The 72,089-nt window shown below is 39.0% G+C and overlaps 1 long non-coding RNA gene across 1 annotated transcript; it reads left to right on the top strand.

Moving 5' to 3' along the window:
• The first annotated feature begins 61,587 nt into the window (after positions 1-61,587).
• LOC139076710 (uncharacterized) lies at positions 61,588-64,533 on the top strand. Its single transcript, XR_011528598.1, has 2 exons — positions 61,588-61,940; positions 63,725-64,533. It is a non-coding gene; the product is annotated as an uncharacterized lncRNA (long non-coding RNA).
• Positions 64,534-72,089: the final 7,556 nt, after the last annotated feature.

Below are 72,089 nucleotides of genomic sequence, written 5' to 3'. Positions count from 1 at the left end.
CTCCAAAGCTTTCCAGCAATATTATTCATATCAGCATGGGAGGGTCACAGGCAGATTGTGATGGTGGTTTCTCTGCTCTTAAGATGCAAACAGTTGTTGCCCACTGAAAATGTCCCCAGTTCACTGAAACGGTGAGGGGACCTTAACATATTCTTTGTATTTCTTCAACTAATCATCAAGTAAGTAGATAATAGTAAATAACTCATAAACACACGGTTCCTCTACTCCTCACCATAGCCCTCTTGGATGCTATTGCAATCACTATTCTACACACTTTCATATTTATAGTTAATACTAATAATAACTCCCATTTCTTAATGTTTACCATGTAAATGCTAATTTACCATTTATATGGTAAATTACCAACTTACCATATAAATTGTTGACTGGATAAACAATTTATAGATGTTAGCTTGTTTCATCCTCACCACAATAGCTGAATACAGGACTATTTATTGTTTATTACCCACCACATCCACTCAAATACAAGCTTTGGAAGGGCAGGACTTTGTCTTGTTCACAGCTGTATCCCCTATAAACACAGCGAGAATTGTGTTTGGCACAGAGTAAGTTCTCAGTAAATACTTTTTGAATGAGTGAATGAATGAATGAGTGAGTGAGTCAACAAGCCCATGAGGAAGGTGTTGTTGTCCACGTTTTGCAGATGAGAGGACCAGGGCTTGAAAGGGATAAGGAATTTGCCAAGATCTTATAGATCACAATCTGGGGATTGTGAATTTCCAGTCTTAAACATGACAACATAGTCCCTCTCTCATTTTCCTGATGAGAAAATTATGGCTCAGGAAGTTCAGTGACATGCTCAGGACCAGCTAAGCATTAAGTTATTAGAACTCTGACTCTGACCAGCACTATATTCTCCTTGTCATGCTGATGGGTGGCAGGGTCAACCCCACGTGCTCAGCCTGTACAGACATGCACAGTGTCCTTTCTGAGCCAAGTGAGCCAACAGAGAGTGAAATAGGGACCAGAGTTTATTATCTAGGCTAGGGTAGTGCTTGCTGCTCAGATAAACCATAAAATTTCAGTGGTTTAATATAATAGCTGCTTATTTCTTAATCATGTAACATGCAAGATAGGCATATTGGTGAGTGCATGGGTTTGCTCCATGTGAAACATCAGAGACCCAGACCCCTTCCACATTGTGGTTCTAGCATCTTAAGGGTTCAGGTTCTCTGCTTTCAGTGGCAGGAGGGGAAAGAGCATGAAGAAGGCTTCTGAAACACTTTGGCCAAGAATGGACATACCTCAACGGCTCACAGAGAGTTGGTAAGAACCAGTCCATGGCTTTTCACAGATGCAAGTGGGGCTGGGAAATGTGGACCCTGGGCACCCATTTCCTAGGGCACAGTGGAAGGGGGAGCACAAGCTTTTGGTGGGCAGTTAGCTATCACAAACATTATGAGATAAAAAGGGGCCAGGGAAGAAATGGGAGACAGGAATCTGGGCTGCCGTTTAGAGAAGGATGGAAATTAAAAGGAAGTAGTAGGGAAATAGCGGCAAAGGCCAACTTTGCCAGCCTGAGGGGGTTGTAGACTTTTCCTCTTCAGTAGTGATGGAAGTGGAACAAACACATCTTTGCTGCCAGTTTAACGCAGACTTGGAGAAGAGCTTGGACCCTCTCATCTTAATTATTATCAAGCTTCTATCTACACTCAAAAGTACTACCAAGGGGTCTGCATTTTCCATTCATGCCCACCCCTGCCTTCTCCATTTGAGCTGTAAATTATGAATCATGCCAAATCAAACAGTATCATAAAAGCCACAAGTTGTCTCGAGTGCCATAGCCTTCAGTTATCTTAGTTCATTAAACAGAAAAATAGGTGTATGTTTTTTTTCTTTGTAGGAAAACAGGATCAGGTAATGTCACATAATATTTCAAAATAGAATTTGTCTTTGTCAACCAAGTAGTGAATAACAAGGAAACACTGAATGTTCTTTTTAAGAAATGATTTGAAATTAATTTCAATCCATTCTGATGGTTCAGTAAAAAGAGAAATATAGGCTTTGGTAGGTTTCTTAATGTAGATTGCTACAGTAATTTAAAAACAACAAATAATAATAAAGCAATGATTCTATCATGCTGCCAGTGTGCTAGACAGCAAATAGTATATTTAAAAAAAATAAATTTGCCCCTGCAATATATGCCAATGACTAGACTCTAGGCATTGCTTTCAGATTAGAAAGATTCATAGGATCATATTCATGTATTTTAGAAAGTTATTTACTTTGACAGAGATAAAAATATTAAAAGTGTAATTATTCAAAGTCTTTCTCCCCCTTCTGCCTCCCAAGGAGGATCCTTTTGTACCAGGAGTAATGGGCAGGATGGGATAATGGGTAACAATGCAGCCCTGGAGAAACAGAGAGGCTTACTGGCTGTACATATGCACGAACGTGAGGCTGCCTGGAGAACACCAGAAGAGTTGAGATTGGGGAGAAGATGAGAAGATCTTGGCCAGAGAAGGAAGAACTGAGAACTTTTTGGAAGCTGAACTCAGCAGCTACTATGAGGAGGGTACTGTGGGGTGAGAGTTCAGGCAAAGAAGAACATTCAGAAGTCTCATTTCGTGCTATGCACAGTCAGCTATCATAACCATTGCTGCTGGAGAGGACCTCTCCTGAACTCCGTCCACAGCTGGCCTTCATTGCAGAGAATAGTGCCTAGCAGATTGAGATAGTAATAATAATAGCTACTGCTGACATAAACATACTTCCTGTGTGCCAAATAGCAAACTAAGCTTACGATCTACATTAACTCTTTTAACACTTACAACAACTTTATGACATGATCCTATTATTAGCCCTCTTTTACAGATGAGAAAACTGAGGCACAGAAGGCTATGTAGCTTTCCAAGGATACACCAGCTAATAAGTTGTAGAGCTGGGATTTGGGCTCAGGTAGTCTGGCTCCAGGGTCTGTGGGCTGGACCACAATACTTTATCGCCTCTTAGGCCACTGAAAAGTCAATCTGGCCAACATGTACGCCTATGTCTTAAGGGCAGTTGAAGATCTGGACTAAACTCCAAGTCAGCGTTGCACCCTTCCATGTATAGCACTCTATAGGTGAACACCCCTTAAGTAGAATGTAATTGTAGGTGCCAAAATGCCAAGTTGTTCATGTGCTCACAATATTAAGTTCATTATCTGCTAAACTTTAGGAGATAAGATGAAGAAAATGAAGGTATAAGGAATTACTCTTTTTCCAAATTTTATTTGTCTCTGGCCTATTTTCTATGATTATGTTCATTTGGTAATAACTGAGTAATACGGAAAAGATCTCTGCAGCATTCAGCCAGTCTCTTCACGTTATGGGTGCCATTTTGACTGGCATTGAAACTAATTCATAGGAAATCAGAGACTCTTATCTGTCCAGTTCTTGGTGTCTTCAGGTCATTTTTCTTTTTAGGGGTAACTTCACCCACCAGCCCTGCTGGGCCTACATCAATCAAAATCAAGGAGAAGGGTACACTCCATAGATGGTTGGGGATACACACTGAAGTTAAGACCACAGACTCTTGTATCCAATCTGGAAATTGATCATTCTTAAGTTGATTCTAGAACCAAGTCACTCTCCCATGGTTTATAATGGAATAAGATGAAGAACGTAGAACTGAGATGAATAAGATGTGTATCTGGCAAGGTAAATGAAGGGGTGAGTTACTCCAATCAAAAAAGATTGGGGTACTCTGGAAAATACTAATCTAATTGATGATGAGCTCCAGGAGAATAAGTTGACTTTAGAATCAAAGTAATCTTTTGCTCTATTCCAGGTTGAGTACATGTCTATAAAATGGACTGTATGTCTTAGATCTACTTTTTCACATCATATATCATCACCAAGCAATAAACTACGATTTATTTACTAACTGGACTCCATAAATGGTCATGACCTCCAACATGTGTCTCTCATGGATTTAGATAGGGATGAGGACTCTACCCTTCTTCTCTTCTTTTTTTTTTTTTTTTTTTGAGGAAGATTAGCCCTGAGCTAACTACTGCCAGTCTTCCTCTTTTTGCTGAGGAAGCCTGGCCTAGAGCTAACATCCGTGCCCATCTTCCTCTACTTTATATGTGAGACGCCTACGACAGCATGGCGTGCCAAGTGGTGCCGTGTCCGCACCCAGGACCCGAACCAGTGAACCCTGGGCCACTGAGAAGTGAAACGTGCACACTTAACTGCTGCGCCACCGGGCTGGCCCCCCTTGCTCTCTTCTAAAAGCGGCAAGAGGACAGAATTCTACCTTCCATAGTTTGGGAGAAAGTGATGCTTTGTTCTGCAAAACTAGATTGGAAAACTGGGTTGCATCAAGGAGTATCCGTTAGGTTATCTTCTCTGGGTTGACAGTAAATGTTGCGGACCAAATCACACTGGGAGTAAATTTACTGGTGAGATGCTAGCTTAAGGACTGCTCTTGAGTCCTGAGAGCAAAGAGGCCTGGATGGCCAACAGCACAAACTGAGATAACTGCAACTGGGTTCATCTGCTCTGGAGTCAGGGTTTGCTTCGCTCTTATGATAAATTGCATCGATCATGTAGGTTACCGAACCCCTATCAGTATCAAAGAAAAGACATTATGTTTTGACATTGTCAATTTCTAGAAGTGTCACACAGCGCTCCGGGGAATGGCTCATTTAATTTCAGTTTATAAATTAAACAAAGCAGAAAACCAAGATGATAAATCCAAAATGTTCCAAATGTTTAAACTTGGAATATATCAACTTCATAGAATGGGGGCCAAAATTTATGCTACCAAAACCATCTTCAGGAATAAAAAACGTTAAAAAGCTCAGAGTCAGAAAGTTTGTCATACTTGTCAATGAGGAAGAAAGAATCTGGCCTCTCTTTTTTGGATGGTAGGAGTACGATCCCAACAGGTAAATTTTCACTCTTTTATCCAACTGAGGCTCTCACTTTATTTTCAGCCCTTCATTTTGCAATTAACAGCTTCTTTTCAAAAAGCTAGAAATAAATTTAACCTTTTAGACTGATAAGTTCTTCAGGCCTTTTGGATGGTAAGCCAGGAGGAGCCCTGAGAAACACTGCTCTGGGCGTCTTTGGCTATTTTTATGAGGAGTGTCACATATCTGTGTGCCCACACGCAGCCTAGGGTGTCACCTCTGCGTTCTCCTCACAGCGGCCTCATGGAGCTTCATTTATCTTAGGAGGGGAAGTGGTGGACTGGAGCCAGCCTGACTCTGGACCTGTGATTCCAAGGTGGAAAGAGTCCAAGACGGTTGTTCAGTCCATTAAGCAATCCCTTTTAGCTGAAGGGGGTCATCTGTCAACCTCGCTTTTCAGCCAGTAATCTGCTTATTTAGAGGTTTAATTACATTTTCAGGTCACCCGAGCACCTCTTCTAGATATTTAATAAAATGAGTCCTTATTTTATTTACCACACGGTTTATTTTACATGGGCTACCCAGTCCCGGGATGGAGTGAAGCACGGCAATTACTTATAAAAAGATAACCAAGTGAGATTGCCACCTTCAAAGTGTCCAGAGTTAACACAGGAATTATTTGGGTCTTGGGGCACAATGACGATAGCAGATTGATCTAAAACTGCATGTAGCAGCCACCATTCCTGAAAGAGAAAGTCAAATATTGATTTCCCAGTGCTTTTATGACCCATTTAACAACAGGCATTTTGGGTTGGTTATTTCTCAGGGCTGGAGAGAATTTTCCACCAGCCTCCTTTCGAGCTTCCTCTTAATTATCTTCCCTGAGAGATAGGTAAAAATTGATGTTTAGCGCTGTTCCTGAACACACACACACACGCAACATAAAGGAGGCTGACACACCTTGTGGCACCTAACATTATCTAAGTTAGCTTGGAGGATGGGTATTCAGATATTTTCCACAAAAACTACCAAATTGGGTAAGGGGGAGGTCCCATTGGGTATGTCTGCTAACAAATTCTCACTAATTGACATCAAGCCAGTTAATTTCGATGTAATAAGTGTTGAGTGATTCAAGGGCCAGCTCCACCAGCCAAGGCTGGGTCTATACAAAGACCGTTACCTGTTTGGCTCTCAAAATGGAACATTTAATGTTTTGCCAAATTTTCAAAAATGCTGGGAGTAGGAACAGCATTTTTAATCTTTTGCTCTTTGGGCTACTAATTATGTAGCAAAGGGTATAAAGAGGGCTTTACAAATCATTATTTCCATTAGGAAGGTGTTAGAACCAATTCCACCGAGGGCTCCCCTCCTATTTGCGCAGCTGCTATTCCCAGGGGAGGCGGCCGCTGTGGTGCTGGTTGAAGCGGGGCTTCTGTTCTGTTTCCCCAGCACTTGGAAGAAAAACAAAACAGCCCTAATGAAAAACACACACGGGAAATGCTTTATTATTTCATCATCCTCACCTACTGCGCTCTGGCACTGCTCTCTGATTAGGAAGGACTTCTCCCTCTGGTCTGCTTGCTCCCTCTCTGAGGAGGAGGCCGAGTGGGGTGGTATGAGGCCAATTCTCTGTCATTTCCTGTCAGATCGTTTTGGAGGAATTTGCTCTTATTTCCTCCTGGCCACATCCCCCGATCTCCACCCCTCCCTCCCCAGCTCAGCATTGGCCACATGCCCCACAGTAAAATTGTAGTCACTTCAAATCACAGTGGTTTTGGGGGGCACAGGGGGACTGGAAGCTCTGGGCACCAAACCCAGTCAACCTGTAACCACCAAAAGCTGAGAAATGGGTCAGAACCACTGAGTGGACCCTAACCTCCTGAGAGAGCAAGGGAGCACCATTTCCCTGGGAAACTCGTGGGTTTTGTGGGGGAGGGGGCACTGAAGTGAGTCAACATTAATTCAGACTGCAATCTTCCCACAGGCATTTTCTTGACTTTTCACCAGAAAGGAGAGTCAGAAAGCAGGCGTTCCCCAAATCTCATTGGACCATTAGCAAGTGAATAACTTCTTTCATAAAAAATGTCTCCATTTCTTTATTCCACACAGAGTAAAACCTGGATATAATAGACAATGCATTTATTCACATGGCACTCAGCAACCCCTCACCCCCAAATAATCCAGGCATGGCCAAGCAGGTATGGCTACCCAGGAAATTGGAGTGCTTTAGCCCAGACTTCAGTGGGGCCACCAATGCCGGTCTGTTGTAATGCATCAGTAACAGCTCTTTTTGGTTGTTACAGTTTGGCAACTTGGAAACGGTACCAGGCCTTCTACATAGAAGACGCTTAGTAAATATTTGTAGATGTTCAATAAATACCTGATGAATTGAGTTGGGACTATATGTCAGAGGGTGGAAGGCTAAGCCACTGTCCCAGCTTGTGGCAGTGGAAAGGGGGTGCCTTCATGCTGTGCCCCCATATATTGCTACTCTCTTGGGGGTCAACACCACATACCACCATCTCTAAATAGTAAGAGTTCTGGAATGTGCCTCTATGCGCAACTCATCCTTGAAATTTTTACCAGGCTGGTTTACAATGGGTAGCTGTTTTCTAATAACTGTAAAACTACAGTCAATGGCATGGGTGTTACAGTACTATTACTTAAATGTTTAATTGAATGTGTGGTATCTTCTCAATGAATACTTGTTAAATAGAGCAATGAGTAAATGTGATGTTGGCATGAGTATCAAATGAGTTAGTGTGGGGGCCTTATGGCGAGAATTGGCCTATGTGTGTAGATCTGCCTAAATTTAATTCCCAATAGAAATGTAGACATAAATCTTGTAAAGTAGCTTGTCTAATGGAAAAATTTAGAGATGAGAACAAAATGAGCATCCAAAGCAGAAGCAGGTCAACGTGCCTGCCCCCAGTAGATGGCAGGAAAAGTTATGTCTCGTGTGTCTGTACCTTGTTTTGAGGCATTTGATAAACATTGTTAATCTCATCACAGATGGTAACTACAAAAGCACTGAGAATCTTAAAGATGCTGAGTACGATTATGGTGGAAACAATAAACTTCTTTTAAAAGCAAAAGGTCTAAAAGAAGTGAAAGTGCCAAGGAAAAACAAACTTTGCTCCTAGATATGGAATGAAACTTTGACAGTAAGAATAATTCAGAGGGACAAAGAGTAGTTTTCCAACTTCTGGAAAGGTATGTGCCTAGGCAATAGACAATTGTTGCCAAGAGATTGATGAAACAGGAGACATTTTTGTCTGGGCTATTACAGTGGTTTTCAACCATCACTGCACATTTGAATCAACCGAGGACCTTTTAGAAAATATGGTTCCAGGGCCCCATCCTAGATGAATGAAATCAGAAACTCTAGTGGTAGAGCACAGGCATTGGGAATTTTTAAAGCTCCAGGTTTGGGGTGAAGGCTAAGAATTTGCATTTCTAACAAGTTGATACTGATGCTGCTGTTTCGGGGCCACACTTTGAGAACCACTGGACTAGAGGCTCAGCCTTAACATTTGGATCCTATTAATCTGATATTGAGTCAGGAGAAATCCAATGGTTCATTCCTGACTTTATGGTGATAGTGCATCTGAGAAAATGATTTTTACCACTTACGGTTGGTTCTTCAGTTTAAATGGCCATATGAATCTACACATGATGAAATTAACTGCTGGGTAGAGTGTGAGGGACTGCAGCTGCTAAGCTGTTTCCTTGATGCTTGGGTAGATCATCAAGGCATGTGACTGGCCTGTGTAGAGAGAACTAGTCTGTTTTAGAAGAAGACACCAGGTAAAACTTATATCAGCAAGGAGAAGAGAATGGTTGGGTTTAAAGCATGGTGGAAATTCATCTTGGGATTGCAAGTTCATATCCTTCTTCCACTGGGTATGGAACTTCAATATCAGTCAACGCAAATTTGCTATATTTGTAATACTAACATTTATAGTGAGAAGCACTATAAATAGAAACAATGAAAACCATTCAAAATTACTTTGACAGAAAATCAGACTAAGAATTTGGCTTTGAAGAGTTAGAAAGTCAGAGAAAGACTATGAATTAATTACCATACCAATTACTATTAATCCCTAGCCATTAATTCTTGCAAAGAAGAGCCCAGGTTTCACTCCCATGGCCATCTCTCCCTGGTCTCATGCCTGTTTTCTCACTGCCACCAGGCACAGATACAGCACATGGAGCCATCACACAGGTAAGGCAGGAGTAACCATCTCTGGTGCTCCAGTGGGTGTGGCCACCAGCCTTCCCTCCCTGCCACGTTCCATTCACTTCTAGTCATCTTTGCATTCCCACGATTCCTTAGCAGTTCTAACCTCACTTTTTACAAACAAAAGTTCTCCAAGAGAGTTACACACACTACCATTTCTAAAGTTCTACATCAAGAAATACAATCATGTCTGCAAGTCTTCTCTTTTAAAAAATATTTTTTAACGAATAGTGAAAATAGCGTAGTAGCAGCTGGACTGAAGGGAAAAGGTCTGTGATTTACTAAGGTCTGTTGCCCATGGATAGATCTCATGTAGTATTACATCAAAGGCAGCTTTATCTATTCTTTCACTCTTCCCATTACAATCTGATCATGTGATACTTATGTTTTTCATTTTCAATGATAAGTGGTGGGCATATAGAGTTGAACTTGTTCTTCAAGAGCTTGTGGTGCCTACAATCTTTGGATTCATCCTGTATTTTGGAAGTTTGTTGGCTTGTCTGTGGAAACCTGTCAAGTAAGCCACGAAGCACTGAAATTCCAATTCGAGGTAAAATCATGGCGTTGTGCCTGCTTCATAGCAGGAAGATTGGACCAGACATATGACTGAGGGACACAAAGGAAAAAGATGCATTTTGATGGTTAAATATTATAGCCTATTTTTAGAATATGCACTCAAATATATTTGATCTGATTCAGTCAATCAGAATGTTCGGAAGTAAGAGACTCTGATTAATATTCTAATTAACTGAGTATTGATCAGAATTATTTGTGAGGATGGTGAGGAGAAATCCTTATTTAAAATTTTTTAAAAGAGAAAAACATGTACTCATCCAATTTCTGGTCTTAGTAAATGTGATTCATAAAATAAAACATCCTTTGCGATTGTAAAGCTTGTGTTCTGGTTAATCAAGATCTACTAAATGTGGAGGTCAGTTTAGTTGTTACTTATTTAGTTTGCTTTTCAGTGTCAGATTAACATAATAATTACCAAAAATGACTTCATTTTGGGGGGCATAACAAAGACAAAACAGAAAGGTCTTAACCACCTTACATGTATAAAAGGTGCATGGATCCTTTTTATTGTTTAAACAGGTTAGAGATTCCTAATGTAAAAATATCCTGTTGGTGTCAGTTTTTGCTTCAACACATTTTTCTTTTAAATGCGTCTTTTTCAGTAAAGCTGTGGGAGATTTTTCTTTTCTGGTATTTAAAGTAAGATAAAGTTTAGCTGATTTCTTTCCCTGGCTATCCCCTTCCCCCTCGAAAGGCTTAATAACCACAATCCTAAGATTTATGGCGAGTGAAAAAGAAAAATAAGTAAATTATCTGACTGAGGAGCCATTCTTCGTCTCTCTGGCCATACAGGCTATTTTAAATGCTGCTAGCAGCAGTCTAATTAAAATAATTTCTGTCAGAAGTCTGTGAAATATGCAGCCACAGCCTAGCTCAGTGTTCTCGAGCAGGAATGACAAATCTCTGCTTAATTGGTACTTAATATGGTAGTGCAGGATTAGGATAAAAGGAGATAACAAATAGAAATCTCTTGCTTGGGGCAGGGAGCCTTGGAAGATGAACAGACCAAATGATGTTTACCCCCAAACTGTTCCTATCAAGGGTTGTTATTTTGGCCATCATTTATGAAATAACAGACAATTAATGCACATTTTATGGCTAGCTCTAAGTCCTAATTAAATACAACTATGTACAAAGAATGTGAATGGCCTGACTTACAAAGACCAAAATAAATACTGGCAGAATTATGGCGACGGCTGCAGTCTCAGCTCATCTTCATATTCTATCTTGGAGATAAGAACCTTGGCAGAAGCATAAGTTCCTTCTGAGGTACAGCCCTTAAGCTGAGATTCATAGGGAATTTTAGAAAATTTGGGAAATGTAGAAAAGCAGAAGGGGGAAAATCATCCATAGTCCCGTTGCTAGTAAGGTGGGACTGCTGTTAATAGGTTGGAGTATTTCTTTCTTGTATTTTTTTCCAGTGCATAGTTTTTATGTTTTACTTATTCTACAAATTGTTGCAGGCCATTTTGTGCTTTACTTTTTTTCACTTAATAATAAATAGAAACATTTACATATATTTTTATGAATGCTTAGTATAAATATCACCTCTAATGTTTACACAGTATTCTATCAAGTAGATAATAGTAGCTAATATCCATCTTGTGCTATGTACCAGATGCTGTTCTAAGGGCTTTATGTGTGTTGACTAACTCAATCAACAACAGCCCTATGAGCTAGGTACTTTCATCATCTGCATTTCGTGGATGTGGATACTGACGCACAGAAATTGGTCCAAGCCTACACAAAGTGGTTAATAGAGGCAAGATTTGAACAAGGGCAATCTGACAACAAGAACTATGTTTTTAATCACTCTGCTATCTCTTGACGCACTACTTCAACTTAACTGGACAATGTTCTAGATCAGAATCAGTAAACTTTCTCTATAAAGGGTCAAATTGTAAATATTCTAGGCTTGGTGGGCCACATACAGTTTCTGGCTTCTTCTTCTTCTTTTTAAAAATGTTTTAAAAATGTAAAAACCATTCTTAGCTGACTGGCCGTACAAAAACAGGCCGTGGAGGTAGATTTGGCCCAAAAGCCAACCCCTGCTCTAGATTAAAAGTGAGTTGAACCTAATTTGTGGGTAGCAATTAAGATCATCAATTTCTAAAAGGTTTTGACATTGGAGAAACCAAATAACTGATCTGATTGAATGAAATATTCTCATTTCAACCTGCAATGTTAGTATTATGAATATACTGCATAGGCATTTGCGTGTATATACATACTTATAACAACAATTGAACTGACTAAAAACATTTAAGTTTTCATCAAAACTTAAAATTTAAAGTAATTGTGATAGGAAGTAGACTCAAGGCCAAAATGAATTTGTTCTCGGTAAATCTCACAAAGTTAAGAGGAAGTCACAAATTTCAATTCAGTCATCAATTTATGCCTTTTGACGGGCACATAAAATTCTGGTGAGCTCTGTTCATTCCTTTATGGTAACAGTTCACGAACAGTGGTCCTGAAACCAGCAGCTTTGGCATCATCTGGCATTGTGTTGTTGGAAAAGCAAATTCTTGGACCCCATCCCAGAAATATTGAATCAAAAACTCTGGAGATGGAGCATATTAAAGTTTGAGGACTACCATTTTAGGCAAACCTAGTTCCAAACAAATTATTTTTTTAGAACAAAGCTCTGTGTGTGTGTGTGTATGTGTGTGCACGCACACACATACACACAAATAGAAGGATTATTTGTGAGCTAAAAATACCCCCCATTATGACACTACATTATGATACATTTTGGAACCACCATGTAGACAAGCCACAAGTATCAGAATGAGCAAATTTTAGGGTTGCATATGTATCTTATGCAGGTATATGAATAAATCTAAACTGTCATTCCTATCTTGTTATATGACACTGTCTTGATTTTGTCACAGCTATTTCCTGGTTCGTTATCTAAGGATGCCATTCTTTATAACATTCAGGGATTTAAGACTTAAATATCTGAAAACTTCTTTTTAAATTGAATGTTCTCAATTATTGAGGACACTATACCTAAAAATTTAATTGACAAGTTTATTGTAACAAAATGCGTCATTTTAAAATGTCACTCTCGAGATTGAGGTTCTGGGTGAGATGGAGGAAGCACACTGCTCCCTGCTCTCCACCTGAAAGCGGCTACAAAATCGGGACAGAGCGTGTGCAGCAGTTGTTTGAGGACTCTGAAAAATAACTGGTGAAGAGCAAATTGAGAAAGAGGACCAAAATGCAAAGTACTACTGAACTGGTGTGGGTTGACCATTATTACCATCACTTTTTCTCTGTCACATGGCCCTGGAGGCAGGCACAGCAGCAGAAATGTATGGCACAGCCCCAACTTTCTGACTGGAGCCCTCAAAAGGGACATCCCAAAAAACCAGAAAACACTAGGGAGATTCTGGAGAGTGAGAAGTTCATGAAAGCAACCCCATAAAGTCATTTATTAACTCTGAGACTCCACAATTTGCACATGGATGCATCTCATCCTAATTAGCATATACAAGACTTTGAAAGTGGATAGGTCATTTCTCACTCACATCTCAAACTTAACGCTAGGTAGTATCCCCATGGCATGGATCTGAATAGCACTGGACTTTAAAACCTGAACTTGCATTGGGACCACAATCCATACGAAGCAAGTTGGAACTTATGGCCTGAACCTAATCAGGTCAATTGCCCACTGAAATAAAAATATCAGCATTCTCCATAGGCTTTAAACAAGACCCAGAGTCTCATAATATAACACTCAAAATGTCCAGGCTACAATCTAAAATTACTTGGCATGTGAACAGCTAGGAAAATTCAACTCATATAGGAAAAGACAATCAACAAACGTCAATACCAAGATGACACATTTAAATTTTCTAATAAAATTTAAAGGAGCTATTATAAAAATGCTCCAACAAGCAATGACAAACTCTCTTAAAGCAAAGAGAAAAACAGAAAGTCTCAGGAGAAAAACAGAAAATATAAAGAAGAGCCACATGGAAATTTTAGCACTAAAAATACAATAACCGAAAAAAAAAGCTCACTGGATGGGCTCAATAGCAGAATGGAGATGACAGAAGAAAGAGTCTCTGAGTGTAAAGATTGATCAATAGAAATTACACAAACTAAACAACAAAGGGAAAACAAGATTGAAAAAATTAACAGAGACTCAGGAATCAGTGAGATAATAATAGAGGAATAATAAATAATAGAGATAATAATAATATAGATAATATTATATAGATAATGATATATTATAATATTATATAGATAATAATATAGATAATAGAGATAATAATAAATAATAGAGGAATAATAATAATAGAGAATAATAAAATGTTAACTGAGTCCCAGAAGAAGAGGAGAAAAAAAGCGTAGTGCTAAAAAAATTTTGAAGAAAGAATGACTGAAAGTTTCCCAAATTTAGTGAAAGGCATAAACCTAAAGATTCAAGAAGCTTAGTGAACCCCCCAACAAGACAAACTCAAAGAAATTCATGCCTAGACACATCATAATCAAACTGCGGAAAACAAAGGAAAAGGAAAAAATCTTGAAAGCAGCCAGGGAAGCAGCATATTATCTGTAGGAGAATAAGAATTCTAATGATTGCAGATTTCCCATCAGAAACCGTGAAGACCAGTGGGAGGTGGCACAATAGTTTTCAAGTGCTGAAAGGAAAGAAGTATCACACAAGATTGTATATCTAGAGAAAATACTCTTCAGGAATGAAGACGAAAAAACATTCTTAGATGAAGGAAAACTGAGGTAATTTATTGCTAAAGAAAGTTTTTCAGAAATAACGGAAAAGATATTTGAAGGAATCTTAGAACATCAGACATGAAAGAGATGCAACAGAAATGGTAAATATCTGGGTAAATATAATAGACTATTCTCCTCTTGAGTTCTTTAAAAAATGTTTGATGGTTGAAAAGAAAGAATTATAGCATTGTCTGATAGTGTTTTCAATGTGTGTAGATGTAATGTCTGACAACTATAACATCAAGGGAGGGGAATATAAAAGGATCAGTATGGTGATAAGGTTTCTACATTCCACTTGAAATGGTAAAGTATTAAGTCTAAGTAGATTAGGAAAAGTTAAGTGTATACACTACAATCCTTGGAGCACCACTAAGCACCTATGCAAAGAAAATATAGTCAAAAACACAAAAAATTAAGATGGAATACTAAAAATGGTTCAAATATTCCAAAAGAAGGCAGGAAAGGGGAAATAGATGAATGAAAAACAGAAAATAAAAAAACAAAATGATAGATCTGAATCTAAACATATCAATAATTACATTAAATGTAAATGGTCTACACACATCAATCAAAAAACAGAGATTATCAGAACATATTTTTAAAAAATCATGACCCCCACTATGTGCTTTCTACAAGAAATTCACTTCACAAATAATGATATATAGGTAGGTTAAAAGTAAAATGATAGGCCACATGTAATTAATAAATGGAAAAAGTAAAATAATAAATGAAAAAAGATATGTCACAAAAACATGAATTAAAATGTCACTTCCGTCTGTGTTTCCTGGGAAAATATCTACCATTCGAGAACCCCAGCACTACAATATGAAGTTAACTCATTTGATCACTTAAGTGAAATTGTCTTGAGTGATCATCAACTCTGCTTAAGCTGTTTCTTATTTTCAAGTGGGCTAAACCCAAGCTTAATTAGTAACAAATTAATCTTTCTTCTGTCATTTCAAAGGGAACCTCATACTTTCATGGATGTTTTTGTGTTCTGACAAATGCTGTGAAGTACAAAGATTGATTTTAATTCTAAGGAAAAATCAACCTGAATATTCACATATCATCTTTTAAATGAGGGGAACACATAGTCCCCAAGCTTACATGTGGCTCTAAATGTTTATTAAACATCATAAATGCATCAGATTTGTACATGAGCTCACAGATAGCAAAGCATACGTGGGCAAGTCACTCTCTGGAAAACCACCCATGTTCTCTTCCTCAGCTATCGTACATAACACATATGGTTCCTGTCAGTGGCACTCATTTAGAGAGATAAAAATCCTGGAACAGCTAAGTTCAGTCTCTCTCCAGTGGCCCTTTCCTTTGATTTCCAAGATACCAAGTGACTATTCACTAAACCCTGTAATTGCCACCTTACCCAATCCCACCTATAAAAAAGGAGGAAAGAAACGGCCCATTTAAAAAAACCTTCTTCTAGTACAATGCATACTTAACCTATCTTAATTCTTCCTGGTAGTAGCTTGCTTTCTTAATTTTTTAAAGAATGAAAAGACTACTGAAAGATGCATGTGTTGATCAACTATATTTAAAAATTTGAAAAATTCTTTAGGGACATATGGCATAATTTTCATTGTTAATATAGAGTATTACATATATTTGGTAACGTAATAAATGATAATCATGGGTATGGGGAAGTTTATTTCTTGAAAACTTTTACAGATTTGAAGCTAACACTGTTTTCTTCAAACCTGGCTTGAATTCAACTTGAAACATTGTTTTCTTTCTTTTTTGTTCTTCCTGTTCTTAACTTTTCTTCTGCAATGTGAAAATACAAGGCAGATGTCTTCATCTCATTGGAATGCTTTTAAACTTAATGAAGGGTTGTAATAAATCAGTACTTTTCAACCTGCTTTCTATCATCAACACATACATACTTTTTGAGATATTAGTCTTCACAGAGATTATTAGAAATAATTAAGACAAGTTAGAACTTATAGTTATTAGTTTGTTAATGGACATATAGTTGCTATTTGTTAACTATCTTTAACATGTAGAAAGTTATCTTGTTCATATGTCTAGAAATTGTAGTTATTGGACAAGATCTTTTTTTAAAAAAAAAGGCCAATCAACAGTTCATTTTATGCTAGACTATGTGTGGAATACGTATGCATATTTATATACACACTCATATAAATGATTCTTAAAGTATAACTTGGTGATTTTTAAAAGTTACATGTATAGATTATATCAATTTACAATAAACTAGGAAATGAAGGACATCTTTCACTTTACGATTTTCTTGATTACTATTATAAAATTAGAATTTATCTTTTCTTGGCCAGACAAAGTATTTCATTATTTCACATTTTGTATTTTTTATTTACTCAGGATTCGTAGATGCCAATTTCTTCGATAAATAAAATTCAGTACTCTGAACTCCTCTCATTAACACACAGAAGAAAAACAACCTGCAAAACTGTAGCCCCCAAAGAGGGAGGTGAAATAAATAACCCCATAAAATGTGACATCTTGGTGACCTGTTTTAAATGAATGAAATTTGGTGATAGCAAAACAAATCACTACTTTCCAAGACCACATGAATTAAGATGCAGCAAGGATTAATGCTGAAACCGTCCACTAACAATAACTGAATCTGAGGACGCAATGGATTTGAATAAAGCTTTGCAGCGTACTAAGCCAAGATAAATTTTTCTGATGGTGACATCCGTAAGAAAATTTTACAAGGCAGACTAACTACCTATCTTGATTCTCAAATGTTTAAAACAGCTGTTCTGGCTTCCAATGGATCAACCTACTCATTCACCTTTCAAGAGGCCATAAAGTTTCACGCATGAAACTCTGGGTCGGAAATTATGACATTTAGGTTATGGGCCTCCTTCTTGAGAGAAGAGAACGAGGCCACCCCAGTTCTGTGGAATTCTTCTGCCACTTTATGTTTCCTTCCCACCTGGGTGACCAGGTTATAAAAGCTTTTTATGTATTGGAATCCATGGGGTGACAGAGTCTGAAGTCGAGGGAGTGACTCAGTTTCCAGCCTCAACTCTGCCACTTGGGTGACATTAAGAAAATTACCTGCCTTGCCAAACCTCGGTTTTGTCGTTTACAAAGTGAGATTGAAGGCATTCTGAGGATGTATGTGAAATTGCTTGTGAACAGCAAAATGATATTGAGCTTTCCAGGCGGGCTGTCAGTGGCTTGATCATTATTGACCTGCCTGAACGTCAGCATTTGTAACTTGCTCTTTCTCTTTCCAGTTCCTTTCTAACACAGCGTACATTTTTCTGGTTGTAATTCCAGGCGGAGGTGGATGGGTCTCAAAACTGATCAGTTTGAGAAAGAGAGGCTCAGAGAGGAAGCTAAGATCCCTCAAGGAATCAGGATTTGAATAGAGGTCTTTTAGTTTCTGGTGCAACACTCTTCTCTCTCTCTTATGTTCATGAATTCATTCATTCCACAAACATTTATTGAGCACCCATTATATGCAAGGCACAGGGCTGGCTACTCTATCTCTTTCAAAAAAATAGGCTGTAAGAGTATTAGAGCATCTTTTGATGCTGGTGTCCATGGCCGAGTTAACATTCTGGTTACAATTTAATCATTATTAGTTCACAGTTTTACAGTTATACTGGTACTTTCATAGTATTGTTATTGTTATCACTGTTATTATTGTAAGGAAGGATCCCTCTAAGTGGGCACTTAGACAGAGTGGGCACTTAGTCCCAAGTGGAGCTCAAATAAAACAGGCGTGCTCTGGGTGAAGCAGGTGTACCCCTACCTCAGACCTCCTGGGGCACCTCAGCCAAACTCCTGGAGCTTTAACGATATCAGAGTCTGAGAGCATGGCTTTGCGTGATTCTCTTTCTTGGGCTGGACTTAATTAGAGGTTTCATTTCTAGATAGAGTGTAGAAGAATCTAGTATTATTTCAAGGAGACAGAGAAGCTTACTTCAGCCAAAAAAGCTTAAAGTGCTTTCTTTCCATCATTGTGCCTACTTCCTTGATTTACAATGGATGAGAACTTCATGTTTCCTTGTTTGGGAAGATGCTGCCTTTGGGTACCCCTACGTTACTTTGACTCTGACTTGGGTACCATTCTCAAACACACAGGTCTGTTGAAACTATTCTAACTCCAGATGAGTGAGGTGGTTCACTGGTCTGGTTGTAGCCTACAATAACGTTTTAGTGATATTAACAAACCTATTATCAGACTGTATGTTGCAGCTCCAAAGTCTTCTTTTCTCCCAGGAGCATGAGTAGTAGATTTGATGTTTTGATAAAGCTCTTCTATCACTAAAAATATACATTGAATTGGGAACACATAGGACTAATTAAGGTGAGCAAGTCAAAATACTAAAAAGGCATATTAATAAATCTTCTTATGGAATCTGAAACAGTTGTATTTGTCCAGGTTAAGGTGTATGATACGCAATGAAATTGACTATTTTAAATTGAGGAGTTTTGGCAAAAGTTTACATTTAGAACACACAGTATAATTTAGTGGCACCAGTTTTTTTTTTTTTTAACAAAGAATGGATGTGATAGAAGAAAACCTTCCTTTGAATAATTCAGTTTGGAATGTCCATCAAGCCAATCTACTTTTTGCACATTTACCCGCAATACAAAGGCTAAATGGCTTCCAGTTGTCTCAGGATTAACGTACGGCAACTCTGGTTTACACACGCATTGGGCTAAGCCCGTTTCTGTCAACTACTCTGGAGGCGTATAGACAACATTTAGGTTCATGTTTGGGTTATGAAGCGTATTTTTGCTGTAACTAGATGTTTGATTATCAGAGCTCCACTTTCTTCTTCGTGGTCAATGAACCACATCAGCTCCAGCTGATCTAATCTGCAGGATTTTTCACACTGAATTACTTATGTTGCTTGTTCACAGGAAGAAAGGAAAACAATGTTTCTGCTGTGTGTGACTCTATAAGTAAATCACGTGAAATTAAAACAGTTTGCCCTGTGGTTTATTACATAGACGTAACTGGATAACGAAGGGCTGGTGCTATAAAACACCACCATTTTTATCCGAAATATACTCATCTTATTTGACTAAGTGATTTTTTTTGTTTTTAGTATATTTGAGATAGATCCCTATGAGTTTACGTTTCCCTGTTTTATTCATACACGATATATGTGGGAAAGAAAGAATGATTGATTATTCCAAGTGTTTTCTAAAAATAAAAAGCTGGGATTTCATTTTTGTAAATCTCTGCTCAAAGATGAAGTAGTCCCTTAAGAGATGAGGGTAGATATCAACCTTCCGGGAGAGCAGCCCAGTTTCTAAAGACCTTCTCTGTGGTTTTAAGGCCCGGTGTCATTCTAGCTTACCAGAGTAAGCACTCTTGACGGCTGATGAGGAGCAGAATCTTGCAGAGGGGAAGCCCAAGCCACCGTGTAAAGGATGCACTAAGCAAGCAGAGCTATGAAACAACACAAAAGGATTTTTTTTATTTGTTAGATTCCTTTCACACACTATAATATAGTGTTTCAAAGTCTAGTTACTACAGAAAATGCGTTAAAAAAGGAGCGTTTCTTTTTTCCCACATCATAAGGCTGTCACAAGTAAAGCACTGTTTCTGAGAGACTCAAGTTTCCTTCTTTCCTCACCCTGCTCCCCTATTTCTCTCTCCTTTACAACAACCTTACCCAAGTGTGATAAAACAAAATATAAAGCCTGAGCTAGACTCAGAAATGTATGGAAAGGTGACTGACTGACTGTCCACTGGACGTGCAGATAAAGAAGGGCCCTGCTTTGCTGGTATAGAAATAAGAGCTCACCAAAACTGCCCAAAAGAAAGATCGGAAACGCCTTGTTGTTTGAATGTAAACTGGTGTGTTTCTTGAGGAGCAATTGGGCAGTGTATTTTCCAAACGCTCGGTGTCAACATGTCCAGTTATAGGAATTTATCCTAAGAAAAATAATCATGAATGTATACCAAAAGTTAGCTACAAATGTGTTCGTGTAGCATTGTTTATAATGGTGTAAAAGTGGAACCAATTTCAATTTCCAGCATAATGATTTGGTTAAGGTATGATATAATCCACCATTAAAATAATGCTATCAAAGAACATTTAATAAGATGGAAAGATTCTCTGACATATTGATAAGTGGCAAGAACAGATTGCATTAAAAATTGTGTGTGTGTCTGTGTGTGTAAAACAAATACTGGAAGGATCTATATAAATTGTTAACAGTATATATCTCTTTTTTGTGATATTTTGGGCTATTTATGTATTTCTAGATTTTCTACAATAAATATGAATTACTTTAATAGCAAAAAATTTTTAAATATTGAAAAAAAAAGAAGTGCCCAGAAGGAGATGAAATAGCTTTGTAGAAATTGACTGCATGATTAATTATTTAGAAATCTGCATTGCACTTTTACATTTTAAGCACAATCCAAAATAAAACATGATTTCTTTGTAGAAAGGCTGAATTGTTTCTTTAGGAAAACTGTCTTCAACTTGGCAATTTAGTAGCACATCTATTCACATGTTTTACTTTTATTCTTTTTTTCCCTCCAAACAAAGTTCAGATTTATAGCACCTGCTGTTGCTTTTAATGTAATAGTCGCACCTAATTTCTATAGCACCGTGAAATTCCACCACTCTCCATTCCACATTTTGCCTTCAGCAAGAAGCAATCTGGGAGACATCAAACCAAGATATTTTCTAAGGGCAGGTAGCAGACACTTTTACTAAACATGAAATACCAAAGCCACCTCAAGCCAGAAGGGCATTTACTAAAAAGGTTGCAAGTAAGCACCAGATAATTTTAAGCTACTTAGACTGGGCAACTTTTGAAGTTGGATATAAGCCCCTTAAGTCAAAGAGGTCTTTGAAAAGAATCATGAACCGTCCTCCAGATAGAACCACAAAATACCCATCTGGAAGAGATGTGAATTTGACCTTTGAATAAACAGCATGAGATAAAAAAGAGTAATACAGAATTTTATTTTCTCTTGCCAAAACCCAACAGGCACTGGAAAAAGATTTAAAGGCATGGGCTATGGAGCCCCCATCCAAATACTAGCCACGTGAGCCTCAGTTTCCTCAGCTGTTAAAGGGATATTATAATGTAGGGTAATCTCGTAGGGTTAAAATGTAAACTAAATAAAACAATTTTGGTACTTTGCGTATGCTTGATGAATGGAAAACAATCTATAAATGTTATTGTTTTTATTTTTTAAAATATTTTATTTTATTATTTTCATTTAGTTCAGTCCTATAACCAATAAAGGGACTCATCGTGTTATGACTTCCAAGAAATAAAAGAAATTATTTGGAAAGTTTTGGAAAGCAGACAACATATGTGAAAACCTATTTCAGATTCATAGATCTGGACCTGATTTTTGGCTGCAATTCATAGCTTCCATTCGTAATTGCAATTCATAACGTCTCAACTGCTCTTTGGTTCAAATCTCATTCCGACATAGCTGTCTATCAATGCATACATATGATAGAAACGACTGACTGCCTCTGGAGAAGGAAACAATGTGGAGCAGTCATAAGCAGTGCTTTAAAAAACTGGCCTTTAAGACAGAAGAAGGGCTTGTGTGTTCTCCTATTTTTTGAACCTAGTCTATTAGCAATGATTTCACCATTTCCTGTTAATCTCACTGTGGTCACAGGGATGAACATATCACTAACAATTGTGAAAATAGCTTCTATATGGCAGAGAAATCCTACTTAATCTTAATCACTATACCCGCCTTCCCAATACTTCATCAAATTACCATCTCCTAAAAGAGCAATTGACATTTTAGGATGTCTTGAGCCTGCTCCACTGAGCATAACGTAGGTTGCTACCAGTTTTGGTATGCAAACTGAACCACACACTGTTAACTATTCTTGACAAAAGTCAAAAGCCTAGCTGTGATCTTTACGTTATGCCCATCACTCGTATTTGAACATGTGAGTCCATGCTATGACCACTGGACTCCAAATACTATCATCAGCATATATTATAATGTATATGCTAATACAATATATAATATAATATAAAAGAGAAACATCAATGGGTTAAATAGTGCAATAAATGGATTCTATTTTTGAGAATGGAAAAAGTAAAAGACAATTTACCAAGAACAAAACTAGCCTCTGCAAAACATTAATGGGCCCATCAGTCCATTAACTAACTGTCCAAGTATCACAGACACTGGGGCACATAAGGTGCACTGAAATAATCCACATTTTCTTCATTCAAAAAAAAAATGCTCCTATTACACTCTTTATCAAGAAAACACCTCTACTGCAAAGGCTTTAAAGAGAGAAATAGATATCAGATTTTAAAAAGTAATTAATATATGGGCCATAGTTTAAGGATGAGACATACATGATCAATACAGCATAAAAACAAATAATGTTAAAACTGAAACCCTACGAAACTAAAACCCTACTGGCCACAAGGATGCAGGGAGTTATCTGCTACTGTTTTCAAAACCTAATGACGGAACTGAGGCAAAGCGGCAAAGGACGAACGTGTGACAGGTTCAAAGAAAGAAAAGGCCTGAGCTCCATGGGGGCAAAGGTGTTTGTGTTTTCTTCTCTGTGACGTCCCACAGTGGTGCATAGTAGGTATTCAATATTTGTTGAAAAGATGAATGAATGAAGAAAAATTAGAGGATAATACCATAAACACCGTGTATATTACTTATAGTTGTGGGGTTGTGTGAGTGTGCACGCATAATCCTAACAATTGCGGGTGAATGTTGGCGTCCTAAGTAAGCAAACTCAGTGAGCAAAGCTCATTGCAGAGTGGTCTCTCAACACGCTTCATCCCCGCCAAGCACCATCACTTAGCAACAGCAAGTGGAGAAACTACATCTTCCCTGGGTTTGTTTCTTCTGGCATTTAGGATATTTGGCCACTACCTAGAAGTTACACAAAAAGTAAAATTTTTTTTTTTTAAAGATTAGCCCTGAGCTAACATCTGTTGCCAATCTTCCTCTTTTTTTTTTCTTTTTTCTTCTCCCCCAAGCCCCCAATACATAGTTGTTGCATGTTTTAGTTGTAGGTCCTTCTAGTTCTGCTATGTGGCACGTGGCCTCAGCATGACCTGATGCGTGGTGCCATGTCTGCACCCAGGATCCGAACTGTTGAAACCCTGGGCTGCTGAAGCAGAGTGCGCAAACCCAACCACTCGGCCACAGGGCTGGTCCAAAAAAGTAAAATTCTGATGCCTATGTTAGCAATGAATCAAGGTAAATAGGAAAAAAATATTTATGGTTTAAATAAATCACAAAATTGGACCAAGGCATTGAAAAGGTTAAAGTTACAGTGTAAATGGCAACTGTCCAAACAATTCTACACTCTTAATGTACTTGAGAGAGATCTTTTGTGAAATGGACACCAGGGAATCATCGCATCCAAAGGGGAATGAAAGGATTTTGGTAAACTATCACTGTAAAACCAAGTATTTGCGGTGCTTTCCTAAAAACTTTTGACAGGACAATCTCTACTTCTGAGAGATATATAAATATATATATATTTATAAATATGTAAAATGTGAGACATAAGTCTTACCGTTACTGTTGTTTATCCTTGATGGCTATGTTGCTTCCTGGTATTTAAAGAGAGTCTGACTGTGAACATGTGTTGGAGGTATGGTTTCAATTGTTCTTTTTGGCTTTGGGTCATTATTTGATACACAAATTAAAAACAAGAGTTTGATTTTAACACTAGATTGCATGTCTTATAACAGAACCAAAAGGAAACACCAGGTTTTTCAGAATTGGATTATAGTGAAAGTCGTAATTCCACTCCAGGCAAGGTTTCGGTTTTTCATTTTTGTTTGTTTTTTGTTTTGTTTCTGTTTGTTTGCTTGTTTTTGGCTACAATGTGCCTGCTATATAAAATATTTTTTAAATATGATTTTATAGAATATCTCTATTGAAATAGGTCATCAGCAGTCATTGGAATCAAGCCTTCACATTTTGAAGTTTCTCTGTTTTAATTCTTTGGTACCATGATTTTCAAGCACTTGCTACATGCCCCGCACTATGCTGGGTCCTGTTAAAGATGCAAAAGAAATAGATGGTATAGCCCTTGCCTTCTGAAAGCTTACATCGGATGAAATAATTAAAAAACATTGTAAGACCAAGAGTCAAGTGCTAAAATGTGTACTATGAGCTGTGCATGCCACAGAAAATCAGGCAAATGAGAGATGTGTGGAGCACAAGGTAGGTAATGATGGAAGGAGCTGGGTTTGAGAGGGCGCCGGAAAGAGGAGAGAGAAGCATATTCAGGGCAGTGAAGTGTCTATCCAAAAAATGTGGAAGTGGGAAAATTAAGCAGAATAAAACGAAGTATAATTTTCTTTTTGGAAATTCCAAAATTTAACCAATATTTATTGAATATTTATTAAGGACCAGACTGACTTGACTTACATTATTTAATTTAAACCTAAAAATAAATGAAGTAAGATACTATTATTATCCCCATTTTACAGATGAGGAACCTGAGGTTTAGAGTGCAAGTATACTGCTGCACAGCCCGTTAAGTAGTGGAATCAGAAGTGAACCCGGGCAGTGCAGCTCTCAAGCCACATTTTATACATTACATTGATTCATAGCGTTCTAAGTGCACTGCTACCAGTAAGGGAAATAGACAGGCTTAGCCTAATGTTGGTGATACAAGTTTCACTACGGGAAAACCATCTAGAGATTGGAAACAGAATTTCCAGGACTGTGAAATCTGGTCCTGAAGGTGATCTTTAAAGGGGTTCTCCATTCTATAAATGTGCACATTCTCAAGAGGCAGCAGCGATATCTCTTGGATCACAGAATCTGCTGTTGTCATGGAGCTCAAGGAAGTCATCCAAATTCTACATAAGGTGTCAGCCAAAGAAGTCGAACGCTGGGCAAGTCACTCAACCTTTCTCCATCTCAGTTTCCTCATCTTAAATGAGGGGGAAGGACTTGGTGATCTCTAGGGTCCATTTAAAAATTCTGCAAGCATTTTATAAATGTCACTAACAATTTCAGACAAACTTTAGAATTCCAGAAATGGAAACATCAACTGAGTAATGAGTAGCAGATGCCATGTGGAAGTGCTGTCATAATCGTTCTTGAAAAATAAGCCTTCTTTGTTTCATAAGCAACACAGGGAGGCAAATACCCCAAAGACTTCCATTAACAACTTCAAAGTCTTTATCACAAGACAAATAGAACTGAGGTGTATTGTATGAAAAATGGGAAATGTGTATTTAATATCAATTTTTTGTCATTAAAAACACAGTAGCCTCATACCTTAATTAATCTAAATATTCAAGAGAATGAAATACATTTTACTAAAGTACGTTTGAAGCCAACAGCATCATTAACTAATTGATCTCTTGCTACAACAAGTGATGAATCAAGCTAAAATGTCTATTTCCTGACTGTTTATGTGTAAACAACACCGTTTCCTAAGGAGAAACTTGCAAATGAAGCACTTCCTCATTTAAGAGGAACACTCTGAAAATAAACCCTTGAAGAACTCTTGGAGAATTCCTAAGCATGTCATATAATGATTTCAGTTTCCAAAGCCCCAGCATTTTCATGTCCTGTGATAAAAGTGAGAAGAGGTGAAAGGCTCATGTTTTTCCATTTCTCCTTTTGTCATTTACTCTTTAAAATAGCTGCATGATTTTATCTTTGTCTGTTTGTGATTGTTTTTATAAAGTGAGCTTTTCTCCATGTATTTTTTCAGATAGCTTTTTAAAATTTTTATTTATGAAGCTATAATTTACAAACAGTAAAATGCACAAATCTTAAATATACAGCCACTGAATTTTTAGATATTATGTACCCTGTTAACCACTGCCCAGGTTAGGATATAAAACATTTTCATCACCCAGAGAGTTCTCTTGTGCACCTTTCTAGTCAATAACCCTCACCCAGTGAAGTAACCGGTATTCTGATTTCTATTTCCATAGACTAGTTTTGCCTGTACTTGAAACTCATATAACTGGAATCACACATTATGGACTCTTTTGTGTCTGGCTTCTTTCACTAAATGTATCATTTTTTTTTATTCATCTGTGTTGTGTGGGTATCAGTAGTTCATTCTTTTTTATTGCTGAATGCAGGGATATAGGACAAATTGTTTATGCATTCACCTGTTGATGGACATTGGATTGTCTCCAGGACTGGGCTGTTAAGAATACAGCTGTGACAAATATCCTTGTACTAGTCTTCTTGTGAACATAGGCACTTGCTTCTTTTGGGTGTATTCCCAGAAGTGGAATTGATTTGTCACAAGGTAAGTATGTGCTTAACTTTCTATGTATTTTTATGAACACTGTCTGAGAGTTGCCATCTTAAACATCTTTTGTCTAGGGATACATAGTTGAGCTCTGCAGGTAGGAAAAAAGTGGAATTTCTGGGCATATTCAAAGTAATCTCCCAGATCCAGCATTTGGACAGTTACTGAATAGACGAGCTAGCCATTTTACCCATTTGCACGTAGAGGGTGGACGCACCTTTCACATCCTTCCTGGATGCTGGGGAAATCCTGCCCCTTTACCATCAGGGAGATTGTTCTCTGGAGACCAGGTGATGTTTCAAAACTCAGATTTCCTAGTGGGAAGTGCATCACCAAACAAAACCTAGCCTGTGAGAATCCTGGGAAAGGCCAATTTCACGTCTTGTTTGACCCACTCAGGCTTCCAAAGAATTTGATAACCCATCAGATCTAAGACTTCCCTGGGTCCCTGAATCAAGTGATAGACTTCAGCCTCAGGAAGTCTCAGTCATTTTAAAGCCCATCTCCCTCTGTTCGGATAATCATCTTTCCTCTGATTTATAGTGGCTGGCCTGCAGGTGTTGAAAAGGTGGTCTTCATTTAGCCAGAAAGCAATAATCCCAGCAAGTATATTTCCTCAGCTACATTACCCTCCCCCCATTACCCACCATCAAAGCCAGCCAGCTCCTCACTCCCTCCAGCCGTGAATCCATAATGTGCCTTGGGTCATATTTGTATCATTGGTAGCAAACCCTTATAATTCTGCCCCCAAATTAGAAAGAGAAAAATACCCACAGAGATCAAGGAGACTGTCTCCTTACACAAATCTTTTTTCTGATAAGAGGTGACCCATAGCCAGAACCGGAGATTTATATATGCATTTTGACATAAATCTGCATCTGTAATTATGAGTCATAATGATCTTTATAGGCTGCACTAAATTGGTGAAGAAGAGTTACTGTTATTGACAAAGCATTGACCTGAACATTAGTGGAGGAAGAGCTAATTATTTTTTTTTTCCTGAGGAGTGAGACTTCTTTTCTAGTTGTGAATCACTTTGAACCCAGGCCTTTGTTAAATATATTTTTGCATCTGAAAATAAACTCCCATACACATCCGATAGCCTCACATAATTATAGGTGTATAAAAATTTCAAAACACATTCTAGAAGCTTTTTTGATCATTTCCAAGACAGTGCTCAGGGTCTGTGAGATGACTGAAGAAGCCGATCTATAGTTTGCAAGAGCAGGTTGTCTGTGAGATGCGCTCCCGTGTCTGAAAACCCAGAGCCTATTTTTAGCTGGGCACGCTGGGATTCAAATGTGGCTCCACCATTAGTGTTAATAGAGCTCTGGACGGCTGACTGCTGTGTAGGAGGCCCAGAAAATGTACTCTTTAGAGCAATGGAAGGTTAAAGTGAGCTTTAAATCACAGCCTTATCATACTTGCATGTTATTGGCAAGTCTGACTAAAAATAGAATCTCATTACTTTAATTCTACAGTATTCTTAGGTGAGCCAACCTTTATTATTAATAACAGCATTTCACATTTATATAGCACTGTCTGCTTAAGAGAACTTCACAAATTATACACATAAAACTTTCCTACCTTAATGTAACAAGCTACGGGTGAAGAGGGCAGGAGCTAGGGGGTAAGTAGCAGCTCGCAGTCTGCATCCAGACAGGAGGACTGAGGAAATGCTGCCAGGTGGCTCTAAACAGAGCCAGTCTTTGAAGTTGAGCCATTTTAATTCTTTGAAAGTATGTTGTGTTTTTCATTGATGATTTGCAAGGCCCTGGGGACAATCACAGTAACCTCGAGAATAATAGGCTGCTTCTATAATATATTTTGTGTATATCTATTGAGGTCTTCGTTGAATTTTGGAAACAAGTGGCACAAAAATGCATCCCAACTAGGATGTTCTGAAGAGTCCTTCTGTGGGCTCCCCAACCCAGCTATTTAGAATGGAAGGAGGATGGAACACTATCACCCACATTGAAGTTCATAGCAATTCCTTACTGATGGTGTGCAGACTACTTAGCAGAATAAGGAGCCGTGTTCTCTGGATAAAGGCAGTGTGGATATGTAAAGAATGCCTTCTGGGTATAGAGCAGTGTTGTAGGTAAGATTCTAGTTCAACGATGTAGCTTAATAACCATGTGAGTGAGTGTGTGTGTGTGTATGAAAGAGAGACACAGAGAGCTGTGTAGTGGCAATAGATATCAGACAGCCTGCAATTCAATGGCTCAGACATAGGAATGAGATACTAATCTCTATACAGTTGGTGCACTTTAGTGTAAGCACATGTTATCTTAAGCACAAGCTAAGTGAGGACTTCCCCAATAACAAACATTTATGAAGTGCCTTCTCTGAGCAAAGCACTGTTATAAGAAAACACTGAATGGGTATAAAAACACTGAATAAGATAGAGCCTCTACTCTCCAGCAGCTTGCAGCCTAGTGGAAGGACAGATAAGTAAAAGGGAATTCCACTCAGCAGGGAAAGCACTTGGATGTGAGCAGAGTACACAGGCATTATAAGAGCCCATAGGAGAGAAGCATGACCGGGTCTTGGGTGGTCAGGGAGTGCTTCCTGGAAGAAGTGGCACTTAAGGTAGCCAAGCCAGGGAAGAAGGAGGAGAAAGCCCCTAAAGGGAGAGGAATCAGTAGGTACGGAGCCCTTGAGGCAAGACAGCTGCACAATCCTAGAACTGAAAATGGGTCAGTAAAACTGGAGAGAATCTCGTGAGGGGCAAATAGTGGCCACTGGAGGAAGGAGGAGAATCCTGAAGGGCTGTGTGTGCCACTTTAAGGAGCTTGGGCTTTATCCTGAGAGCAATGGGGACTTCAGAGAGAAATATTTTAATGGGATAGGACTGTTTCTATTTTGAAATACAGCAGGTAAGATATTTCAGTCCACTCTACCTCTCGCTTATACTTTGGAAGCCAGACTGCATCCTCTCTTTCCTCCTTAATTTCCTTTTTCTTACCTCCAAACAGACTGTCCCAGGCCAACTACATCTCAGCAGTATACCGGGTCTTCCTGTGAACTCAGAAGTAAAATCAATGGAAAGACCCCCACGACATTGGTTGTTATAGGGCATATTTGCTGCTCCTAGCTGCTTTTGTGACACCAGTCTCGGAGATAAATCCTACAAAATGTCACAATCTTGTGGTCTTTAGATGGACTAAGGCATGGGAAGAGGGACAAAGGGGAATTGTACAAAAAGGGCATTTCTCACACATTGACCATGATAAATATGCTTGTTCAGGAAAGGAAAGGTGATCAGCTCGGTTGGGTGTCTGATCTGGACAGGAATGCATATGTGTTTGTGGCTCAGAGATGGAGAAGGGCTGTGTGAAAAGCCAGCCTATTGGCACTGTTAACTCCTGTCATGGCGCCTGACAATGTTTGCAGAGTATTGGCTCTTTACATCCTGCAAAGCTTCAACAGGGTTTGCTGGGCCAAAGGATCACAGTTCATGGTGGCATAAATACCTCTGAAGGTTTCTGGGAAGGGACAATTCAACTGCCTTTCTTCTTCCTCCCTTTCTTCCTTGCTTAATCCCATTGGAGATTTTCCCCCATCCCCTGAGATGGCTTTTGGAGAAAGTACTGTGATTGTTACTTTGGATGGAAAACAGGAAAATGAGGCTTATTATCATGGACTGCCTGTTTCCCTTGGAAATTTTGCTTTTAGATGCTAGTAAAGTTTTCCCAACTATGAAATGGAGAATTGGGGAGGATTCAGTGAAACGATCCATGTAAAGAACTAAGCACAGACCCGGCTTATAGGAAGACCTTAATAAATGTTAACTACTTCTTGTCTTCTTGTGGATTCCTGTGAGCCAGCCTAATTCTGATACATTTCTTTACTCCAACTTACAGGTCCTGTGGCCAACATGGCAATGCTTCCTTGCCTACCAACTTCCAAGGATGCTTGGGAGTTCAGGTACATATTTTATTACTGTAACCTCCAACAGGCATTTATATAATTCCATGTAGCACTATCTTTTGGCAAATATTTTTGAATTGGAGATTTTCTATAAGAGAAATGAACTCAAGCTTATGCTAGACTTTGGTAAAACTCCATTCACACAATGCATTGTCAACTGGAAAGCAAGTTGGCAATATATATCAAGATTCATAAAAATGCTCACTTTTTTAAACGTAATCATCTATCTTATTTCCGGGAATCTTTGCTGAGAAAGTCATCCAGAATGTAGGGGAAAATTGTGAATACGAATATATTAACCACTGTGTACTTTAAGTATTTTAAAATGGAAAACAACCTAAATACCAACCCATAGAGTTGTGGCTAAATTCATATTGATATATCCAAACAGTGGAATATTAGTAACTCAATTCTGAGGATCCTTTGGGAATTTTCAGAAGGATTCTGCAGTGACATTCACCCAGGAGGAAGGTTTGAAAGAATAAACTTAATAGACTCTTTCAAATACAGCCTCCTTTTGCAAGGAGTTATTTTCAACATAGCTGGCCAATTTTTCTCCTTGAACATGAGTATAACGGGTGGATGACCCTTTGAGAGCAGGTTCCAAAGCCCAGAAGCATTGGGAGGACAACCTCAGGCTTCCCGATAAGTGATTAGAATAATCAGTATTTATTGAAGGTTCCAGGCTGTGCTTTTATTTTTTGTGATTTCATTTTACCCTCACAAAAATCCCATGAGGTATTATTACCCCATTTTACAGATAATAAAACTAAATTCCAAAGCAGTGCAACTGATCTGTCTGCCTTCAAAGCCATTCATGAAATTGTCCCAAGGATTAGAGGAGATGGTGTGTATGAAGTCATAGGAACCTCTCCATACACAGCAGCTGTTGGTTTTATAAACCAACATGTAACATTGCCTACAGCATTGTTAAACAATCCAATTTTTTAAGAATAAAAAGTAATTTTTGGTCTGAAACAGAAATCATTGATGCTATGTAGACTAGTTCCAGAAGAATGATTTGGCCAACACCTCTAGCCAGCATAGCCTTTTAGTCACTAAAACTATTCCATCTGCCACTTTAATACCAGCTCTGTGCCAAGCTGGAGATAAAGGTAGACAATGCTTTTTGTAAATGAGATTCCTCACTCCTGGTCATGGGAGAGCCTTCTGCAATGATGGACAACCAGAACAACTCATCCCTGGGAATCATGCTGTGACACTTTAGAAATGGGGAGAAAGCGAGGGAGAAGGTGGAAAATATAGAGGGGCATGAGTGAATTTGCTAAGAGAACGTATTCTTAACAAATCGATTCATCAGCACTGATGTATGAACTGTCATTTGATGAAATGACATGAAGCAAACAATTTAATGGTATCAGGTTGTAGCCATCCAATTAAATGTTTCCTTAGAGTAAGAGCATTGTTCTTAAAAACAGTCTTTTCACACAACATCTGGAACTCTCCCTCGATGAACATAATGTTCACCTTTTATTACATTCAAAGTTTATTTTTAAAATGCATGTTGAGCCAAGACCCCTTTGCTCCTTCATAGCCAGTTATTGCTCCATCGTACCTCCAGGCAGGCCTACCTGATCAGCCTGGCTTCCCATTAGAGGTTCAAATAGTCCACTAGTTATGTCAGACGAGAGAGGAGTGAGAGGCCGGGCTGCCCCACGGTTCTGGAAGCAGCTTTCACTGAGCCAGTTTGCAACAGCGAGCAAGCCGACACTCATTCCAAGAGGAAAACCCGGTGTGAGAAAGCCCTCGCTTTGTTTCTGACAGTCATAAAAACTTGACTCTATTAAATGGAGAATGTGCTATGCCTTTCTGCATCATTTTTCTACTTCTACAAGTTCCAGGACAGGCTTGCCTTACCTGAATTTGAAATAAGTGTTATTTTGCCTCTCCTTTCCATCTCTGCTGTTTGTTTTTGGCTGTTTTTCTGAAATGAGAATATTGGCAAACAAGAATGCCATTCCAGCCTTTTTTTTCTTTTTTCAATGCTGGGCTTATTTAGAGAAGGTGTTTATAAAACAGGTAAAGTTCAGCTTGTTGGCCTCTCTGCCTTAGAATGTGAAAACTATGGAAGAAGGCCAACACTCTAACTGAAGCCTGAGAAAAATTGCACCTCCCCCGTGCACTTGGAAGAAAAGCCACAGAATGGAAGGCACAAAATAATTGCACAACATCAGAAACCTCGCTCTGAGCTGCTTGATGAGTTATTTGTGTCTCTTCATGGAGTTTTTTTTTTTTTTTTGAAAAATGAGATGAGACACTTTTTATTTTCCCCTCCTTTGGAGTCTTAGAGGTTGTTTAATCTCAAGTGAACTCAATTCACATTTTCCTGGCAGTGTTAGCTATCAGCTCAGACCGTTTTACTCATTGCATCATACTGCCAGTCAGCAAGCAGGGACCTAATTAGCTCTTTGCTTTAATGGCAATAGTTAAATTTACATTATTAATTTAAATATTACAGACTCTGCGGACTTGGGCACAGAGCTGACATAAAGATGTAAAATGAATAATAAGCTGCTGAAAAACACCGGAGTCATTATTCCCATCATGTTCAAACTTTTAGCTATAATGATATCAATTAAAAGTCTAATCCTAGCAAAAGGCTTTGCTGGTTCTCCTTTGTTATAAAAGCTGCAGTTTATTTAAACGCTGGGTTGGAGTATTAAAGTTACACTTTGCAAAATACAGCGGTCACGTATATTAACCATCATAATTACAGTTTTAATTATATTTTTGCTTTTTAAAAATATCCAAACGTAAAAATGTAACCAGTTCTGCAGCATCGTGTTGTATATCCCTGGCTCTTCCTACATCCTGAAGTGCTGCAATCACTCTGCCGTGTCAAAACCTGTTTGGGTTGCAAGACAGATGGCACTTTCAAAATGAAATGTACCTATGACTGTTTGCTACTATATATATAAAATGTCTCATTTAGTCTCATCTGTGATTTTCCAAGAGGAAAATGTTTCCAGGAGCAATTTATCTCAGTCCTACAGGTTTGTATCACTGAATGACCATCTGAAAAACAGGACCAGAATCTTTTCTTAAAGGGAAACTGCATGAGTGGGCAGGAGATGTTGCAATGCTGTAGTTGAACGGCACTGAATAGCATTAAAATGAATGAAACGCAAATATGAAATCATTGAAAATATAAACTTAAAAATTTTCATTTGGTGTGTGAACCCTTTCATTTGAGTTCATGAAATATTTCATATTGTATCCGTGGGAACAAAACAACTGGTAGAAAAGATAAAATTAATGGACAACCCCCCCCCCCACATTTCTCATTTTAGTGCCAAATTGAGCTTTTTAGCCTCCCAGTTATCTAGCCAGCTCTTTACTGAGTAAACCAGCTTAGCACGTCTTTAATGAGCTCCCTTCCATGCCAAGGCAGCCCTCTCCTTTGACCGGGCTGCAAGCCCCACTGCCAAGACCCCCCGAACCCCTGACTTCAATTTCTCTTTTATAATGATGATTATTATTACTTTACCTTTGAGTAAAGATTCTAACTTTCCCTTTCAAATAGGTTCCTTGCAGTCAGGTTCTGCGTCTGATTATGCCCAGCATAGGAGTTCAATGATGTTGACTGAATGAGCTAGAAATGAGCCAGCTATAGAGGGATGATGCAAAGGTTGACCCACCAAGTTCAAAGTCACTTTTCCTTTGGACATGTAAAATGCATTATTCCAATTTTAAAAGACTAATGGTGATTTCATTATTTATTTGGATCAAGAGATCTGGGTTCCAGCTATATTTGATTTGCTCATCAGTGGCATGGCCATGGCTTAGTCATGTGGTCTGTCCAGGTCCAGCTTCCTTAGCAGTAAAATGAGAATGATGGTGAGCTCCTGGCTAGGATGACAAAAATGAGAGCCCTGTGATCTCTTTGGTAAAACAGGAGATCTAAATAACAAGGCATGTAATATCCCTGTGTAAACTGGACATTGCAAATAAAAGTATAAAGGATCATGACAGCCAATAAACGCAACTGTAACTGGGTTTATTCCACACAGCATGCTGGCAAGGTATAAGGTGCCAGGACAGGCTATACTAGAGGAACATCTAGTACTTTTAAAAAGCAGGTTAGCGATCAATACTATCTTAGGATGGTAGTTTAGGGTAATAGTTAGGGCTACAAACTGGAGTTCGAATCCTTGAGTTCAAAGTTCAAGAGGATCATAGCGTCTGCCTTTTAGGATCCTTGTGAGGCTTCAATGAGATCATTTACGAAAAGTCTTCAGCAGAGTGCTTGGCCCTTGGCGAGCCTTCACGAAGCGTTTGTCATCATCAGGAAAGCAAATTGTATCAAATTTAAAACTAGCTCATCTGTACGTACAGATATGCTTTATAGTGTTTTTAAAGTAATTCCTCGTATTTTCACATTTCCAAAAGACAAGAGCTCTCCCTTCTTCAAGGGACTGGTGCAAGCTGCCCACGGAGGCCCTAACTCGGTGCTCTCAGAATAAATGGATGAATGAATCCAGGTTATTAGCCAGAATAGGAGCTTCAAAATTAACGAACAGGATGTGTCAACAGGAGCCACAAAAAATATCTACAGTCCCGTTTACATGTTAAGTAGTTGAATCAATGTCTACTAGACTCTCCCAGACCACTAAGGGTGCTGTCTCAAGCTGAGCAAAAACTTTGGGTAACACATCTCAGAAGTCCCATCCAATGATAACAATAAGAGCAAACGTTTAGTGATGGTTGACAACGTGCCAAGCACCATGCTAGGGGGCTTACATGCATGTATTTCATGTTGCCCTAACCCTCTAACTTTCTGCTATTCTTGTTCCCATTTTATAGAGGATGGCATTGAGGCTCACAGAGGTGAGATTAATTTGACTAATGTGAAACGGTGAACAATAGCGGCATTAGGACTTGAACTCAGATCATTGGGCTCCCAAGTATATATACCTGACATTATAATACTGCCTCCATGGAAACACTCGTAGGGATTGGGGAGCACAGATTTTAGAACTCCTGAGACTATACTGACTCCACCAACATTTTGAGATGCTCAAATTTTCAGACTTACCTGGAAGTAAGTCTCAACTAAAGTGATTCTCCTGGTTAACTCAAGGCCCCTGTTTTGAGCTAAAGTCAACCCCAAATTCTGCGAAACAAGCTTCCACAGAATTAAAAAGGTGACGCAGCCCACCCCTTCTCCCTTGTCCTCATCCTCTGCTATCTGCTGTATTTCCAACGTGTTAAAACTCATGCAGCAGAGAATACTTAGCAAATTAATAGAAGAAAAACCCCGACTTTCCTAGCTCATAATCGGTTGAGACCTTCCAGCCATACTACTGAAAAGAATGGGATTTATGCTGCAACTTTCTTCCCAGATGGGAAAGTGCTTTACAAATAATGGAACTAATGCAATTCATTCCGAGTGAGTAAATTTGTCACTGTGGATGTTGTCTTAACTCTCTAAGGCCAATTCAATTGGGGATTCAATAAATAAGCTCTTTCAGTGTACCTCATGATGCCCCACTGGTTAGCAAAAGTCCTAGATAAATAGCAATTTGATCCTTTGCCACCTTGAATTCTTTAATCCTTGAAACATGCTTTTGAGAAACATGGAAAGGATTAATGCCTCCATTTTCCAGCTGGAGAAGCTGAGGAACACGTGCAAGAAGGAATGAATCAGGAGCTCTCAGGTCTTGTTCAATGCTATGACTATTTCAACTCCTCATTTCATGAATATCTTCTAAGCTTATTCCTGGATCATGGTTTTAAAAGTGATCAGCAAAAATGTGCTTGAAAAAATTTCCCTGACTCAGCCACAGTGGTTGTTGTCACCTCAAGTGAATTTGAAACGACCTCCTTCAGTATTCCGCTCTCCTAGGCTTCTATTTTCTTCTTTCCCTTGGCCATTCTGAAGGGCTTCATTCTTTGAAGGGGCACCACTCCGTGCATTATGTACTGGATGTTTCCTTCATGCTAAGCTGAAGGTCATTGTTTATTGAGCCAAAGTTGGCACTGAGAATGGAAACGAATGGGAAAAGGATGTGTATTTGAATTCACATGGTGTTATTTATGCCCACGGTCCATGGCAATGTAGCACGTATAAGGATTTTCTATTTATTTATTTATTTTAGTGAACTCAAGTAGTCCTTCACAAAATGAATAAATATAGCCCCAAATTGGAGTTTGGAAAAGAAAGAAACTTGTATTAAAGAGCAACGCATGTCACCTTGCTGCAATGTCATTCTGTGAACGGAATTCCTTTGGAAAGGTAAAACTGAGACATCTGGCCTTACGTAACTGTTAAGACAGGTTAAACGTTGGCTGTGGAGAAAAAAACAAACCCTTAACTAGAGGGGAAGCCATTCCTTTAACTCAAAGCATAATAATTCTGTAGTTGTGCCTTCAAAAGTCCGTGTAATGCTCTCAATTCCAGTGTATCTTACGTTGGATTTAAAATGTCTTGAGGGATTTGCTAGAAGAGATGTTTTATTTTGTTTTAAACAAGCATTGTTTTAAATAAGGAAGATGGATCAGAATTGACAGGGTATTTTTTTTCCCCTTCAATAGGAAGGCCCATTTTTAACATGACCACTAATTTAGCAACCGTGTTTCCTTTTAGTAGTTAGTATTGTTATTATTCGCTGAGTATTTTATTCTCATGATGTCACCACGTGTAGCTCAGTATGTCTGCGCTTTTTCAGATTCTTCCATGTGAGTAATTTGCCTTCTTTGGATATTTGATGGATGACATTGTATGAAAAAAATATTAAAATACTCCAATGAACAATGTATGCATCTATTGTGAATTCCTTATTAAAGCAGGCTAGAAGCTGTTGTGAAAGACAGAGGTTTGGTTCATTTGCTTTTTCCAACGTGCCTTTTTCCATATAGCAAAGCATGCTAAATGTGCTGTTTGTCTTGATATGGACCGTGTTATTTATGAAAGGTCTGCATGGAGGAAGAAAACACAGGCAGGATTGTTCAAAGTATCATTAAGGAGATATTATTTCAGATAATAATATAATTAGACCCCTGCAGAGGGAAAAGTAAGTATTCATATTTTGAGCTTTTATATAGGAATGGAGCTGTGGCTAATTAAGGGAAAAGTCAACTAATTTATAATGTTTAAATTTAGTGTTAAACCTGATAATATATCTGAAACTACAAAAACCAAAACAACTCTAGTTCAGGCTCAAAAGCAGTTCTTTAATTCAGGATCAGATAAACACTGTTTATAGTAACCAAAATTCTAATTTTGTAGAGCCTTCTAGATCTTAAAAGGAGTCAAAGGCAAAAGAAAATTCCCTACAAATCTACCATGTTCAAAGTATCCACTTCAAAAGAGAACTTTTTTCTATCTCCAATTTATCCTGACAAAAATTCTCTTGGGCTTTTATTTCAAAAGATGAAAAATGAGCCGTGGCAGTCAATGGTGTATGGTGACTATTTATCTGTTTACACCTATCCATGTGATTGCTAGAAAAACCACATTAGACTTTGAATGTGATATGAAGAATGTATGCTGTTCACAAGCCGATATTCCTCAGAGGAGAAATAGGTTAAAACTCAAAACTAAGTTTTAGAAACCATACATGTTATTTGGGGGAACAATAATTCAAGGCCTGATTTTTTTTCAGGTAAAATGTATATGCCCAATTTTTAAATAAACATATCATATAGCAAATCAATTCATGGTTTACAATTTTTCCCAACAAAAACATCAGGAAGCTAATTATTTAATAAGGCCCATGTTTTAATTTATGTGACAAGTGTCTATCTGAAAAATACCTACACATTTACTTTTGATTAATAGAAGAATATCATAAATGCACCAGACAAGCCTTTTATTTATAGGCTTCTATGGCAAATACTTACAAAGCAAAGGGTGATTTATAAAATTAATAATAGCCCTGACTCTTTCGCATTTTCAGTTCTGGATTTTCACAGATTGGGCTTTCTTTAAGAGGGTGTGCACCTGTAGGAAATTTTATACGGCAGGCAGCCATGCTGCCATAATCAGAAACCCAATTCATTTTCGGAGGAAAGTAGGAAATACACAATGGCATACGTGCCTCTTTTATGGCCACATCTGCACAGCTCAGGGAAAAGTTTGCAGATATGTCTGCTGATCACATTACAAGGCTGTTATGAGAGAATAAAGTTGCACCTTTGATGGGCTGTTGCAGCTGCATTAGAGGTCCCCAGTCATTAGAAGTTTTGCATGTCACAGAGCAGAGCAGATTGGAGACCCAGAAATATTTTATGCAACTAGCTGAATTTTGGTCATTTTTATCAAGTATCAGTAGACCCGTTAAACAAAGACGAACAACACACACACACACACACACACCAATACACACCAGCAATAAATATGACTTTAGGTTATTTCTGACTTTCACCTCTGTGATAGAAAGTCCATTGTGCTCATACAGTGCCTTCAGGACACCAGCTGAGAACAAAGCTGCTTTCAGAAGCAGTAAGTGATTTCATTCTATTAGTGTCCAGGTGATATGTGAAGCCCATTATCACATCACTAATGTGGCAGCAGACATTTCCCGGGCAACCGAAGGTGCCTCAAATGTTTGTGAAATATGCAACTGGGAAAGGTAGTCCTTAGAAACATTTTTTATTTTCTACTAGTGTCATTAAATGCTAAACATAACCAAAACACTGATCTTTTACATTTCAAAAGAAGATGAAATTGAGTGCCACATAAAAGATCACATGAAACGTTGAAACAAAATTTGCAGGATTTAACCAAAGGGGCTTGGTGTTGTGTTTGTGTTCCAGAAGTAATGTGTGGCGTGTTTTCAGAGGAAACCTGGAATATGAGAGGGGAAAGCTATTAATGTAAAAAATGGATAATTCCAGTTCACTGTCACAACATATAGAATGAACAGGAACCATCCCTACTGTCTGTTGCCTCCTCCTGAGGACATCTCATACACATTGGGGGCCACACATTGGTGGTCTCCGGTGGAAAAGCATGAAGTTAATGTGCTTTGTGAGCAGGAAAAGCAGCTCCTAGAGACATCAAGTGTACTGAAATACAGAGATAAATAGCCAGGCTAAAAACAGAATCCACAGTATGATTAAAAATAACCCCTGCTACCTAATTTCGGGAAGATACTGGAAAATGATGCACACATTCTTACTTAACATTTTGTCAACAATTCCAAATCCATATTACCCAGAACTGTCATTTCTTTTATGAATAAAGAACCCACCTCAAGTCAATGGAAATTTATCATTTTCCAGATGGTAACAAGGGTCTACTTAATAAGTTTGCTTTTTTTTTTAATGAGATTTGTTACTTTAAAAACAGTTCAGAATTGAGTTCTAGGTAAAAATTTTAAAATCTAAAATGAATACAGTAAAATCAATATTGATTATTAGGAGTAAAAGAACTAATTGAGGCTGTAAAACCTTTTAAGAACCAAGAGGAAAAAATTTCCAGTAAAACTACAATAAATTACTATTAAATAACTAGAACATTTGTGTGGAATTTAATGCCAATACATCAGCCTCCCTTTCATTTTTCTTTAAAAAGTAGCGTATTACCAATTCAATCGGGAAGACTATTCCAGTAATATTACAAGAGCAGTGTCACTTTGGCAAGTTACCTTTTCAACTTATATTTCATTATGTTCTAAAGAAACCTACTTCTGGGATTTCTTATGCTTTCAAGAATTCATTTTTAATTATCGCTTGTTTTTCTGGTCCAAGGGTCTTTTAGAGCTTACTGTTCTCACACTAAAGTGAAAGCAAAACCGTTTTATTGAGACATCACATTTTAATATTTAACACAACATTCTGACAGCAAGTATTCTTGATGACATGTTTAAAAGAATAAGAAGGGCTCTAGTCTTTACCGTGTTCTTATAAGATCTGACCCAAATTTTGAGTAAATTGCCTTGCACGGGCAAACGCTGGCAAGGTCCACATCTCCTGCAAAAGCTGCTTTACTCAGAGGAGAGGCTGGTGCTGATTTCAGGTCAAAGAACCCCAACATTAAATCTGTATGTTAGCATTTAAACACTCCATTTAAGAACTTTTCATTCCAGAACACTCCAAGGACTCCATTTAGGCTGAAATCTACTGTCTGGAGCAATATTTAAATGCCCTATAATATATTATTGCTCCCTTTAGAGGCAAAAGGAATTCTGGTCCTTCTCAACAGCTGCTTCTCTGTCTTTCCCCCTCTCATTTAGCCCCATCTTTTGCATTTAATCTATCTACTTCATGTCTTCCTGAAAAAAATCTATAACCAATTCACAATTCTGGCTTTCTAGCTGTTTTTGAAGATTTATCCATCCACCCAAAGAAAACAAAAGAGAAATGGAGACATTTTAACCTGAGCAACAAACTGTTCCTCATTATCTTTACCACTGGGTCTCCTTCCCCCATCTCCTGGGTGGTATGAAGTGACAGTGGTGTTGCAGATTCCTGAAGGCACGGGAAATATGGTGGGAAGTGCCCCGAGCCGACAGCAAGCAGGTCTCACGTTCCTGGTTGGTCCCTGTTGGTGCTTGAAAAGCCCACCAAAGTGATAGATTGAGCAGACTCATAAAAGCTATACAGGGAATCTACTTCCAAGAATCTCTCTTCAAAATGGTCAATTTGCAGACGAGAAAATTGAGGCCCAGGAAAGTGAGGCATTAACAGAGGATAGGGACTAGAGCTCTGCCCCCTGATTTCCATCCCAGAGGCCTCTTTTCAGGACACAGGCCACCTAACAGTTTCTATGGGCATCTGCAATTTTGTAGATTGGTTACTTCTGAAGAGCCTTTTAGTGGAAATTCTTTAAGTGGCCTTAAGAGTTTAGGCACTAAGGGCAGTCTACAGAGTTCCAAAGCAGAGTTTCTGGACAGGCAGGGCGGCAGGCCCCAATAACAATACAAGGCAGATGCTTCAGACTCACTAGAATCTGCACAGAATCCCAGAATCCCTCAGCTGTTTTGTTAGTACATTACAACTCATATAATTGTCAAATTTTCTGCAATGCACATGTATATTTTTATAATAGGAAATACTAAAAGTGTTATAAAAATATCAGCACTGATAATAACACCTGCTTTGACATCCTTTTATAGCATATGAAGGCTTTTCCTCTAGTTATTTCCTCAGATCCCCACAAAAACTGTGACACGGTGCTAATATCCCTGTTTTCCAGATGAGGAAACTGAGGCTCTGAGGGATAAGTCATTTGCTTAAAGATACTCAGCTACAACGAGGTGGCAGAACAGGAGCCTGAAACCTAAGTCTTCCGATTCTAAACGTTTCTCCTACTAAATCGCAATGCCCCTTGATGCGAGCTTTAAAATGGCTTCCTCTACAATTTTCATGAGCATCTTGATAAACCCAGGTCTCTGAGAAGCCCAGGTGTTTTTTCCCAACTACCACCTAGCCTCTAGTGCTCTTTTTAGTTGCCTCTTTTTAATCTCTTTTGCGTTTAATTGAGAGGATATGATCCTGAGGAGCTTGATTGCAGCCTGGGGACACTTCAGGATTGTGAGCTTGGATCCCACACTCAGAGAATCTGAGGCAGGACCTCAAAGGTTCGTGCACACAGTTGGGAGCACATCTTTTCAGGGACTTTGAGAAGTTTATATGCTCATTTTTTTTTAACCTTTCTGTGAATTAATTATAACTCCATTTTACTGTAGGTTTAAAGAAAAACTTTGTCCAAGGAAACAAATAAATAAGAACAACAACAACAAAATCCAAACAAACAAGGAATTCAGTAATTTACTTACTGCTAAATTCACATTCATCACGCCTCAGGCGACATCTATCAGCTCGTGTGGATGCAATGTTCATCTCCAGGAGACGCCTTTGAACGCACAGCAACTTACGATCAGGGCTGATGTCGGAGCTCTTGGGACAAAATTGAAAGCTGAGTGTCCAGGTGAAGTGACCTGCCATCTGTGTTTTTTGCCTCTCATTCCTCAAGGAAGGCTTTCCATCATCCACAGCCTTCACAAGGGAGGAAAGCTGCATGAAAGGGCCAGTTTTGGGGTCCTTGGAACATCTGGGAGCGTTGCCCAACACTTTTATTGACATTCCGCTGGGTCAAGGCCAGGGCTCCTACTAGGAAAAAAATAACAGACCCTACTGTCCAGCTGTGTGAATGGCTGCCATCTTAGCTACCAGCACTGAAGCTCTGGTGTAAATATTAGTGCCCCTAGTTTTTCTGGTTAAGTTTCTAGATGGAATAGAAAAGCTACAATATACATGCCTGGGTATGTGTATGCACACACACACTCACTCACACATATGACAGTAAATATTACTTAGAGGTGGAATTCCAGTTTAGGGATCAACTTTGTCCCAGTTTGTATAAAAATAATAGTAGGATAGTCTTTTAAACCACTGCTTTTCCTTCCTCGCTTTTTAAAATTTTATTTACTAAGCTTTTCGTATATACATTTTATTGTTTCCATTTTGTTTTGTTTTTCTAATTATTCACACTTCCTAGCACATTTCTACTAGAGTTTTCACTTTAGGCCAAGGACATATTTGGTGAGTTCAAAGCTTTAAAGTAGAATCCAACTTGCCGAGGTAATCTCTTCTTTATCTGATGTGATAATGTGAGGATAAATACAAAAGCTTTACAAATTGCAAAGCAATATACAAATATAAGATGATAAGATCATTATTTAATTCATTAACTGAATTCATGTACGCATTCACTAAACAAATATTTATTTAGTGTCCATCACGAAGCGGTACAATGCCAAGTGTTTGATGGTGTCAAAGTTGCCTGAAGACCCCTATGATTTGGTTTGCAATTATGGACAGTAACTTATCCAGTGAGTAACATGCCTTTGAAATGACTGTTAAATAAAAAGGATAACATACAAAGGCTTTTAATTTTAAATTTGCAAATAGCTGAATTTAACTAAGACTTTGAATGCACACCATTCTATCCAAAGCAAGAGTAATTTCTTAGCCTCATCAATTGCAAGAAATTTGACCCAGCAATCAAAGGCTGGGTCCACATAGTGCAAAAGAATGTAGCTATCTGGTAAGTGTTCACTTAATTGTATCATTGCAGAAGGCAAATTAGAATAATTTATGCCCCTAGGGAATTTTTCTTCTTTTCTCCTGTGCTTTTTATTTATAGTTGGTGGTGGTGGGTGGGGTATTGAGAGGAGGGAGTGCTAAATAATTATTTTGGTGAACTGCATTGATCAAATGAGTAGAGTCCATGGGCTGGGCACGTCCTGAGTGTTCTCTGGTTTTTGAGGCCCCTAAATCCCAATAGATTCTGTTATTCAGATTTCATTGTCAGGATTTTATCTAATTGAATAACTTCTACCCAACTTTATCAAAAACTGAGTTTCCTTAAATAGCACAGAGGATAAAAGAGAGGCAGAGAGATGGTGAGCAGAGAGAGAGAATTATTCTCCAATAAGTGTTTATTCAGGATCTGTAAGACAAACATTCATTTCATAATTTCTTCTTGTGTTCTATATACGCACTCACGGCACAAAAAAGAGATTTTTTTTAAAAAAATAACAGATTCTTGAAAAGGAATATCAAGCTCATTGAGGGTAGTGAGCTTATCTTATTCTGTCTCTCCATCACATAGCCTGGGGCTGGCCATGTTTGTTCAATAAACAAATGAATGAATGAACGAACTAACGAACTATAAATGAGGGAAGCATGACCTTCCAAAAGAAACCTAAAGAATAATAATAATGTAGTGTAGTCCTTGTGTCTTGAGACATAGCACAGTGCTTAACTCATATTATACTTTCAATAAATGTTTGGTGTGGGGTGAATTCCACTGGAAAATGCTAGCAACTCTTGCAAGCCAAAAAACAAAGTTGAAAGAGACCTTAGTCATTTAGTCACACACATTCACTCAATTTACAGATTAACACCATTGAGGCTCCGAGAGCATCCAGTAAATTAGTTTCCAGAATGTGGCTGGCAGTGTTATCTCCATTTTACATACTAGAAAACTGAGATCAAGAGAGTTTAAATGATTTTCTCAGAAGCGCCTAGCTAGGTAGTGGCAGAACATCAAATTATAGCCCAGGTACCTCATTCCTTGCAGAGAGTTTTTGTGACACCTCAATATGCCAGCCTAACTATAGGCTTTTAGAAACTCAGGCCTTGTACACTGGATGGAAGGTGGGAGTTTCCAGCAACAGTGGAGCTATCCAGGATTCCACTTTTGTGATAGGGAATTGGGTATCGAATCAGAAACTGGGTCTTTGCAAGTATCACTCTGAATTAGAAGAGTTGTTTATATTTGGTGAAGGGATGAATTATGATAACGTCAGCAGCATTCACCAAAATTACTGAACGAGGCTCCAGCCAGTATTAAATGACACTTGACCAGAATTTTAAAAAGAGCATCAAGCATACAGAAAGTTAGCCTGAGCTAGGAACAAAGCTATGCTATGGTCAAAAGCAAGAGGGAGTTTGGTGATGTCATTCACTCTTCTGCAATGATTTCCCAAAGGCAGGTCTGTGCAAGTATTTTCAGAAGTCCACAGCAAAATGAGAGAATTATTTTTAAGAGAGGCAATGTAGAGATTCTTTACTACATTAAGTTTATTAAATTTGAAGGACTTCATTCTTAGATTATGGTCTTCTCATATTGCAGTATTGAAATTTCCCTTTTTGTATGAAACAAGGATACAAGGAGACCATATGTGTTCAATGTCTTTAGTGGAATTGGGGTGGGAGCGAGTTAGAAATTCTATGTTAGCCCTCAAATTATTTTTGAAAACCTTACTAGTTCACGAAATGCCAAGATAAGGTAATCAATGGACCACAGAACCTCGCCTCTCCTCCTGCTCCAGTGAAGGTAAATGGAACCTGTGACCACAAGTCACAGTGACCTTCTATCACTCTCATGATGGCTTGCAACAAAGGTGGTGAAACCCAGACCATCCTTTCCTTCTGGTGTCTGCCACTTTCTGGTTGTGTTACTGACTGTAGGTAAGGTTTTTGCAGCCTGCTTCTAATTCATTCCTACGCGGATAACAGGGCTGCATTTGTAAACCAAGTTTTCATTGCTAAATGCTTCGTTGGATTCTCCTTTCTTGGAGATCAGAATCACTTGGTCCCCAAACGCAAACAGCATTCCAATGTATTGGGTTTGGGAGAAGTGCTCGTTTCAAATGACAGCAAAGGCTTCAACCAACCTCCCTGTATATGGTCCCGCTTTTCACGATGGGATGCTAATTTCAAACCAGAAAGTTTATTTAGCCAAGAAATGGAAACTCCTCATGTGACACCAGGGCTGTTTAAGATCACATAGTCTACTCTGATCGCACACACATGGGGCTCTGCAATCATTAAAGAAAAATAACGCCAATTCTGGGCACCCCAGCTGTCTGAGAGTTCAAAAGCTTAGATTGTCATGTGCTTTTTGCTATTATTCGTGCTAAGAAGATCTTTTCATCTTTTTTTTAAAGTTGGTCAGAGAAAATGGGCGGTGCTTTTCCTTAAAATAACTTGAACTAAAATTAGAAACAAGATAACATCTGTCACAAATGAAAATTCTACATTGTACTTTTTCACCGAAAACTCTCCCAGCAGTGTTGGAAAAAGCAGCCAGGCCTGGAAGGCGGCTTCCCTATCTGGGGAAATACCGTGAGGCTGCACAAATGAAAACTGAGCTTTGAACCAACAGACCCCTAATCCAACATATCACGTTTTTATACAGCAAACTCAGTGAGAACTTTGGTTTAGCAGAGAAATTATGTCATGTTAGAGAGCCTCAGACCTGCTTAGCTACATGTCTGAGAATGCTTACAATGGTCCTTCCAAACCAGCCGACACAGATGTACAATTCACTGAGCTGGTTTTCCCAATTTGGAGGAGTTGCGAATGAGAAAGATTTATTTCCCAAACCTTCCACTTTGATCTTCTATAAGCAACCTAAAAACCATGGAATTCCGAGGAAAAAAATCACATGTTCAAGAGAATGTAGAAAACCAGGATGTTGTAAATTAAGTTCCAAACCCTCTGGCTGATATCAGAATACATCTGTAGTATTATAAGCTGCTGCCAATCTACGAATATACAAGGAAAGAACACAGCACTGCCCCTCAGACATTTCCAAGGCTCCATTCCTTCATTCATTCAAATGAACACACCTAAGAAGGGGCATATACACTGATAACACCAGAAAGCGTGTTAAAAAAGGAGTTCTGGACCTGGAGTTAATGAAACCGGAATTCTGTCATTAGCTAGCAAGGCGTCTTAGGCAAGTGATTTTTGCCTCTTCGGGCCTTACTCCGTTTCATTATACGCAAAACAGAGGTTAGACTAGAACATCTTTCAAGGTCCTAAGCATCTCTAACATTTTCTAATTGAAGTTGTTGATCAAATATCAAGAGAAGATTGTCAAGGACTAGCATGGTTTTCAAGATAAATTTACATCACTACCCTCCGTGCGCAATGATGGTCTTCTATGGTGGACCACTGGCCCGGGATCTGAGGGACGTGAGCGATGAGGTTTAAATCCAGTCTCTGCCTCGGAAGGGTCTGACGCGGTGGTTCAGGAGATAGGACACATGCATAAATTGCAATATAGGGCAACCCAGGCCGAGTGCCAAATGCCTAGCACAGATACTACATGGAACTCAAAGGAAGGAAAGCTTTGCCAAGGTTTGGGGTAGAAGAAATCATTTTCAAGGAAGAGGCAGAGCTTTAGCCTAATCTTCTCTGAAGGTAAGAAGCTAGACTGGATAACTTCTCAGGATCCTTGGAATTCTAAGATTCGAATTAATTAACGATAATTAATGTTAATAGTAAATAAAGCCTCCACCTTTAATAGGTATAGGCATAATTATTAGTACCATGAGAACTGGTAAAATTTATGAAGGACTTTTTTTTCTAGTACAGATATTTCATGATAGTTAATTACAAATTCCTTTGACTAACCATATCATACAAGCTAACCACCTTATGTGTGACTTAATAATTAACTAATTCTGGTTTAAGTAATTGTTTTAAAATAAATTGAGGATGACTATTGAGAACTATGGCTGCCAAACCACTAGCATTTCCTTCTTGAACTTCCAGTAACTATCTCCTCACCGCTGGTAATTCTAGGGTGGAACATAGGCTAAGAAAAAGAGATAAAACAGTTATTTGGCAACTATAAAGAATTCCTCTCTTGCCACTGACCTTTTCATTTTGAAACTGGTGGACAGGGAGAAGAGACTAGATTTGACAGTTCTGCCATCATCAAGCAGCTTTATTGTGTTGGGCAACTTCGCTCATGGCAGAAAGAAATTCAATAAGACACACACACAAGCTTCCCCATGGCAAGGGGCAGAGAGATGAGTGCCATGGATCCCCCCTTTTTGTGTCCCCAAAGTTAGTACCCAGGAGAGAAGAGGACTCCCACTGGCAACATTCCGGTGGAATTTAAAGTACATCAAGTTGAGAATTAGAAACAGAGGCGAAAGGCTCATTTCACAAAACTGGGCCATCCTGTGTTTGCAATTCTGCTACTGTTTGAAGAGGGAAAGGTTTACAAAAATAAAAAGAAAGTAGAAATTAAATGGGAAAATACTTATTTAAAATTAATGTGACACCTCATTTTCAATTAGTCTTTCGTGAACTTTGCCTCGCTCTCACCCCTGCTTGTATATGCTTAAACCTGGAGACCACCACAAAATTAGTTTACATAAAAACGCTAATTAACATACACGGCTTGAGGGTACCAAACCCATCTTTTCATCTATTTTTAAATTCTTATTGTGAAACCTTAAAATATGCCCCATTTTAAAGCATCACTGACTCAATTTTAAAACATTGCCAGAACCTGCTTTGCTAATCTGCAAACTCGATAATTCTACCCCAAACCTCAGCGCACTCAGCAACAATTTAATAGCAAATATCTCTAGTGGGACCTCATATTACTAAGATTCTATTACTTTTTATATTACAAAAAAAAGTGCTAGTACACTCTAAAGTATTATAAATAGTTCAGACCAGGCAATGCTTGTCAAAATATGTGAAAGTTTATTTTTCTGCACTCAGTAACCTGGGATTTTTATCTTGTGTATTCATAATCTATAATGTGCCTCCATAATTAGTATAAAATGTAGAATACTAATCAACTTCCTAAAGTTTCTGGACATTTTATTTCTGTTAATATGATTACTAAGGGTGATAAGTTATCTGGTTAATAGCCCAATCCTGCTACTAAATGCAAATTCTAAACATATCTTAAAATAATTGCATAGATGCCTAAAATGGGCTTCTTTAATTATATTCTTCTTAGACTACTAAGCGGCTCTTTTTTGATTGCAGTCATTTCTGTTTATGCTTCTTGCAGATTTTTAGTTTGAGGTTTAAGAGACAGATATATATCTAGATCCTTATTTAATAGTTGTGGTAACACATTTCAAATGACATGTAAGAAGTGTACATCCCCTTGTTAACTAGTAATACTTCATCTCTTGAGAGAGGTCTTTGTAAAACTGCTCAACTTTTGAAATGTTCAAGGTTTTTTTTGTCATTAGTATCAGTCCAACTAGAAGCATATGGAAGTCTATGAATCTAGAAATGCAGAAGTACTTCCACATAGAAGAGACTTTATAATACTCGTCTCTTTTCAGCAATTTCATGCTAGCTCAATTTTTAAATTGATCCTTACTCATTTATTTTGTGACCACTATGCTATTTATTTATTTGTAGTAAATTCTATTCACAAGGCAAATCAGTTTTTAATAAATGACTCACATTCTTAATTAGAGATGAATTGCAAAATGCCACCTTCACTATAAAGCAAATCCACTACCCACATTAGCATCAAATGTGTGTTGACGTGCGACCAGCACAGTCATTATTGGTAACCTGCAACCTGTATTCCCATGTTCTACAAAATGTCTCTAAGGGCCGCAGAATGATGCCCTTTTGACCCAACTCTCTGCCCCTCCTCCGCCCTCCACTATTTCTGCAGTATGTCCTACGCCTTTAAATTCCCTCTCTACATTAATATTATCTGTTCTTCTTTTTAAGCTATTTGCAATGAACTATAACTGTCGCAGGAACCAAAATCCTCCAGCTTATTCTTTCCAGGTAGATAGATGTAACCGGCCAGCCAAATCCTAAGGAAGGGGCTCCTGAATGAACCCTGAGTCAAAGGAGGATTAACTGGAAATCTTACATTTAACACACAAAGTGCATCCTGAGCCATGGATCTTGCTCATGGGAATGGAATTTTCCACCTTCCCAGTGAGGGAAGCATGAAACTATTTTGGGTTCCCTTTGGCAAAACATGTGGCCCTACTCCCTTACCATTTCCATGGTAGACTCTAGACTGTGCCCCAGAGTGGGATCGATTCCACGGCAAAGCCAGGATGGCAAGCTTGGTCTCTGATCCACTAATCAGGCGCCCAGAACTGAGAAAGGTCAACACACCATTTGTGGATCAACAAGCAGAGGTTGTCCTGTCTATCAATTCCTCATTCAAACAATTTTGGACAAACCCACTATTATTCCAAAAATGCATTTGTGCTGTAGGTGTGGTAGTCACTAAGATTAATGCCAAGCTGCTTAGAATCATAGAAATTTCAAGCTCCTTCTTTTATAGCCACAGAAAACAAGACCCAGAGAGGTAAATGATTTTCCTAAATTAGACAGCTAGCTAGAACACTCTTGCTTTTCTATATAGGCTTTTTTTTTTTTTTTTTTGGATGAGCCTTAGCATTCAGCACCAATTTTACTGATTTTACAACTGTTAAGTAAACTAGACCACAAGTGATGATTGCAATGAGGCAGGTAGGGTGGAGTGAGGAGGGGTGTGTCCAACTTGGGTTTCAGAAGTCATCAGTGGGGTGCCTTTATGTTCTTGTTAATGAAGATATCTGCAGCTTAAATAAAAGCTGCTCAACTTAGGGTTAACTTCCTCATAGTGAGGGTCTCTAATTTCTGACTCCAAAAATGAGGAAACCTCATGTAACTATCAATCCTCATTTGTGGGGAATGGTGAAGAGGAAGCTCATGGAATAGCACACAACCAGATTCCCCCCAACTCCTCTCCCTTGTTTTCTGCCTCAAAGTCTCACAACCTAGGACAGTTTCTCCAAATCCTCTCTTCCTCCTCTAAAACTCTTCCAAAATATTTCTCCATTTTCCAGGGGTGCTCTTCTCCCCACTTTACCCCTCCCCCACCATTTTTATTGTATAAAATAAGTAGTTCTTCTCTGGGCTTCTCAAATCTACATCTCTACTTTTACCTTTGTGTGTGTGTGTATATATATATGTATTTATATATATATATTTATATTATTATATAATATATATTTACATTTTTTTACTTTTGTGTGTGTATATATATATATATATATATATATATATATATATATATCCCTGTTATCTATCTAATCTTAAGAGAAAGAATATTTCTAATATTTTCAAGCTTCTATAACTGCAGCTGACATCAAATGTGACAATAACTGGAATGAAGGGGTGGGCTGTGTCATGGGCAGATTTTCGACATGACTACAGGGTAATCTTTTGCTTTCTTGGTCCTCAGTGTCCACCTCCCTTCCCCCTCGTCCCACCCCCCAGCTAAACATATTAAAGTTATTTCCTCACAAAACTGACACCAGGAATGGTGGAGGAAGGTCATGAAGCTCCCACAGTGAAAGAGATTAGAATCTACTATTTGTGTTAAAGGATATTTACGAACTTAAAAGTCCTACTAATTGTAGCATGTACACAATTCTACATGAAGGAACCAAGCCGTCAAAAACCCAGGATGACAATATAGATGGACAAGAAGCTGTTCACCTTTAGATGCTTCTTCTTAACCCTGGTAGCCGCCCCCAGTTCTCTTGATCATCCCCATCCCAAAAGCCTCACGTGTCTGCTCCTTTGCGTTCCTTGTAGTTAACCAAGTCAAATGTTAGACCAAGACCGCCTGTCAGGAAGTTGCTCAGGAGCTGAGAGTTGATGGCAGAGATAGAAAAAATAATGAAGACATTTTGGTTGTAAAAAGGCACTTTCTGTCTGCCATTGGCCAATTTCTCCATTTATTAGTGGCTTTTGAGCCTTCTTCATTTCTCTTTCTTTTGTTTTTCTGCTTTTTCAGAAATTATATCATTTGTGACAAAAGAACTGAAAGTTTCAGTGGCCTGAAGGTTGTTTTAGGCCCTGAGGACACTGCTGTTGGTAAATGACTCAGCTGCATGGATCGTCTCACACACTTGATCCTGGCTCGCCAAGGAGAGGTTCAAAGTGCTCTGTCTACACTGTTGATGATGGCAGATGAGGGAAAATGCATTGTAGAAAGGCTTCGTTATGAAGTATTCAAAACGAAGGTAAAGTGCCCAAATCTTAACTCTTCAGAAATCCCAAATCCAGAGCTCCAAGTTTTCCATGTTCTGAAAAGATCTTAGAGACCATGTCACATTGCTCTATTTTACAGATAAGGAAACTGACAACTGAAGGGGCAAGAATCATCAGCTCTCCGAGATTTTTAGAGACTAAAATGAGAAAGAAAGAATTAATTGGTATCATTTTTTTAAAAAGTAATCTTTTGTCTTCTTATATAAACCTTCGGTTACTTAATAATTATTAACTCTATGGAGCTATTCAGGAAAATGACCATACTAAGGTACAGAGAAGATCTAAAAATAGTGACTTTTCTTAAATACTAAACTGTCAACTTTTACGGACCAATGGCTCACCAGAGAAGGCTTCCGTGTCCCTAACAGCTTCAGAGCAGGACAGACGTGGGAGGGCTGATGAGAACATAGAGCACTATTGTCTTCTCTGACTGTCCTTTCCAGAGGAACCAGCAAAATCCCAAGAAATAAATGACCGGGGTTCTAGTCTTAGATCTGGATTTTAAGCAGCTGTGTGGTCTTGGGAAAGATATTTAGTCTCTCTAGGTCTTGATTTTTCATCTGCAGATTAAAAGCTTAAAAACTCCTTAACACTTCCTTCCAGCTCTGAAGTTCCTTGCGTTCTATGAAGGGCCAGAGAGTGACCATCTGATTTCCATGTGTGCGCTCAGGACAGATACGGGTCCAAACACTGCAAGCAGCACAGACTTAAGTGGGCAGAAGAAGAAAAGAAAAGATTTTAAAAAGAAAAAAAGTTTAAAATGAAAATATTTAAGCACATTGGAGCAGCAGCTGAACAAAAGTGGACCCCAACTCCTGCATATTCCATGTAGCCATTTTAATGATAGGAGAGGGTATAGAGAGAGGAGTGTCTTTTTTCCAGGGGAAACCAGAAGAAACTAGAGTGTCTCTCTGACTCAGGAGTTCAAGAAGATTGCAGAGAGGTGATGAGCAGGGCGAGGACTGCCCTGAAATGACATCAAGTACCTAACTCAAAGGCAATGCATGAATAGAAAGATCAAGCCAATAAGGACATGTCCCCATCATCTGCGACCAGCATGGCCTGCACCCTTCAAACTTCTTTTCGCTCTGGAACCCTATTGTGGCAGCCACTATTGGTTAAAAAGCCAAGAGTCATTCTCTTCACCCCCTGCTTCCTGCCCCTCTACAGCAAATCTCAAGCATGAGTGAGCTCCAGGTAGACAGGGCTCCTCTTCAGACCCAAATCCAAAATTGAAGAATGCCTGAACCAACACTCAGATGTTAATTTTAGTGTCTTGCCAGGGTCACAGCTACCTAGACACAGATTATACAACCAGCTTTCAAAAAGGAGTAACCTTGATTTAGGTGCCAGGTAAATTGATCCTCCATTATGGCATTTCTACTCCTTGTTTCAATACAGAAGCATCAGAGAACGCCAAGGGAGACCCAATGGCATGAGGAGGAAAGACGCAGATGCAGCTGACCATGCTCTCCTCCCTCCTTGAAAGGACGAGTCTAGAGTGGCAGATTCCAGCCGGAGGGAAATCCAGCCGGACTGCCCAGGCAGCAGCCAGGACGCGGCAGGCCCGAATTTGTTTATGTGTTTTGTTTGCTTGCTCACTTTTTTTTTAAAAAAAGGATTTTTTGTACTTTCCGTGTTTTCAAAGTTTCTCAGCATTAAAAATATTTATTGTTAGGAAAATAAACCATAAATATTTTAATAATATTGCAAAGTATGAATTTGATAACTACTGCTCCTCATATATTAATTTCTTTTAAAATATGATATATAAAGTAATATGTCCGTGTGCGCGTATATATTTTAAAGGAACCAGTAGTTAGCATAGTGCTTCAGAGAAAAAAATTGTGAATATTGATTTTTTTTTTTCCTACTAAGATACTACCTGGGAATCACAGCCAAGGTAGGACTATCTAGACTACTTGATCATTCATCTTTCTCCATATGTAAATTCACAGACATCAAACTGTAAAATGTGCTTGCTACATCGTCAAAGGGACCTACAGTCTGGTACAAATCCTTATTTTGAAAAGTTCTATCTTATTTCTGAATTACTCCAAACGTTCTTGGGACAACCCGTTCCCCAGTTCAGTCATACTTCGGGATCATAAAGTCTTCCTGTGTCTAAAAACAGACTCTCTCCTGATGCCGTCTAGTGAGACTCGCTTTCTTCTCCTCCGTCCAGTGAGATGCAGGCGGGTGGCTGGCGTTCTCCACTGTTCCACCTCACTGCCCAGAGGTTGTTAATTTTGTCTCCCTTCAGCCTTCTCTTCTCCAGGATAAATAACCAATCTCCTTTCCTTGTATATATAGTCTCCAATTTCGGTCATCATTTTCCCCTTTCTGTGTATGAATTCTATGCAGTTTTCATACATATGCTGCGAGTTTCAGAGCCAAAGTGTAATATTCAAGTAAGAGCCTTACCTACGATGAATTGACCCAAGGATTATTTCCTAGCTGCAAATAATATTTATCTCAACACAGCCCAGGATAATGTTGCTTTCTTAATGCCATCACTAGGTTAATGACTCGTGTGTTTCTGGAATGCCAGATCTTCTCTGGCCAAGTTCATGTCAAATCATACTATCTAACCCCTTCTCCCACCACCAAATCCTCCCCAAAGGAAGTCATTGTTAATAAATTTAGATTTTAGTTCTTCCAGTGGTTTTTACTTTAACTCTAAATAAATAATATGTCTACATCTCTCTCTCGGTTTTTCAGCTTTAGGCAGTCATGAAAAATGAAAAATTTCACTCATTTATGTGCCTTCCTTCTCTCTCCATCTTCTCCCCAATTTAGGTTAATTCAAAATTTTTTAGTTCTTCAGTTGGATAGCTGTATACCTTTAAATTATCCCTTCATTTCAGGATCTAGCAGATTTGGAAAATATTTATTGACTTTAGCACTCTAAGACAAGGAAATTAATGCATCACTCCATCTCGGCACTTCTGTCGGGGTATAGCTTCTAGACAGTCAAAGTTTACAATATTTACATTCTGTTTCATATATATTATTATGACTTCTGATGTTATTATTGTAGAAATGTTATTTACTGCAGACACACACAAAAAGGGAATTAATCCTACGTCACCAAACTCATGCTATTCAAAACAGAGCGTTCCAAGCCTCACAGTCAAATGGCTTCTGTTCTTAAACTCCGCCAAACCCTCAAAATCATGTCACAACCTAGTTTACTTCTTATTTGAATCCTGGCATTTTAGGCAGTTCTATAAATACTATAACTGCTTGCAAGCAGGTGAAACTGATTAACGTAAAAATTTGTTGGAAAGATACAGGGTAGCTCTAAAATCAAAAGAAAAGCTGGGGATGAGTCAACTACAAACTTTCCGGATATTTAGATGATGAAACCATAGAGCTAGCCTGCTCTTTCGGAAAAGAACACCTGATTGGCCTTCCTTGGATCAAAAGCTAGGGACGACGCACCTTGACTGGCAGTCCCATCAAAGTTGCATGGGATGGTGAAGAGTAGTTCTCAAAAATAAGATCGAGTTACTGTCACCAGAACAAGAAAGAACAGAAGCAGAGTAGACAAAGCAATGGCATTTATCACATACAGTAGCACTTGTCACACTTTAATTAATAACTAATTTGGGTAGTTACCTCTTTGATATTGTCTTTCCCCTTCAGATTTTATGTCCCACAAGAAGATGTTACATATATTATTTGTTCTCTTAATCCACACGCCTAGCACAGTATATGGCACATACAAGCACTTACTAAATATTTGTTGAATATTGTTGGGGGGGGAGAAATATCAAGGGTTTCTGGGATATATTGTCCAGACTATCTGTATTAGTTTATTTTAATAACAAATATTTTCAGATGGCTGAGTTACATATTGAAGAAGGGATTATTCTATACAATGGCATATTATCATGAAGGAATACTACCTAAGTTTTCTATTACGAGTGTTGTATTTTAAAAGAAGAGCACCTCTCGAAACTTCTGGAATGCGGCAGGATCCCATGATCTTGTCAATACGTTGCCCAAACAGCTAATGGTGTACAATTACCTGATCCAAAGAACTGGTCGGTAATTTGAATTTCCATTATTCATTTGGGAGGTCACAGCCCATGGATCGCTGCAGCCAGGATTCGATACAGCAGTATTTAAGACTTGATCTTGTAACTCCTCTGGAAAGCTCTCTGTCCTCCCAAAGAATCAATACTTCTCCTTAGCTCCTCTCTATGCCACTTTGCCCATTTCTTAACAAAATGAGTGAGAGTTAGCTATGTACCTGCCTCTCCAGGATGAGTCCTATAAAAGAAGAAAGTATGTCTGACTCATCTCCGTATTCCCAGTGCCTAGCACAGGGCTTGGCAAATAGGATGCACTCATTAAATGTTTATTGAATCTAAATAACCAACAAGAAAGAAAATCTTTGACAAAGAAATATAATGAGTTCATAGAAACACCAGTTCAAGCGCTAAAGGGAGAAGATTTTATCTTCATCTAAAATAGTAAGACCAAAAAGAAAAGAAAAGGAAGGAAGGGAGGGAGGGAGAGAAGAAGGGAGGGAAGAAGAGAAGAAGGGAGGAAGGGGAGAAAGGAAGGAAAGAGAGCTTTAGTTCTCTATGTTGTAGAGAAATTTTAAGCTATTTTTCAAGTGAACCCATTCATGGATTGACCAGAGGGGTTTAATATCTCTAAATCACATGATGACAAAAGAAACAACGAAGGCTGCAGAATTGTCCTCTCTAAAGTTTTCATTCTTTGATATCAATCAAGGAGAATGCTAGTGAGGGAGGCTCAGCAGGAGTCACTAATTCCTCACCAACGTCAGAAATTTAGTTTCACTTTTCAGAAGCTGTTCGTGGCCACGCTTGCAAAATCAAAACTGTAATTCATCTCGAGACAATAACTAATTATTACTGATTACTAAGAAATAAGTCAACAAAGATATTTTCCTGTTTACATTCTTATCAGACTGTTTCAGAGCCATCTGTTTTGAAGTTTGTTGTTGCTGGGTTTTTTTTTATCCCGAGGGACAGATACTCCACATTGTTCTCGGAACATATGCATGCAAAACCGCCTCTCGCTGCACAGCTGCAATGTTCACTGAAACATTTGGGAAGGGAAAAAACACATTTTTCTGGAAAAGAAAATGAAAAGAATTGGGTATCTCACTGAATTTACTCTATCTTCAAATGAAGGCTATGTTGGGGTCTGTCCTATCTAATTACCATCTCCTCATTTGCAGGACTGCTGATTTTCCTAAAAGTCTATATGTGGCTTTATGACACTAAAGTAATCTCAACCTGGGAAACATAGTAAAAGACTACGAATACAAGAAAGACTCTACAATTTTAAAACAAATAATGTGTGACTTCTTTGTTCCATTGTTCATCAACACCAATCTCCTATGATACAAGCAACAAATTTTCCTTCTTTGAAGAGAAGCATAATTGTTCAATTGACAAGCAAGCAAGAGTGGGAGATTTAAATCCTGGTACTGACGAAGTTGCTACATGGCTTTGGGCAAGTAATTAACCTTTGGTGTCTCAGTTACTTCATCTGTAAAATAGGGATAAGGGTTTTGCACAGGTGGAATGCCTGGACTAATTAGTGTAATTATCATTATTGATGGGAATATAATGTTGGTCACTGATTTCACATCTCATGTTAACACCCAGGAATCATTTTCTTCTGTTTTTGTTGAGGAAGTCTGGCCCTGAACTAACATCTGTTGCCAACCTTCCTCTTTTTCCTTGAGGAAGATTGTCCCTGAGCTAACATCTGTGCCAATCTTCTACTTTGAATGTGGGACACCACCTGTGCCTGGGATCTAAACCCGTGAACCCTGGGCCTCCGAAAGAGGATCGTGGGAACTTAACCACTATGCCACTGGGCTGGCCCCCACCCAGGAATCAATTTTCTCTCCTTTACATTGAATTATTTTTTTTAAGGAATCTGTTAAAAAAAAATGACAAAAGCCACAAATAGAGGCTGGGATAATAGTTAAAATGGTCCATATCCACATAGGTGTATATCCTGCATGGATTATCTTTTGATCGTCTGTATTTATCACTTAGAAACTTCCTAAAGTTAGACTAAATACGTAAACCAGGAAAATATAGAAAATCTTCAACTGGTAAACTGCACTGCAGCAAAATGCTTTTCAGTTCATTCATTGGTAGGTGACATCATGACAGTACTATAGCAGTTTAGGCTCCAGTCGTAGAATTTGGGGTAATCAAGTTCAAGTGAAAGTATACACTGAAGACATTGTTCATATAACGTCCAATGCCCTCTGCTTCCTCTCCCTCTGCAGACATGCCCTGCAAGAACCCCAGCTCAAACAGCCAGGGACCAGAGCAGACAGCAGAGGTACATGAGATGCCAGCTTCGCAAGTGTGGGAACACTGAAGTTGGGGACAGTAGGGTGTCCTTACAGGAGAGCAGAGGTAACGACTCATGAGTCAGTGAGAGGGAAGCTGAGGAAGACAAATATGGGGACTGTCTCGGTTCTCATCTAGGACTCCTAAGTGCTCTTACTATGTGTATCTGCTTTAGAAAAAATTACCTCTACATGTTGGCAAAAACGGCAATGAACAATAGAGGGAACCGTAAGAGATAGAAAGCGCTCCGAAGATGAGTACACAGCACTATAACTTCTGCATCCTTTACCATAGACATGGATTGTTTGCAGGTCCAAAACTCTACCTACTGCTTCTGATACTAAGCGATCTCCCCACAGCAGAGAATTCCCTTCTCTTGAACTGAGTAGACAGCGAGCCTCAAATCTCCAACGTCGCCGAAGAAATTAGCCTCTTCATAAACCATTCATACCAAGGACTCTATCCCTTTCCCCCAGACTTGCCTCAAAATTACAGGCAACGACTTCCAAATGGCAACACCCGACCTGTGGCCGTTTTCATATTATCCTCACCTATCATAGGAAACATAACAATTAGCATTTTTACCAGGACTGGAACTGCTAACACAACTTCTCTATGTCCTACACCATTAAACTTGATTAGAAATCCCTTCACGATTAACATTCATCTCGCTGTATCGTGCTTGAAGGTTAATAATATCCACCATCTCCCGAGAGAGGGGGAGGGGCGCATATTTATTAAATGGAGAGCGGCGGGAGGCCGCCCGCAGAGGAAATTTCCCCTTCGGTCCACTAGGGGGTGGCTCCGCGGGGCCGCTGCAGGACGGCTGCGACGGCCAGGCGCTGCTCCCTGTCTTGCTCGCCTGCACTTTAGTTGGTAAGACGCAGCAATATTAGTATTCATCGTTCCCTATTCTTCACCCTCTGTAGGTTTTAATTTCTAATAGAGCCTCTTCACAAATGCCAGAAGTCTGTGTTGGCTGGGGCAAGGCGTGATGGGAAAAAAATATCGACCTACAATATTAGACTGCTTAAAATAATATCCAGTCTAATTCTTGTAAATCAACACAGGGTGAGATAAATACTTAGCATGTATTAACAGATCCGAAGTTTAAAACCTTCATGCATTATGTAGCAGGATGCGCGCGCTGCAGACGTGGCTGTGGAGTGAACTGTGCAAGTACGACGTTATAGGGAAAAGCAGCTACGTTATATATAACGCATAAAGAAACGTACGGAGCCTTTAGCACACCAGCTGTTTCTGCTTATAGACTGAGTTAGCCATGAAATGCAGTAGGACATTTTGCAGTAAATATCCTACTTGATGGACTTTTTAAAACCTAGCCACCTATGCGGATTTATCTAGTTAAAGAAGAAATAGAAATTTTAACAGTGAAAGACAAACCTTAAAATTTTCCCTCATCAAAATATGTTGTGTTCTATGAAAGAAGGGGTGGGGAATGAGCCTGTTTTGGTGGACTCTACATAGACGGCAAAGCAAAATGTAATACCTTTTTTATCCGTAATATTGTTTCAGTGTAGCAAACCCCTTTGCTTGCTACAGTACAGTAAATGGAGTGTTTAATTTGGGATTCAATGTAGTCTAGAGTCAAGGTGCAGCAGTTTTATTGCAGAAATACAATTTTATTGGAGGCTGAAGATTTAATTTCCACCTTACGTAGAGAGCCATAAACGGCATGCCTATTTCACATTTTGCATAGCATTTGATATATGTAATTCCTGGTCTAATTTTAGAGTTTGAAAAGGTGGAGTCGTCACAATAGTTAGATTCAAATTCTTCAACATTTCAGCCGCAAATGCCATTTGAAAATGAGGAATTTTCTGTTTCTTAGTCATGGACTTGAAACTATTTCTTCCCTCTCTGGATTGAGTTCTGCACCACATGCTTTCCAGTCCTTCCTAATTAGGTGAGCCACAAAGCCGTCCAAAGAAAACCCTTGTGTTGGAGCAAATGCTTTCTTTGTTTAAATTTGTCTACTAGACGGTATTCTACCGAAAAGTAAGATGACCAGATGCTGTGGATAGTTTGCCTTCTATTGTGCTTAATATCTGTCAGGGTCACACGTTAATGTCTGATCTGATGGATGGATTCGGAATAAAATAATTTGTAAAAGGATTGGGATGATTGAATTTGAAAGAAATAATCAAATAATGCTGCCTGTAAAGCTATGTAAGTATTGAAATCCAAATTTGGGGAATTGTGTCATTCTCTTTCCTTCAAATATATTCATTACAAGAAACACACACCGGTAGAGTAAATGCTGCCCTTCCATCTGTTTCCCTTTGCCGTATTAGTTCTTATCAACATTTCCTACCTCCGCTTTACCACCAGGTGGAGCCCTTTGTTTATGGACATCTGTCCATTTCCTTTCTCTCGAAGATGCTACCAGATAAATAGCTCCAGAACTAAAATACTGTTGCGAACACGAAAATTTAACACCCACAGATAAAAAAAGTAAAGCTTTTTCAGGCATTGGTATAATAAACCTCGCTTTAAGAGTCCTATTGCTGCTAGATTTAATAGCTTACACATTTTCCTATTTACAACTTCTGCACACCAAACAGCAGAAAATAATACTGGTGTGTGTGCCATAAACAGTGTGGCTGCAGGTCTATTTTATGTAGCACTATCGTTTTTATAATCACAAATGTTTGGCAACTGCAGTCAAAAGGAAAAAAAATACTATATGCTACGAGCCTCGGTTTTCTTCAGTCTTAAAAATATACACTTCATTGAGAAGAAAATGTTTTCCTTCAGACAAAAGAGAGTGATAATTCAGCCATCGGTAATAGAGAGCAATGTCAAATTCTTCTCTGGGTCAAATTCATCTCTCTTTGATTTGAGATCCAGTTAGGGGTAAGTCAAAAATCTATTTTACCTTTGGTTCTGTTTAAGAGCTAATGAAAAGTGAACATAATTAGCAAGTTTCAATTTTTACATTGTTTAGTTATATTAATATTCTTATTTTGAGAAATTAATCAAAGATCTTCTCATGAACAAAAGGCAGTAAGATCATAGAAAATTAGAACCCTGATTTACATGTGGAAATAACCGTGGAATGAGTTCACCTAAACTAGCTTGCCAATGACTCAACCTTGATCTGGAAAGATCGTCTTATTCACAAGTAAAACATTCACGTTCTCTGTGCTGACTCTGTCTTGGATCTTTTCTCAATGTAGATTACTAACTGTGACACTGGAAGCTCTATTAATAACATATGCATTTACCAACACCGTGGAGTTACGTATTTAACTGAAATATGATTTCTGTTGCATTTTTTATTTTCACCAGGATTTGCTCTCTTTGTATTATATTTATCTAAAGTTTTGCTTACGCATCTGCAAAGCAGTAATTGGAGGAGGATTTGTGTGTATGCTTTATTGGATGAGTCCCTGGGCCCGAGAAATCTGGCCTTTTTATTGGTAAACAAAGTGGTTCTGTGATCGGCGATCGGAAGCTGAGCCAAGGAGCCCTCATACAACAAAATGCGGGGACCACCATTTTGCTGTCTGCTCGCACACAAGAAAATGGTGGCACAGAAAACAGTTAACACATTGTGCCCAGGAGAGTTGTCTTTCAAAGTACTCTGCTCTCTGATCCGAATATTGAGCTGCTTTTAAAAATATTGTGACAAAGGGCTAAAGGTATGCATTTTCTTTAAATATATAAAACCTGTGTGTTTGTGTGTGTATGTGTATGAAATGCTGAAAGAATCGGCTGTGTATATTCAACCAAAGGGTAGAAAGAATTGGTCAAAAATGAACACTCAAGCTGAACGGCAAAGCAAACCTAAATAAAAAGCACAGATCCTGAAAATTGCTTCTAACAGCTCACAAAAGCCGTATGGTGAATTAGGCCGTGATGACGTCTTTCAGTTTAGCATTCACTGCGTGAAACTTAGAGTTAGGACATTTAAGAGAGTTGGGATTTTTTTCTTTTTCTTCTTCTTCTTCTTTTTTTTTTTTAATGTCCTGTAAAAATCAGAAGCAATCCCACATTCGACTCTCGTCTGGGAACCTTACTCCCTCATTTTTTTATAGGAGGCAAAAATAAAATAAAACAAGTACCCATCGTCCCCTCCTCTTCGCCTTCTCCTCTTATTTTTAATCATTAAAAATGCTGCCTCGGCTTTGTTTAAGTGTGGAAATTCTCATTTTTCTGCAGTGTTTCAGACTCACATAGGCTCCTTGGGGACGCAGTGAGAAGCTAACCAACTGCACATGGGAAATGAGAATTTGCGGGGTTAGAAAAACGGCAGTGTTGGGTAATTTTCCACATGGAGTAGAAGTCATGAGTGACTTTTTTCTTTTAAACATAGTGGCTTTACTTAAGCACTTGGTATAGAGTTGTAGGTTCACATTTGAACAGCTGACGCATTAAAAGGTCTTACAAAATTTAACTTGACTTCTTTCTATAAACATTTTCACTATTTTCAAGTGCATAATAAATAGGTTAGAACAGGATACCCTTCCTCTTCCTCCTCCTCTCCCCAGACGGAATTAGAAAAAGCTACTGTCTGTACATGAGAAATAGCCCTGGCGGACCCACCAGCAGGTTATGCAATATGTGACATAGACCACCAGGGGCTGAACTGAAACCACTAATACTTTTTTCATATGATCATTAGCTAGAGTTAAGCAAGGTGTCAAAGTGAAAAGATGGAGAGGTTGACCTGGCTCATTATATTTGCATGTCTTCACTTTAATTATTTTTTGCATTAAAATTAAACCCTAATGTTCAGTTTCATAATTTAAACATATTGTCACCCAAATACAGGACATTACTTTTGATATTTTTAAACGATTTATAATGTATTACTTTGTGATTACTGTTTACAGTTGCTTTTCAATAAATACTAAAGGTCTTGTGCAAAATGCAATTTAAATGTGAGGCTAGGGAGGTTATTAGTGAAATTTTTCCCCTTTGTACTTTATGAGATAAAAGTGACTTGTTTTGAAATGTAGATCTTAAATTAAAATCTGCCTCGAACCAAGATGAGTAGGTCTGGGGCTCCTGGAGTGAGTCTGCATGCATTCTTGACCTTGTGCTGGCAGTCACTGGGAAGAACGTGTTCTCTTTATAATAGCTACTTTACAATTTTAGTGACATTGCTAGGCTTTTACATGCACTAATATTAGTTGCCCTGTGTGCCTTAAATAAAGCCAATCCAATAAATTTAGAATTGGGTTCAGAAATAAATGTCATGTCAGTAACCCTCAACCAGATATCAGAAGAAGGAGTATGTAATTGTTTAGTCCAAAAATTAAGTTTCATGTTTTTAATTGGTGTCATATCCTGCCCTAAGTCTGTAGTGCTTAAATCAAAGGTGACCACATTAACCTGGAAAGGAAACATAATAACAACTCCTTTCATCCCCTGACTCAAATGTTTTTATGCTCAACCCTAATTTTTGTTAAAACACTTTCAGGCAAAGACAACAGGAAACAGTAAACATGGCAACACCATGAAAATAATTTTCTGATGCACGATTTCTCTCCGCGTTCAAAGAGGGAGCTGCGCAGGCTGCAGAGGAAACTGCTGTGTCATTAAACCCAATGCCGACGAAAACAGCCACCCTTGCAGCAAAATGGATACCCCTCTCCATTTCATAAATCTTGTTTCCAACTAGACGAAAGCCAGGAATGGACTCCGTCTCTCACATCAATGGCCTGAAACTGGGGTACCACAGCAGAATGTTCAAAGGGAATCAAAAGTGTCTAACAACTGCAGGGGCAGGGGTGCACGATCACTGACAGCCAGATGTCTGGCCCGGCTGCTAGAATACCCGTCAAGACTGCAGATGGTCTTAAGACTTCTGCATCCAAACAGAGAGTCCCAGGGAAGGATACACGGATAAACAAGAATACCACAAATCCTCGACGCAGACGCAGAAAGGTGCTGTGACTGATCAAGATTTCAGATGCCAGGAGCTGGCCACCTTCTCCCCCTTCTTCCCTCTCTCAGCCTCCCGCCCCCTTTTCCCAAACAAAACGCTTATTAGCGGTTGAGAGCGCAGCAGGGAATGTTTTTACACCCAGTGTCAAATGCCAATACTTCACTGAGGCCTTTAATATATTTAAATGTTTAGATTCGGAGGCAAAGGATTGCAATAGAAATTACTTTACATGTGGAACATGGAGATCTAATAATTTGTCTAAGTACATATTGCATTTACTGGACTTTCCTCAATTAAGGATTACCTAAAAGGTGCACATTAAAATTCAATGAGAAAGGGAATTTGTTTTAATTATCATTTAAGCAATTACAAGCATGAAACTTTTTGTTCCTTAAATATGCATTATATAACATTTCTTAACCTATCTAGATACATGTATTTCTTTATTTTCACTGATTCCATATGGTATTGTCTTGAAATACTTTTTTTGTATGACTAGATTTGACATGCATTTGTGACTCATAAATTATCACAAATATCAAGCTATTCTAATCCAAAAATGGATGAAGGATTCTGGCGAAAACCCAGTAAAATTGTCTTATTTTGTAAAATTATTTAAATTTTTAATTAACTTTAGGTATTAAATATTCTCAAAAATAATAGAACTATATTCAACATATTTATTCTTTTAGCATGTATTGGTGGAGTTTTCAGTGCCATAAACTATTTTGCAGTTTTCATAGCATCTCTGAGAGTAACTAAAAATTATGTCTTTCAAGCAAATTCCTTTTTATGAAGTTTTCTCAAGGGTATTTAGATTTGATATCTCAAATACATTTTTCTTTTGTGACATTCTTCTCTAGGGCTCTAGTGTATGCTCCTGCAGTCGCCTTTCGCAAATCTATTTTGAGGTCTCAGCTTTCTCAATAAAAATGTCCAAACTGGAGGCTTTTGAAACTGGCTGCTGTGAACACGGAGGCCCTTTCTGCGCAGCCAGTCTGCCGGTCTCCTCAGTCTCCGTGAGAGTCTTGCTTCATGTGGATACACAGAGCAATTCTCCAAACAGAGAAGCATCTTATGCCCTTTCCCGGAAACAACACTTGCAGAAAATATGCTGACCAAGAAGAAACAGCAGGGGTGAGAGAAGTGGCCAGAGCACTCACAACATCTTAACAAGCACTAATTAAATGTCTTGCTTTAAAAATATAGCTTAAGAAAGCCAAATACAATAACTTCTTACAGATGGTTTTAGGAACTAACAAGACCTATAGGAAATGGTGCAGTCATTAAGATTAGTGTCCCCGTAGTCTCCCACAACCATTAGTGACTAGAGGTACTATGCACTTTAGGAAGAAATGATGAGAATCTGTCTGGTGTGAAGCTGGGGTTTTTTCCCCTCATTTGTCTCTGAAGGGAACTTTGCAACTGTTTTAGTGCATTACACACTCAATTATTGAAACTGCTAGTCAATTGAATGTAAAAAGAGCCTTAGCAGCCTTGAAATCTATTTTTTTTGATGGGGTACAAAGCCATCCTGAAAAAGAATCATGAACACAAAGAAGGCAGGAACTGTTTTGTCATATTGATACCTCCAGTTCTAACACGTAGTGGGCATTTGATAACTGTTCATTTGTTTATTAAACAAATCTTCCTTGGGTGGTTACCCTATGCCAGGCATGAGCTAAGTTTTGGAGATAAAGTAGTCAAGAAGACAGACAGGGTTTCTACTCTTGGAATAGATAGTCTGTGTGACCATATTTGTTGAAGAGATGGATGGATGGATGGATGGATGGATGGATGGATACGGGTCTGATATTCCTTTAGGATGAGATGCTGGGGCTGAGCTAACTCAGAGAAATGTAGAGCCAGATCCCCAGGTGAGACGGCTCAGGACTGTGCCAGTGACTGACCTCTGCGTGGGCCTGAACATAGGTGCTGCCATGGCAACCTGAGCTTCAGGTGATGTCACTGCTAGAGTGAAATGAGGTTTTCAGGATCTTAGAACCTGGTTAAGATTACTCTTGGCACTGGCATTCTTGGTAGAATCTGAAGAAGTGCCTCTGGTAGTAAAGGGAAATATAGGCCTAATACTCAAAAAAATTTTTACCTTCAAAGTATAACCGGAAGTGTAAAGGATGCATATAAGTCTATGTGTATAAGAAGAGACTTCTTATTTCCAGTTATTTGTGTAATGCCCTAATGCCCTTGTGAAGATAAGTCTTTCTGGCCGCTAACTACCTTTCACTCTGGCAGGCTTCTTGATCTTGCTGGATTTGTTTTTAATCCTATTTCCATTTGCCATATATCCAACTACTTAATACTACTGTCCGACACCGTGTCTATACTCCTGATGCACATTGGGGTTCAGGAGCCAGAGGACTATTAGAACAAGGAAGACCGGAGGGGTAGAGGTTGTCACACCTGCTCTTTCCAGAGCAGCTGGCAGAGTGCTTTGGGGACGAAAGCAGCACCGAGTATTTTGGGGACAAAAGGAGCTCTTTGGGGGACAAACGGGCTCTGCACAGAAGCATCAGGTCAAGCTGGTTGGTTGGAAACAATGAGTTAGTCTAGCTAGGCCATTGCGGAGGTCAGGGGAGAAACTCACCAAAAAAAGTCCTGCCAACCTGGATGTTTTCCGTAAAAGAACTAGTTACCTGAATTTTCCTTTTCCAGCTGGCTGCTTTGCAGTATAATGAAAAGGAATTCCCAAAGAATGGGGCTGAGGGACTAGTACCTGACCCCACAGAAACACCTCTGCCATGTCACCCTGTTTATCAACACCACTTACCAACCACCACCGCCACCCTTCGCGAGAAAGAATCCATGCTAGAATCAATGGGAGAAAGTAAACTTCCCTTGGAGGTAGTGTCATTCATTTCATACACTACTCAATAAACACTTACTCTTCAGTGTTATTTGCTGAATAGCTCTATCTGAGCAAGTTGGTAGGAGAAAAAAAAAGGACCCCAAAGGAGCTATTAAGGCAACAAAATTATTAAAATTGTAGCATTACAAATATAATCTTCAGCCTTGGGAGAGTCCAAAAGCTAAAAGCTAGAGAAAGCAAGACTGTTTTTCTCTGATGCCATAGGCTAAGACAGAGTGTTTCCGGTAATGCAGCTGATGGAGATGATGAGCTGACGATGCCGCTGCTGCTGGGGGCTGCCATTCTCACTGTGATGGCTCGATATAAGGCTGGCACTGTGCTCAATTCCTTACATTCATTTTATTTTTTAATTGCTGCAACAATCCTGTTAAATAGGACTTATTATTCCCATTTTACAGATGAAGAAATTGAGGCTCAAAGAGGTTAAGTTACATCTAGTAAATGGTGGAATGTAGATTCCCACTTCAGTTATCTGCCTCCAAAGCCCACAGGACCATACTGCGTCTCTCATATGGTTGAGTTGCTTATATTTGAGGCTATTTAATATTCAAGGCAAAATCGAAGTGATTTTCACTCACACATGTGAGAGTTGGGTGAATATTTTTTAAACCAGGTCTGGAAGACCTTTACTATGAGCTTTTAAATGCATATTTAAATGCAACGTTTGCACGGATGGTCCAAATGTTAGTAATTTTTGATGGGCTCCGAATCTCATTCTATGTGTTCTCTTTTACATCAGATCTCTCTGAGAGGTACCACAGATGTAATGTTTCAGATTCAAAAGTTGTTGCAGTCTGGTAAATGAAATAAGAGAGAGAAAGGCAAATACTGTACGATCTCACTTTTATGTGGAATCTAAAAAAACCAAAATCATAGAAAGAGAGGTCAGATTTGTGGTTTCCATAGGTGGAGCAGGGTGGGGGTGGAAGGTGAAGATGGTCACACGGGACAAATTTCCAGTTGTAAGATAAATAAGTTCTGGGGATGTAATGTACAGCATGGTGACTATGGGTAAAAACACTGAGCTGTATATTTGAAAGTTGCTAAGACAGTAGATCTTAAAAGTTCTCATCACAAGGAAAAAAATTGTAACTGTGAGGTGATGAACGTTAACTAATCTTACTGTGGGAATCATTTTGCAATGCACACATGTATCAAATCATTACGTTGTACAAACTTACACAATGTTATATGTCAATTACATCTCAATAAAAGTGGGGGGGGTGGAAAGTGTTGCCCTTTCCTCTCCCAGACAGTACGGTATTGCCCCAAAGCTGGCGTTATAGCAGCTGAGGCCGTCAGGAAGCCCACATATATGATGCTTACATAGCAGGAATGTCCCTCAGAGATCTGAGATGCTGGCAGGGAAGAAGGAAGTATGGGGGAGGAAAGGCAAAGCTAGTGAAGCATAGGAAGAGGCAAGGGAGCCCGAGAGAGAGAAAACTGCTCTCTCATCTTCCTCTCCAGTCCCCACAGCCAGCACTGTGGTCACCTCACAAACAGCCATTGGGCACCACCTCCCAGCTGACCTCCCCCACCACAGGCCGTTCTTGTCCCAAATCAGCAGAGGGCAGCTTTCAGAAAGGAGCACACGAGGAGTGTGGAGACAGAAGACCCTAAAGTCTTGGCTTGTTCTCTGAAACATATGGACCCAGGCAAGCCATGAGCCTCTCTGGGCCTCAGTTTCCTCATCTGTAAAAATGAAGTAATGATAAGGTGCATTTCACCAAATATTGAACATCTAATGAGATCATGCATTTTCGATAGCTTTATTGAGTTATAATTGACATTTAATAAACTGCTCATATTTAAGAGATAATGCATTTGAAAGAGCATTTGTAAACCACAAAATTTTCATCTCTACCAGGCCCAGAGGCTCCCAGTAGCACCCTTACTTTTTAAGCCATTTTCTGCTTAGTTTTTAAGAGCCTCATATGGGCTGCACCTCACCTGGCCAATCTCATTTCTCACCACTTCTGAGACAGACACTCTGATATCATAAGGCCAACCTCCTTCACTGAACGTTCTTTCAATGGGCTTTTCCCTGGAACACTAACAGGGCCCTCCAAGCTTCCACCACGCATGTTCCAGCACCTTCATTCTCCTGCATTCATTCAGCCCTTGAACACTGAGCATAGATTCTCTGCCAAGCACTGTCCTAGGTGCTGGGGATGCTTCTGTGAGCAGGAAAGACAAGTTCACTGCCCTCAGGGCCCTCGGAGAGAGCTCTCCGCCCTCCGCCTGGTTGTCCTGACAGAACCATCCCTCCCTGGACGAGTCCCAGCTCCAGTTCCCTCTCCTCTATGAAATCTCTTTTAATTCCCATTTACGAATGATCCTATCCCTCTTTTTTTCCCACAGCACGTGTAGGCTGTTTCATATAATTTAGTGTGTAATTTTATTTTGTAAAATTCTTACAGGTCTTAGCACAAGAAGCTATTTGTTTCCATATCCTCATAACCCAGAGTAGACATATGAAATGCTTATTGATTTCAGAAGGGTACCACAGAAAGGCAGGGTATGTGGGGGAAACTTCCTGAGGGAACAGAACCCACCATCGCCCCTCTGTGTCACCTGCACTCTGGGCTAATCGTCCCTGTTGGGAGGGCGGCACTAGCGAGGACAGACTGATTCACGGCTTGTCCAAAGCCAACCACAGGGGAAGCCATGCTCAAGGACATCTTCCTGCCGCCAGTGAAAGACCAGTGTCTCCTAGCAACCAGATTCCAGTGGCTGTCTGTACTGCCCCAGGCTCCCTGCTTTGTTGCCTCGGGTTTTGCATTTTGGCGTTGCTGATCATTGCCTTCATTCTAGATTCTGAAACTTTGGGAATAAGGTCTGATCCTCAGGCTCGCTGACTAGATTAGAACCAAGAACCATTTCGTTCGTAACATGCTGTCAGCAATCACTCATAACTTTCATGGAACAGAATGCATTTTTTCAAGATTTTATTTACATCAGAGCAGTTCCTTTGAAAGAGACATAAAAAAGAAAAAGGGTACATTCTTTCCATCAAATAATCAAAAAGTACTCAAACCTTTTCCAAAAAAATGCACCATCATTCAAAACCTGTTATAGCAATAAACGTTAACTTGGCAAATTCACAGATGGAGAAAGAAAGGAAAGTCAAATTTGAAGAAAATGACTCAAGGTCCTTAAAAGTTTTGGTAATTTAAAACCATGCCTGCTGCAATATGGCTTGAGCATCAATTCTCCGTGTTCTTTCTAGAGATTTCCAACCTCAGTTCTATTGTACACAGTGCTACATTTTTATTTTAGTGGGATTAAATTTCTCAGCTGATGTTGCTTTTATAGTTTTCTCTTGTTCTTATCAAATATTCAAGACACAATAAGTTATTTATCTATTTTTTAAAAATTTATTCAGACTTCATAGTGAAGAGCTCAAAACCAATTCTAAAAATAGCCTAAATTCCAAAAACCCTGTAGACATGAGTTAAAATCCTGATTACTTTTCTCTTTCAAAAACAAAAACTCAGAGACAGAAAGGCAAATTAAGTGCCCTGAGTCACAAGCTTAAAGAACTGGTAAACCCAGAACTTTTCTCCAGCAGAACCACGGAGGCCTGGTATTGGCCTCGATTCCGAGCAGCAAAGGCGCACTTAATGAGTCCGCCGCTCTCCATTCACGCAGTGCGCTCAGTCCCTGGGAGTCGTGAGTCGTTTGGAGGTATCCCTCATGTCCTCCCCTTCTCCCAGCAATAACAGTCGCAAAGTCACAAGTCAAAGATGAATTCTAACTGTTTTGGTGGTGGTGTTTAGGTAGTCTCCCTAAACCTAAGATGGAGCCTTTTCTTCTCAAGAAAAGTATAGGGTTTACCAGCTAGCTGTCAATTGCTTTCATCTTTTCATCATCCACTTTTGAAATGTACCCTTGGATGGATTTTTACCAAGGGGGTGTCCAATATTCCCTAGAACAACTCATGGGCCCTTTGATGTCCTCTTTTGGGGTTCTGCGCATGTTGTTTCAAGGGTGCAGAACTGATCGGGTGGTTAAAGCATCACCCTTTGCTTGCTCATTCAGTGACCTTGTGTGTGGATCAAGGCTTTTCTTATTTTCTCAGGTTGTTCTTCGTTCCTTGAAATGGTCAGGACACCCAGCAACTATCTGAGAAGAATGAATGTCTTTAAAGTCCATGAAGAACTTTGGCTGAAAAGGAAAAGTTGCTCTGCCACCCACTTGTCTGAGTTCTGCTCTGTCAGTCTTTTATTGCCCTGCAACTCCGTTCACTTGTTTTAATACGAGTTTTGGGAAATTCGGCTTAATTGTATTTTTCCAAAGAGGGAGAAAAGCAGCCCTGACTTCTCCTCTGGCCCTTTTTAAACATCTACTTGTAGTTGGGGATGCGCTGAGGATAGGCAAGGCCCTGGGGGGCAGGCCTGTGCCTCACTCCCTGGATCCCAGTATTCAAATCACTGCACAAGACACAGATGATTCAAGAATAATAGGCCTGGATCCCAGCCTCCATCTTTTCCATTTTCATCATGGTTTACACAACAGCTGTAAGCAAGCAAATAGGCTAAGGGCTCTATAAAGCCAAGCAGATTGGGAGGCAGTGTAGAATAGTGGTTAACTACCTGCATAGGTTTTACATTCCCAGAGACCTCCTAAAACTTCTAGATCTGTCATTTACCAGCTGTGTGACCTTGGGAATGTCACTTGACTCCTCTGAGCCTCATATTCCTTACCTGTAAAACAGGGATTGTGATAATTACCTGTATGAAGGTCAGTCTCAAGATGAAATGAAACCACGTATGCAAAGAATTTGGCATAGTACCTGCAAGTGCTGTTTATTGAATGATAGATTACCATACAGAGAACTTTGATATGTGTTGGTATATCAGATTCTCTTATCAGCTACCTGTTACTTCTGGACCAAGGGCTATGCTGAGTATAGGAACCTCCTCCCAAATTTGGACTTTGTCTTTCCTTGAAAACTTTATAACCCAATTGTTAATTGAGAGACAACATAGAAACCCAAAGAAAAAGTGA

This window comes from Equus przewalskii, chromosome 17 (assembly GCF_037783145.1).
Source record: "Equus przewalskii isolate Varuska chromosome 17, EquPr2, whole genome shotgun sequence".
NCBI lineage: Eukaryota > Metazoa > Chordata > Mammalia > Perissodactyla > Equidae > Equus > Equus przewalskii.
Note: the sequence above shows the minus strand (reverse complement) of the source record. Positions and strands in the feature narration are given on the sequence as shown.